The sequence below is a fragment of the Procambarus clarkii genome, chromosome 54, assembly GCF_040958095.1.
Source record: "Procambarus clarkii isolate CNS0578487 chromosome 54, FALCON_Pclarkii_2.0, whole genome shotgun sequence".
NCBI classification, from domain to species: domain Eukaryota; kingdom Metazoa; phylum Arthropoda; class Malacostraca; order Decapoda; family Cambaridae; genus Procambarus; species Procambarus clarkii.
Window position 1 is genome coordinate 31,975,893 of NC_091203.1, and position 61,261 is coordinate 32,037,153.

A 61,261-nucleotide genomic window follows, 5' to 3' on the forward strand; every position below is an offset into this window, starting at 1 on the left:
ATATTGCACTAGTGATCACAGTATAATATTTACTAATTGCCAACCCACAACAGGGTAGGATATTAACCATTGACTAGTTGAACTATTATCGTTCATCCTAGTCCCATTATTACTATAGTCAGTTGTACTATATTGAACAACCTAACACCATTAATGAATGGTGCTGACTCTATTTTGGGTGTAATTTTTATCAACTCGAATTGAGTTGTATATATAATAATTTACTTATGATCATTACACCTTTGAGTGATTAATTAGTGTCTCTACCATCCTAGGGTGATATAGAAGAGCTAACCTAAAGGTACTTCCAGTGACACTGGTTTATCACTCAAATCATTAGTGTGTATGATTGTATATATATAATGTGTATTAATTTTAAGTGCTAACCTCTAGTAGAGGTAGGATTATTGCCTAGTGAGTGCAGAATTTACCCTAGGCTACCATTAGTGTTTGTTCAGTATTATGAGCAGCCCAAGTACAAGTCCCACAAGGCTTCACCAACTAGCCAGTATGGATAATGCAGGGAGAATGAAAAGAACCCTTGCAGGTCTTAAAGGCCACTTAACAAGACAGATCAAGAAATGTGAAGATTTGTCACAACAATCTCAAGTTGATTATGCTGACCTGGAAAGCTATTATCAAGCAGCTGCAGGTAAATTTGAGCAAATCAAATGTCAAATAGCAACATATGTGGCTGAACTTGCCAACACCAATTTATCAGAAACAGAAATAGACGACATTATGGTTGATCTTGCGAATTATGAAGATCACACTCAGGCCACGTTACAGCCTTATGTCAAATTAATTGCCCAGAACAAGGCAACAGCAACAACAACAACAGTTGCATCTAATACGAGTCAAGCAGAAGCTCGACTCCCTCCAATTAATTTACCCACTTTCTCAGGAAAAGATGAGGAAGATTGGGACGAATTTTGGAACAAATTCGTTGACCTTGTAGACTCAAAACAATCTTTACCAAAGAGTAGTAAATTCTCTTATTTGCAAGGTCAATTATCAGGTGAGGCTAAAACAGTAGTATCCCATCTGAGATTAACTAATGACGGCTATGATCTGGCAGTAAAACTCCTCAAGGATAATTATGCTGATCCAGAAGTAAGAACATCACGTTTAGTTCATGAGCTGTTGCATTTACCCCCACCGGAGGCTTCAGCTGATTCACTCCAAGTCTTCAAGCTGGAGGTAGAATCATTGATCAATGCCCTCAGCCTGACAGCAGATACAAACGGGGCTGAGTGGGTCTTGAAAATAATTGTCCAGGAGAAAATACCTAGGGACATATTGAGACAAATGAGTGCTCATTACAATAAAAGCATCTTATCCATGAATGAAATATCTGAAGGTTTAAAGTCAGTAGTTCATCAATTACGAACACATGACAAATTAAAACCACCAAGTAAACCCTCAGAAACCAATAATAGTAAACCACAGAGTACCAAAGGTACTCCAAATCAATCTAGACAATATAATTCAACACCAAAGTGGAACAGTGGCAGTGTGGGCGTATATGCAGTGGGACCCTCCAAGCCTATAGTTACTGTGTCACCCAAGAACGTGACACCAAAGGGTACTGGAAGCTATGGAACATGTTTGTTCTGCAATGAGAAACATTCAATGTACCACTGCTCTAATTATCCTGATAGTGACGCCCGTGTTGAGCGACTCAAAGATTTGCAACATTGCACGAGGTGCCTCAGGAAACATAACATCATCGACTGTGATACCCAATTACACACCTGTAATAGGTGTAACAAAGGTCAACACCATGCAGCATTGTGCAGAGACACCAAAACAACGTCTCCAAACCCCAAGGTGGAAGATAGCATTCCCACCACAGTACAGTACTGCAAGGTGCAACCAACAAAGAGTGTCCAATCGGCAAAGTCTAAAGGTAATACGACTTTGCCTACTGCCCAAATTACCATCCTGAATAAGAGGGCCAAGGTCCATACCCGTGGGTTGTTTGACCAAGGGTCCCAGAGAACATATATCACTAAAAAGTTGGCAGAAGAACTACAATTAAGGCCTGTAGCCCAGATGTCATTCAATATCTCAGGGTTTATAACAGATGCAGGACCTCAAGTCTACCAGGTGGTACAACCATCAGTACGTTTAGGCAGGTACGTCTGTCGAGTACAAGCCATTGTGGTGGACAAAATACCAGTAGACCTACAAGTTCAAGGTCTGAGAGCAACAGCCAAATTCCTGAGAAATAGAGGAATAAAATTGGCAGATAATATTAAGTCTGATCACCTCACTGACTTCGGTCTCCTTGTTGGGACAGACTATTGTCATCGATTCATCGGTAGCCCTACTAAATATCAGGGTATAACCATGTTAAACTCTGCAGGAGATAAATTACTCTCAGGCCCAGTATCAAGCCTGAGGAGACCTATGCCTGCAGATAAACAATACCAATAGAATCTGAATTTGTCAGCTGATTATATTTCTCCAGTAGCATTATACTAAGGAGATTACAGCTGACTATACCAACAGAGGTTGATGTTAGTATCATCATTTAAAGCTGGAGATGATTTCATGAGGCCTCAGTGGCAAATCAGTGAACAGTAGCCTAAAACAGCTACAAGTCACTGCGACCAATGTCACTGAACCCACTGCAGTCTCAGAACCATACTTTACTTTAATGATGAGCTATTCAATCCTCTGAATCAATTAATTAAATTAAACCCCAATAAATTTGATGACTGATTTGATACATTTATTATTTAATCAAGATGTATTCCATGGGCCTCAGTGTTTATATATCAGTGACCAGTTACCTGAACAAACTTCAAGTTATATCTAATGTCACTGATCTCACTGCAGTCCCTGAATCATACTTGACTGTAGTACTTGATCACATCCAGTCTTCTGGGTTAAATAATATGTAATAAGGCTTGAATATTAGCCTTTCAAGAGTTGACAGGGAAATGAAATTGCATTAGACTTCTAACCCCTGCAACTCTAGTACGGGACATCCGTCCTGTACGAACAGACACACAAATGTGTGATTACTAACAACTAACATCAAATTAATCTAATAATTCGAAGGAGGAGTATCGGTGTTCGTCTGTTCTAATTAGGACTTCGACCCGTGAGCAGCCCCTGGGGAATTATGTCGGAAAATCCGACACCATTTAATAATCATACAGATAATAGCTGTATTACCAACAAGTTACCCATAGAAAACGTAACTTGTAGTGGAATTACCATCTAAAGAAAACGGGATATCATCACCACATACTATTATAATTCACCAGCTATTTTGCTGGGAATTATTCTTAAATACATTAGTCTTTGGACTTTACCATCATAAAAACATCTTATATAAATTAACTTAATTATCAATATTAAAGTAGAGTAAATGTGACCCTTCTATCACTTTCTGAAATCTGGACAAAGTAGGCCAGGCGTCAGAGGGAGGAAGGAGGGCAGGCATTGTTGTGTCACCTCCGAGACGTGTGGAGCAAATTCGGCTCCTATCATTCTGGACAATGTCGGCCAGTAACGTCAATAGTATGGAGTGTTAAACAGCCATTGTGTTTATATTGAGACCAGAGGCTCACACGGGAGCAAATTCGGCTCCTGTTAATTTTACTTGGACGTAGTGTTATGGAAACCAAAGGTACCATCTCCAACACGATGTCTACAATTCAAGTTAAGTCTATCCGAAACCCGTTTATCATTCATTTATGGCCATTAATGTCAGGATATAGGGTGACCCGGTTAGATTACGTGGAAGCCTCAAACTAAAGGTAATTAAGCCAGGTCTTCAATGTTCCATGTACTGTATAGTGTTTTCTCTGATATAGCTTGTCATATATAGGATTCTGGCTTCACAGCTAGCGCACTTTTGACAGGTCAAGACGAGGATGCAAGATTTTGTGCACCAGTTACTGGGTGATATGGAAGCTACCTCAAAGAGGATAATTTGGTGTCTACACCCTAGTTATACCTGGTGGACTAACCTGCTGTACTATAAGATAAGGAACCTCTTTAATGTATGTAGTTATTTCAGTAGTTTGATTGGCTGCATATATATATTAATTTAATAACCCCCCCCTAATGTGTAGAGGATCGATTTGTGAGATTATGAGATTATTGCAGAAATACAGTCCACTTATCATTATACAAATTGCTATCGAAGTATATAAATTAACGTAAATATAAATTCCTATAAATTAAATAAATATAAATCTCACAGGTCGGTTCCCACACATCAGTCAGTTGGCTCCAAGCGGTTGAAGGGAGAAGACACGCCGCTCGTCCCTCCAGCTGTCTCTCTCATCTCCGCCCTCTTATTTAGGCTTCCTGCCTTACCAAAACATTTCTAACTCATCAATAAACATTGCTACTGTCGCTGGGCACACGACCAACTACAAGCAATCACTATGAACTGGCTTAAATCGTGCTTAAGGGGGTCACTAGGGGTCCCTTTCTGACGGGAGCTCAACGGAGCGCGGCTTTCCCCCTGCGATGTCTGGCCTCAAGTGAGGTCAAAGCCCTCCAGAAGCGAGCCTCACGCCACCAGCATCTCCACATCTCCTAACCAGTCATTTATCTGTTTTCTTCTTCACTGCCCATAATCTCAAATTGTTATTTAAATCCAACCAACTATTTTATATATGTGTTATCACCTCCATATTTCCTAGACCTTCAGGTTAGGTCAGGCTTGCTGAATAACTCTCAAGGGGGAGACTCGTTTCTCCTGTAGGCTGAGATCATAACACAACACAGGATTAACGTGACTTCAACACAGGATCAATGTGACGTCAACACAGGATCAATGTGACGTCAACACATGATTAACGTGACGTCAATACAGGATCAACGTGACGTCAACACAGGATCAATGTGACATCAACACAGGATCAACGTGACATCAACACAGGATCAACGTGATATCAATACAAGATCAATGTGACATCAACACAGGATCAACGTGATATGAACACAGAATCAACCTGATGTCACATGATTAACGTGACATCAACACAGGATCAACGTGATATCAACCCAGAATCAACCTGATGTCACAGGATCAACGTGACATCAACACAGGATCAACGTGATATCAACACAGACTCAACCTGATGTCATAGGATTAACGTGACGTCAACATGCGATCAAGTTTGGGCCATGTTTATCACATTGACGTTTGTTCAACTCTAACTATCCCTGACCTGAACTTTATTTCCTGTTTCCAGTATTATAAGTTTTAAGTAAAGTATAACAGTTATAGAAACAAAAAAAAACATATAATTAATTAAAGAAAATTTTTTTTTGGCAAACTGTTATTGGCGAGAAATGCTTGTAGAAATAACTAAATAAAATGGAAATAGGTAAAATATAAATAAACTTCGTAATATTAAAAAAAAAAATGCGTAATGAGGCATTCAAAAAGACTGGGTACTCGTAATAAATGATGTACGAGTATGAAGTGTTTTCTCGACGCAAGGTTTTTAACGGATAAATAATTCAAATTTCGCGGTAAATCAATACATCTTAAATGGAAATATCTGACATGGCGCATTACTTTGTTGGGAAGGTCGGAGGGGCCATATTTTATGAAGAGGTGTAACACGGCCGATAAATTGGCGGGAAAATATACGAACCATCTGTAATTTTTGGTCCCCCAAGTTGCAAAACATTTAACAGAATGTCGGATTATGTGAATGGTCCGTCCTAGACCATTCACAATCGACTTGACAATGGTCCAGGATGGACCGAAACGTCGTCGTCCCTTCACCTTCTAGTGTGTGGTCTGGTCAATACTGGTGTTGAAACATTAAAAACATGCTGTTGAGCAGGAACTAATCAACATGATTAAAATTTTGACCAATTCACAAGACTGAAAAACACAATAATACTGCCCAATCACTTGGGCTTGGACGGTAGAGCGACGGTCTCGCTCCATGCAGGTCGGCGTTCAATCCCCGACCGTCCGAGTGGTTGGGCAATATTCCTCCCCCCCCCACCATCCCATTGCAAATCCTTATCCTGACCCGTTCCAAGTGCTATATAGTCGTAATGACTTGGCGCTTGCCCCCTGATAGTTCCCTTCCTTTCCGTTCAGTTAGCTATTGGCTGCCCTGGGTAGACTGACTGTCCTCGTACCGCAGCAGCCTACGTCGATTCTGTTTAGATGGCACAGTATGAAATTATTACGAACTTCGTATTATAACAAGCATTTGCGGTCTTTCTTATTAGAGATTTGCTTTATTATGGCTTGAAGTCCATAGTCTTCAGGATGCCATTTTCCATGCACACGAGTGAAAGTCAGTTCACACGATGCTGCCTCATTGTGCTACGAAGCAGATTTTTTACTAGTTTCAGTCTTGAAAAAGAATGTTCTCCTGTACAGTTAGTCACCATCATACACATGAACACTCTGTGTGCAATGTCAACATTCAGGAATACAGATTTTAATTGTCGGAAATTATTGTACTGTCCAGTGCAAAGAGAGTCATACAATGTTCATCAAGAGCCATGTAGTGTAGAGATGCTCACATTCATTTAATAGGTCATCATAATTCAGGACTTTGTGATACATATTAGCCAGATGTTCACACTTTTTTCCTTCAGTGCGTGAGAAGCAATGGTATTCAATTCACTGAAGAAAGAAAACAGATTTCAAGTCTGTGAATAGGCCTTTGCACGTTTTGTCGGTTCAAAGATTAGAGTGTCCAGAATAGGGAGGAAAGTTTCCACCTTGAATTTTTCGGTTTTAATGAAAATATCTCTTCTGCTGACCCATCATATCTACTGACACGCACACATCGTTTTCGTTCCCGTTTTTTCCCATCACTGTATCTGTACACACTCTTGGCTTTGAATTTATATTCACTAAATTTTCTCTAGTTTCCTGAAGATAGGTATTCATAGACTCTGGAAGATTCGTGGCAACAAGGATGTTCACAGCCTTTGATTGCAGGACCTTGTTTGTTTTGTTCATTCTTTCTAGTATGTCATTCCAAAGAATTGCGAGAAAGATTGTTTCTAGGTTTTCCATTGTTTTTTGCTCAATTCTTCTGCCTCTCGCCTTGTATTCACTTGCTGTTCATCGTCAGCTGATAAGAGAATCCAGTGCGTGTTTTATTTTTTCGAAACTCCCCCATACAGACCATGAACCGCATTAAAAAGTGCTGACCATACTGTGTCAAACAAACGCTTGACAACACAATATTTTCCTAAAGATGTCAATACATTCCAGCGATGAGTAGAGCCAACAAAAAAATTAATACAGATGCTGAACAAAGACAAAGAATTTGACAGTCTGTAGACAACACTGCTGCTTTTACTCCCACCAAGTTCAGGCTGTGTCCAGCACAGGGGACATAGATGGCAAGACTCATTAAGCTGATACCATACTACTTGTGTAAAGGAGGAAATGTATATGTTTATCTCTCGGAATGTTCGGTAATATGTTTATTGTTTGTCATGTGTGTCTATATATATGTATTAACATGTTGTACTGAACGGGGTGAGAATAGCTTGAGCTACCTCATCCCTTTGTGTAAATTTTACCTCAAATTTATTTCAATTTCAATTTCATTAAGTTGATAAATCCGTGCTTGCAATCCAGTATATCGTCCAGACATATTTGAGGCACAAACTGCCGTGGGACTGACCACGGCAGTTTGATACTGGAATTTTGTTCTCATTAAGAAAATCCACGACGATGTCTGTTACATCCATTGCTCCATGAGAAAAGATGGAGATGAACATCAAGAAACGTTCCACAGACTCACAGCCTTTAATGTGTCGGACAGTAAATGTCAGTTGGTCTGTGTGTGAAATGTCTGGAATGGAATCTACATTTACTGAATAATACTTTGACACTTTTACTTCTTCAAGAATAGTACAAAAAACCTGTTGTCCCATTAATTCAATAAATTCCACAGAAATATTTTCACATATATATAACGGATTCCCTTTTCCAGGATTTCCATACATTTTGAGATGTTATTCCAAGAATGGGTCAAATTCATTCAGCAGCTCTTGTATAATTAAATAGTTGCCAGTTTTTGCTGACCCAATAATCTGATTTTCTCCACAAAATGGCAAACCTATAGAGGCAAGAAAGCGAATTACAGAAGCCACATGTGTCGACACTTCATGCCAATATTCCTGCTCTGACCGATGGTGCTCAAGTAATAAAGAATGTACACCTCCAGTTTCTTTATGCCTTATCAAATATGCTGTAATGCACTTGCGGTGTTCTTCTCCATGTTCATGTTCTACAAAATCATTGCTGTGCTTCTAGTCATTGAACCCCAATGTAGCAAAGGGAGATTCTTTCTTGGACAATAGGCGACATACAACTCAGTACAAACAACCTTGGGATGGTGACTAGAGTAGCCATTCACGTTTTATACACTCGCCATTCCGCAGTTAACATTTGAATACATTGTTTGATAAATACCTTGCTTTCATATTCTCTACTCCAGCTGTTTTATAAACTCAGCGTGAGTTTGAAAGGTTCCTATCGTGATTCTGACATGATGAGGGGCCCACTACGACTTCAGTCATCTATTGTGTTAGTATCATTAATGCTTCATATCCCCGGATCTGTCTGTTGGATTGCAAGCTCCTTTACTGTTAAAGATTAGGGTATTTCCTCTTGTAAAATGTCACCAGCAGTAGCAGCAACAGGCAATGATGGTATGTCTGCTGAAACTGGATGATTGGTAGCAGGAGTGGATGCTGATGTGGATGTTATATCTGAAGGAACAGTACTAGTGGCTGACATTGCAGGAGTGGATGCTGATGTGGATGTTATATCTGAAGGAACAGTACTAGTGGCTGACATTGCAGGAGTGGATGCTGATGTGGATGTTATATCTGAAGGAACCGTACTAGTGACTGACATTGCAGGAGTGGATGCTATATCTGAAGGAATGGTCCTAAGGGAGCCGGTCGGCCGAGCGGACAGCACGCTGGACTTTTGATCCTGTGGTCCCGGGTTCGATCCCGGGCGCCGGCGAGAAACAATGGGCAGAGTTTCTTTCACCCTATGCCCCTATTACCTAGCAGTAAATAGGTATCTGGGTGTTAGTCAGCTGTCACGGGCTGCTTCCTGGGGGTGGAGGCCTAGTCGAAGACCGGGCCGCAGGGGGACAAAAAAAAAATGCCCCGAAATCATCTCAAGATAACCTCAGGAAGAAGATGGTATGTGTTGCTGTCGTTGTACCTGTGTTGAGCCACGATGTTAATTTTGGAAGTGTTCCTATTTTCTCCTCCTCTCCAGCTCTCTTCCCCTTTTCTGCTCCACTCAAAACATTACATGATATTTCTGCTGAAAGGGTTATTCACCTGGAAATATATATCTTAAATATGTAGTATTTAATCCCCCACCAGGATGTAGGTATTATATAAATGTGCTTGCAAGAAGACCTAAATATTTCAACATTCTGCTTCCACAATTAGCATGTTCTATGCCCGTGGGGGCCCCCAGGCAAGTGACCATCGGGACTTTGCGGCGCTGCATGGTGGCCGACGGCATTCACCGTGGACCTTGTTACAGCGGCCGACCAAACCCCCACACATTTCCTATAGCACCGGATACGTGCGGATGTAATCCCTCTTTAGGGGGGTAGATCGCGTCCTGTTACGGACCCGAGCCCAGCGTCCGAGCACGGAGCAGTGACGACCGCGCCATCTGTGGGTCAGCTCCCGAAACCCCCTCCAAATGGAAGACGCCATCTAGTGAGGACGAGATGTACTGGCCACAAAGGCTAGTTTCCCGTCCTGATCAGCTCATAACACAGCCGCTGCTGACCTCTGGTGAGGTGACGCTTGGACAGCAACGCCATCTATGGAGCGGATAGGTGGACGTTTCTGTCTAAGCCTGTGAGTGAGGTGCCCTAGAGTGTCATCAGTACTAATGACGTGTCTGATTACAGAGTCGACCTGGGACTGCTGTAATGTACGTTGGATCAGTCTACCCAAGGCAGCCGTAGAACCTCCACACATTTGCTGCTGAAGCTGTGAGTCACCCCCCTCGGATGAACACTGATGTGTTAGCCTGCCTGTGAGGTGGCAGAACCAGAGATTGTCGTACCCGGGGCTGACTGGAGGAGAAGACTAGCCACTGGGGTGTTGTGGTGAGGAGAGTGATCTGTAGAATCACACGAGGCTCCTGCCTAGGGCTCGCAACCCTAGTATCGGTCGTGGAGTGGCCTACGCAGCGTAGCTGATTGGAACCTGCCAGCTACAGGCTGGATTTGTGGTTGACGGCCTCCACGACGGTACACCCTGTGGGACTGTGATTTGGCTGGCCTGTGGCCGGGGTAGACTAGCTAGGAGAATCCAAGGATTCGTCGAGAGGCCATGAGAAGAGGATCAAGGGCTAAGCATCGTTGAGCACCGTGGAGCATCCCGTGTCTTCGAAGAAGAAGTTATTGTAAATAAGTGTAGTAATAGCAACCCCGATTGTGACTGTTTATATACTTATTTATTGGTGATGGAATAATTATATATTTAAGTTTAAATGCAGTTTTATCCCTTCCCCTTTAATTTACTTGTGTTGCGGAGCACACCCCTTGAAAGCCACTACTAACTTGGGGTCGGATACCCAAACTCTATTAACATCAGAGAAAGAACCCAGTTGCGACCCAAGAGGGCCGTAACACGTCCCTATATTTTCCTTCCCGTTTCCTTCAATTAGGACCGGGAAGAACCAGACTTTTGGGGGATGATAGGCTTTCTCATCAATGGCGCCGAAGGGTCCACGGTTGGTCGCGACCCCTTACTGGTGTGTTGACGAAGGCATTGTGCTTCAGCTCTCTCAACCTCATGGGGGGAAGGAGGAGGGGCTAGTAAGAACACCACAATACCTTACTGACCAACCAGCAAGTACTCCAGAATACATAGGACTAAACCCTTAATGTATATACACCGAAAACTGGGATACACCTCTCGATGATGTATTCACCTAGTTGTGCTTGCGGGGGTTGAGCTTTGCTCTTCCGGCCTGTCTCAACTGTTACTAACTACTAACTAATTTTTTATATATGTTTTTTTTTACATACAACCCCCCCCCCAAGGAAGCAGCTCCGTGACAGCTGTCTAATTCCCAGGTACCTGTTTACTGCTAGGTAACATGGGCATTCAGGGTTAAAGAAACTTTGCCCATTTGTTTCTGCCTTGTCCGGGAATCGAACCCGGGTCATAGAATTACGAGTCCTGCGTACTATCCACTCAGCTACCAGACCCCTCAGCTTAGACCTCAGCTACCAGATCACACTAACCTGATGCATCAAATGAACAAATCCACAAGGGCCGTGACGAGGATACGAACCTGCATCCGGGAGCATCCCAGACACTGCCTTAATCTTCGGTTTCAACCCTTTTACCCTGTCGTAGCTCAGTCGATTAAGGCAGTGTCTGGGATGCTCCCGGACGCAGGTTCGAATCCTCGTCACAGCCCTTGTGGATTTGCTCAGCTACCAGATGTGTGTGGGAGGGGTGGGGGGTAGAAATAGCCTAAGTTACTCTATCCCTTCGAGATGTATTTCTCTCTTGTCTCAATAAACATACTTGAACTTGAACCAAATGTGTATATCCCTGCATTCATGTATACATATGTATACATGAATGTATATCCATGAGTTGTATATGTATATGTTGATTGTATATCCTTTTTTGTCTTGGTCAGTTTGGTAGCTTTGGATATCTCATTGCTGACATTTTTTAGATTAATTTTGTCCAGAGTATAGATATGTCAGTTGAAATTTGATCTTAACCATCACCCGTATATAGAGTTAACCTTTCACATTAGTTAAAAAAAAATAAAAAGAAAAGTTAGGCCTCAATTCATCACCTATTTCCATGTCATTGACCAATTACTAATTAAATCAAATCTAAATCTTTCAAAAGCAAGTTGTAATTAGTTTCAGCGTTCATTTCTTAACCACGTGTTCTGGCGACCCAACATAGAAAACGGTTCCCGTGTACTAGGGGGCTGGAAGCGCACGCACTCACCAGGTGAAAGTGAAGCGGTCAGCTGACTGGCGAGTTTTAGCACTCCATTAGAATATAACATTTGATGCCGGACTAAAAAAAACAAACAATAATGACATCACTGTGACGTTACATAACTTGTGCCAACCATCAATAAAATACATGTTATCTCTTATTTTCATTAGGCTAGAATAGGACAGGTTAGGTTACATAAATTGTTTCGATGGCGTCAAGTTGTGAAAGTATTCTCAGGTCTTAGATCCTACACTCGTTGGCGGTGCAGAGGCTATGTGGATAAGTGAACCAGTTAGGTCTAGCCCAAGTGTGCCAAGGTGAATGGCAATGACATGATTTAGGAGGTCCCTACTTTGAGAAGAGAGGCTGGAGAAAGGGGGGAATTAGTAAGTCCTCTCTGGCGGATATCTTTGAATTCCTACCTGAGCGAGTTCTCTGAAAGATTTACTTCAGTTACCCCTCGGATATTCCGACCAGGAGCTAATTGAAGTCTTAAAACTCTTCACTAAAAGTAAGTATTCACACGTATATGGAGGAGAAAATAGACCATGGCGAAATTCTGGCCCTAACAGTCTTTGAAGGAAGGACTTTACACAAGCTTCCAATGTTTGGCTGGACGGTAGAGCGACGGTCTCGCTTCGTGCAGGTCGGCGTTCAATTCCCGACTGTCCAAGTGGTTAGGCGTATTTTATTTAGGAAAAGTACATACATAGATGCAGAGTTACAAATATTCTGATTGATTTATAGATAAGAGCTAGTACATACAGTACCTAAAGCCACTATTATGCATAGCGTTTCGGGCAATGGGACTGCAGCTTCACCTGGGAAACTGACCAGTCATGTACGGCGTGTCATGTCAGCTGGTGTGGACATACACATGTACGTGGTGTGGACATACACATGTACATGGTGTGGACATAAACATGTACGTGGTGTGGACATACACATGTACGTGGTGTGGACATACACATGTACATGGTGTGGACATACACATGTACGTGGTGTGGACATACACATGTACGTGGTGTGGACATACACATGTACGTGGTGTGGACATACACATGTACATGGTGTGGACATACACAAGTACGTGGTGTGGACATACTGTGACGGTGTCCACCCCTATGTTTCTTCCTTCTCAGCTTAGAAGAGTCATATCTCCGTAGCCTAAGTATTCTCTGATGTTCAGGGAACATTTTCATGTGTGGGAAAGCGTGGAGCGTGATTAATTATGCTGGCTGTAAAATGGTCAGCTAAGTTTGATATTACAAGGGGCTTACGCCTTTTGAGGCACAGGACGGTGTCCAGCCATCCTGTTTCCCGCCAAGACGTCCTGACGCTTCCCGGCACCTGATTGGCCAGGTGAGGTCACGTGCCGGAAGTGACCAATGACGAGGGCCCTCGGGCGGTGTGATGTCACGAGGCGGAGGGCTCGGGGGGGGGGGGGGGCGGCTGGCGCCTGGGCAGGAAGAGTACGTCACGAGCCGTCATAGAGGGAAGACGCGCTTGAGCGAGCTCCGGATCTAGAGAGCTCTTACCAGTAGATTCAAGCTCCGCTTCGATTCTGCAGACAGTCTAAAGACGCCATCCAACTTTCGTGGAGTGCCCAGAGGCAAGGACGGACCGGATCAGAGAGCTAAGAGCTCTATCAAGAGTCTGCAGCAGAGGGAACGTTGGGCTGGTGACGTCTGGGATGCCCAGAGGACCACGTATTCTACATCAAGCGAGTAGCTATGGCCGGGCCAAATCTACTGACAGTGAGGCGAGGGGAAGCTGTGAAGGACTGCGAGGTGGCGGCAGTGCCAGTGAGAGTGGAGGACGATGACGGAGGTACCTGTCTCCAGTACCCCAGAGAAGAGGAGGAGGAAGGCAGTACCTGTTGGGAATTAGCACGGTGAGGACGCGTTACCACGAAGGCGACGGAGGAACCTGTGTGTGTGGTGGGAACTAGTCAACGGCAGAGCAGACGCCAGGACCAGGAACCTCAACATCCCTCAACTGAGGACGAGTCAGCTTCATGGTTGGAGTGAAATAAGGTAGATAATTGTCCTTCCCTTTACCCCTTTGATCTAAGCGAGCTAGAGTATTTTATATGTTGTGAATATTTCTACTCATCATTTTATTATATAAGTGACAGGATATTAGGCTAGGAGCCAAAAACTCATTTAAGCATTAGTTGATGTGTGTGTGAGCATTAAGGCGGGGATGTTAATGATCCTGGAGGTGGTAGCTGGTGTGCAAAGAGCCAGCAACGAACTTTGAAGCGCCCAGCCGATTGCATCGCTAGAGGCATTGGAAAATCACGACGTCTGACAGTTAGAGGTATCAGCTGATCATGTTGCTAGAGGCGTGAGGTTTGTGCCCACCGTCTGACGGGAGGACCCAGTCAGCTGACCATGTTGCCAGAAGGCGTGCCGCGAGGGGTGTTGCCGCCAGCGGATGATATCCCCCTTTTGACATTTCTTTATACAATTATATGTGTATATATTCTTTTGCTTCAGTAAACTTTTAAACTAACTGATGAGTTTAAGTGAGCCTCCATTCTCTAGGGCTATATATATATATATTATTAAATATGACCGAAAAAGTAAGATTAATAATTCTAACACGATATTTCTTAATATTTCTTATGTTTCTTTTCACTGTCGATGGTAATTGAAAAATCAATTCTCCAAAATTCATTTTTATTTCTAGTCTCACGTGACACTTGAATGCGTTTCGTGATAACTTATTACATTTTCAAAGACTTTAGTTTACACACACACAACTACAACCTGCAAACACTAAACAGAGTTTAAACAGCTTTCATTTTATACCTGCATTTGGGTGAGGTGATATGTTATAACAGTTGTGGATGAGGTGAACAAACTTTCAACACAAGACAGAACACGAAACAATGGGTATAATATTGGGTAAGTTAAAAGGGAAGAATGGAAGAAACTGCAAAGGGCCTATTGGCCCATGTTTCTTGATGCTTCTATATTGGTGCGGAGTCTTGAAGTGGGTAGAATATAGTTGTGCATTAATTGGCTGTTGATTGCTGGTGTTGACTTCTTAATGTGTAGTGCCTTGCAGATATCAAGCCGCCTGCTATCGCTGTATCTATCGATGATTTCCGTGGTTTTGTTAAGACTTCTCTGGTGATGGTCTAGTTATGGGAAGAGATATGTTCCTTAATAGAGCTTTGTTGCTTATGCATCGTTAATCGCCTGGAAAGAGATGTTGTTGTCTTGCCTATATACTGAGTTCTTTGAGGCTTACAGTCCCCAAGTGGGCATTTGAAGGTATAGACGACATTGGTCTCTTTTAAAGTGTTCTGCTTTGTGTCTGGAGAGTTTCTCATGAGTAGGTTGGCCGTTTTTTTGGTTTTATAGTAAATCGGTTTTTTGGTTTTATAGTCAACACCAGCAATCAACAGCCAATTAATGCACAACTATATTCTACCCACCTCAAAACTCCGCTCCAATATAGAAGCAACAAGAAATATGGAATAATAGGCTTTCTACAATCACTTCCATTCAATACCCATTGTTTCATGTTCTGGCTTGTGTTTAGGAATTTAATACCCTATTAATACCACCTCACCCCATCCACCTCACTCAAATGTAGATATTAACAAATCGAAGATGTGTAAGTTCTATTCAGTTGTGTATGTGTAAACTAAAGTCTTTGAAAATGTAATAAGTTTTACGAAACGCGCTCAAGTGTCGCGTCAGATTAGAAATAAAAATGAATTTTGGAGAAATGATTTTTGAATTACCACCAGCAGTGAAGAGAAACGTACGAAAGATCGAGAAAATTCGTGTTAAAATTATTAATCTTACTTTTTCGGTCATATTTAATAATATGACCGAAATATTATTTAATAATTCTACAGGAAAGACTGCTACCAAAATATACTAATATTAAAACGCACGACCCAGCAGCAAGGAATCAAGCCTTCACGATAAAATATCGCCAGGATCTGATTCGTGAACAGATATACAAGGCAGCAAATGAAATCAAAGACAACAAAATGCAACTACTTCATGCTACAAACGAATGGAGAAATAGCAACATCGACGAAAGTCTCCGTACCCACATTGAAACAACACCTCGACATCCTCACAGACCGACATCACCTCAGCACTGAAACAAGGATTATCAAGAAACTAACAACGTTATATGGAGGACCTATGGCAATTCCACGACCAAGAGATGGTTTCCTGAACCTTGCAGGAATTAACCTCACTGAGGACCAAGTCACTCTCCTAAATCTGGGTATAAACTCTCATATTATGTCCAGACCGAGTGAGATGGGCCGGAAAGTGGAGTTGGAAATTCTGTTGGACGACATATTCGACCTCGAGACACAAAAGAAGGTCACTACCAAAGATACCTTACAAGCAGAACTTATTGCGGAAGGAGGAAAGAATCGAGGCAACTACAGAAGCACCATACTGTCCCCCGAGCTCAAAGCGGCAACTTAAAGCCTTCGTGAGAACAAGGAGATAGTTGTCAGGAGAGGTGACAAGTCGCCAATATACGTCATTCTAAAAAAAGACGAATATCTGGCGAAAATGAACCTCATACTCTCTGACCAAACTAAATTCCAAAGGGTAACGAAGGACACTACAGCCGAATTGAAAGCAAAGGTCAACAAACTGATCGAAACTGTGAACGCCAAGAAATCCGGACTCCACCTGCCAAAGATTATTGGGGAATATAAACCTGGATATGCGTATGGAAATGTCAAGACACACAAGCCTGGAAACCCACTTCGGTCAATCATCAGCCAGATACCCACACCCACGTACAGACTGGCGAAGCGACTCAACGGCCTGCTGACTCCTTATGTCCCTTGCGCCTTCAGCCTGAAGTCTCCAAAGGAATTTGTTGACTTACTGCGGGGCACACGGGCCACAGGGATAAGAGCCTCGTTGGACGTAGAATCACTGTGTACCAACGTACCTGTGGACGAGACAATCGGGATGATAGCCGACAGAGTGTATCGTGATCCGGCCTGTACTCCTCTTGACATACCAGAAAATATTCTAAGGAAACTACTCCAAGCTTGTACTAAAGAGGCACCCTTCTTGAGCCCGGATGGGCACATGTATAAGCAAGTAGATGGGGTCGCCATGGGTTCTCCCCTAGGTGTCCTGTTTGCAAACTTCTACATGGGTACCATCGAGCAAAAAGTCTTAGTCGACATGAACTTCAAACCGGCCATATACTGCAGGTATGTTGACGACATTTTTACACAGGTACCTGATGTCAGACATCTGCAGGAGCTGAAGGAGGCATTTGAGCAGAGTTCCGTGCTGCGTTTCACTTACGAGATGGAAAATGATGGGAAGCTGCCCTTTCTAGATGTAACAGTCATGGAAAAGAGCGGAGGTTTCCACACTGCAGTCTACACTAAGGAAACGAACATAGGAATGTGCCTAAATGCCAACAGCGACTGCCCAGACAGGTACAAGAGGAGTGTTGTTAATGCTTATGTCGACCGTGCTCTCAGCCACAGCTCAGAATGGAAGCAAGTCGACGAAGAACTCTGTAGGGTAAGGCAGGTCCTAGTCAACAACGGCTTCTCCAATGGTTTCGTCGAAGACATCATAAGAAGGAAAGTGAAACGCCATGCAACCTCTGAAGAGACAACTAACACAACACCTATACCCCCTATTAGACTATTTTACAGGAACTTCTTTTCCACAGCTCATAAAACGGAGGAAAGGGTCCTGAGAGATATTGTTAATAGAAACGTTATCCCTACAGACAAAAATCAGAGGATACAACTGACGATTTACTATAAAACCAGAAAAACGGCCAGCCTACTCATGAGAAACTCTCCAGACACAAAGCTGAACGCTTTAAAAGAGACCAACGTCGTCTATGCCTTCAAATGCCCTCTTGGGGACTGTAAGCTCCAAAAAAAACAGTATATAGGCACGACAAGAACATCTCTTTCTAGGCGTTTAACGATGCATAAGCAACAGGGCTCCATTAAGGAACATATAATCTCTTCCCACAACCAAACCATCGCCAGAGAAAACCTAGTAAACAACACAGAAATCATCGATAGATACAGCGATAGCAGGCGGCTTGACGTCTGCGAGGCACTACACATCAAGAAGTCAACACCAGCAATCAACAGCCAATTAATGCACAACAATATTCTACCCACCTCAAGACTCCGCTCCAATATAGAAGCATAAAAAAATATGGACTAATTGGTTTACTACAATCACTTCCATTCAATACCCATTGTTTCATGTCCTGCCTTGTGTTTAGGAATTTAATACCCTATTAATACCACCTCACCCCATCCACCTCACTCAAATGTAGATATAAAAAAATTGAAGATGTGTAAGTTCTATTCAGTTGTGTATGTGTAAACTAAAGTCTTTGAAAATGTAATAAGTTTTACGAAACGCACTCAAGTGTCGCGTCAGACTAGAAATAAAAATGAATTTTGGAGAATTGATTTTTGAAATACCACCAGCAGTGAAAAGAAACGTACGAAAGATCGAGAAAATTCGTGTTAAAATCATATCTACTTTTCCTGAGTTTTCTCTACGTTACGGGCAACAGTTTGATATATGTGGGAGCGCGTAGTGTTCTCGCGGTGGCGAGAAATTCGTAAAACACAAGTATTTTGGCCTGTGGTATAGGCCCTTTAGGACGCCACTATGGCGCCGGCCCCTCCGTTTTGCTGCCAAATCTGTGTGATGTCAGTGGCACCAGATTGGTCACTGACAGTGAAGTGGCACAGGGAGCCAATGAAAACCGCCCCTGGCAAGTATTACGTCACGAAGGCAGGGGGGTCCGGAGATCGCGCCTCTTTGGCGCCACCAGTCTGATACAGTATGTCAAGGTGGTCAGACGTGCGACAGGGGATCCTGTCAGTTTGACAGGATCCCCCATCTCCGTAGGATTTACGCATCACCAGCGGTCTGCCAGCACCTGGGGAGGTCTTCCTATATTCCATGTGTTGGACCGACGTAGGAATTGACGAGAAATGAGCAGCAAGTGCTCCAGGGACAGGTGCTGTGCAAGAGTGAAGTCTAGACAGTGACGACTGGGACGTCTGATAGCTTCACATGTGATGACCTAGCGGCTGGGCTAAGTCTCCGTGAGGGATCAGTCTGACACGACACGTCAAGGTAGTAGGACATGCGAAGATTGGTCCTTTCAGTTTTACAGTTGTACCCTGCTCCCGGTAATTTTACGCTTCACCCGTAGTCTGCAAGTACGTTGTGAGGTCTTCCTACAATCCATGTGTTGTACCAAAGAGGGAATCGACGAAATATTGAACAACAAGTGCTCCAGGGACAGGTGCTTTGCAAGAAGAAGAAGTGAAGTCTTTGCAGTGACGTATGTGACGTCTGAGGCAGTTCACCCATCTAGTGACGACGTAGGTGTGTGGGGGCGTTCCCTACAACGAGGCAAGAGCCGGGGACCAGGAGCTGCAATTCAACTCTCACCGGAGGGCGAGTCCACATCAGTGAGGTGGAAGTAGGTGATTCAAGTTTCCCTCCCAATTCCCCTTTAGTCAGCTATATATTTAGCCTGAGTATCTTTCATGTTGTGAGCAAGGCTCACCAATGTCTGTCACGGTAGGACACAGTTGTGAGAAGTGAGGCTGTACAGAGCTCTAACGATATTTATATATGTGGTGTGTGTGTAGGCACCTGGGATTATTGAGGAGTTTACTGTGTTGTTGATGATTTCTTTCATGTGGCATTAATATGATAACTTATGTCAGAGAACATATATATATATATAAGTGTACAAGTTATTGGTGTTAGGCTGTGTGCCCAGTATTTATCTTATTATTATCGATATTGATGAATTGATCTATATATATGTATATGTTGGTGTGTTCAATAACATTTCCATGTGTGCAGTGATTAATTGTGTTATCGCCTTCGAAAGGAATTACTGAATCTAAGGACAGTACCGTGGTTAATTGCATTCATTATTATTATCATGAAGTACAGTGCATTACGCCATTATAGTGAAATATTATGTTAATTGCTGTAGAAATGAGTTATTGAACTTGAGATCAGTGTGGTGATTCATTGCGTTCTATTGCCATTATAGAAATATTGTGTTGATGACAAACATAGTGATCCCTGCGAATTTGAAGAAAAGGCGTTTAACGCCAAAGAAACAAGTACATAAGCATTCACACGGTGACGGGGCCGCTCAGCTGACATTGACAGGAGGGGGAGTGTTGCCCTCTAGACGAGCCCCAGTTTTTATGAAGAGAGAGTGACTTTCTGTATGTACTTGATGTTTTGTTGTTGATATGGATATAATACCTTGAAGTTTTTAAGTAAAATACAAAATACCTTCGCGTTTGTATTATCCTTCCATATTCTTGTTGCTATAGAACAGTTCCAAAGAGTGAGAGAATTAGAGACAAATACCTGCCTGTGACCATTTTTAACGAGTCAGCTCTCTGCTACTAGTACCACAATTCCACAAAACCACTGATGTGTTACTGGACACGGGAAACACCAATTGGCGACCATGCAGTTAGTAGTAGAGCCCTTGTCGGGGCGGGCACATAGTTGGGAGAGAGCAAACTGTATTCTCACTCATCATTTGCTATAAAGCCTGCTGGAGATCGACTGGGATACTCTCCTGGGGAAGAGTGGCGCCGCAAGCATTGAGTGAAGACTCGTAGGGGTACGGTGAGTAACAGTTATCGCCAATACTACTGGGTGGTGTCTGTAGAGAGAGTGAGACACCCCGATGTTGGCGACCGTTGACAGGATATTAAGTACGGTCATTTATACTTACATTTACAACTAAGGTAAACCCCAACATTGGCGATTTTGACAAGTGTCCGGGATAAAGATCCTTGCCTTGCCTTGCATAGTAGGCTGAGAAGTGCGTTCTGGCTATTAGGTGCGACATATATGTATATATATATATATATATATATATATATATATATATATATATATATATATATATATATATATATATATTTATATGTATATATATATATATATATATATATATATATATATATATATATATATATATATATATATATATATATATATATATATCACTCCCCGACAATATATATATATATATATATATATATATATATATATATATATATATATATATATATATATATATATATATATATATATGTCGTACCTAGTAGCCAGAACGCACTTCTCTGCCTACTATGCAAGGCCCAATTTGCCTAATAAGCCAAGTTTTCATGAATTAATTGTTTTTCGACTACCTAACCAACCTAACCTAACCTAACCTAACTTTTTTGGCTACCAAACCTAACCTAACCTATAAAGATAGATTAGGTTAGGTTAGGTAGGGTTGGTTAGGTTCGGTCATATGTCTACATTAATTTTAACTCCAATAAAAAACAATTGACCTCATACATAATGAAATGGGTAGCTTTATCATTTCATAAGAAAAAAATTAGAGAAAATATATTATTTCATGAAAACTTGGCTTATTAGGCAAATCGGGCCCTGCATAGTAGGCCGAGAAGTGCGTTCTGGCTACTAGGTACGACATATATATATATATATATATATATATATATATATATATATATATATATATATATATATGTCGTACCTAATAGCCAGAACGCACTTCACAGCCTACTATTCAAGGCCCGATTTGCCTAATAAGCCAAGTTTTCATGAATTAATGTTTTTTCGTCTACCTAACCTACCTAACCTAACCTAACCTAGCTTTTTTTGGCTACCTAACCTAACCTTACCTATAAATATAGGTTAGGTTAGGTTAGGTAGGGTTGGTTAGGTTCGGTCATATATCTACGTTAATTTTAACTCCAATAATAAAAAATTGACCTCATACATAGAGAAAAGGGTTGCTTTATCATTTCATAAGAAAAAAATTATAGTAAATATATTAATTTAGGAAAACTTGGCTTATTAGGCAAATCGGGCCTTGAATAGTAGGCTGAGAAGTGAGTTCTGGCTACTAGGTACGACATATATATATATATATATATATATATATATATATATATAATATATATATAATAATTATATATATTATATATATAGAATTAATAGAATTATATTAATATTAATAGAATTAATATATTTTCTCTAATTTTTTTCTTATGAAATGATAAAGCTACCCATTTCATTATGTATGAGGTCAATTTTTTTTAATTGGAGTTAAAATTAACGTAGATATATGACCGAACCTAACCAACCCTACCTAACCTAACCTAACCAATCTTAATAGGTTAGGTTAGGTTAAGTAGCAGAAAAAGTTAGGTTAGGTTAGGTAGTCGAAAAAACATTAATTCAGTAAAACTTGGCTTATTAGGCAAATTGGGCCTTGCATAGTAGGCTGAGAAGTGCGTTCTGGCTACTAGGTACGACATATATATATATATATATATATATATATATATATATATATATATATATATATATATATATATATATATATATATATATATATATATATATAATGAAGGTGAAAAACATGGGGGGATACATAAGGGATAAACATAGGGGCTGCAGAAGGCTTATTGGCCCATACGAGGCATCTCCTATCTAAACACAAAGATTAATCCAGTGTAATTGGATTATTCACATAAGAATAGAGCGACCTACCATGAACACCCAAATCACGGAACTATTTACTCTACCCACCATGAGAGTAAGGACAAGACAAGAACATATCGATGCCAACACAGAAGACAATGTCCAACATAACAGGCCAATTACACTGGATCAATCTTTGTGTTTAGATAGGAGATGCCTCGTATGGGCCAATAAGCCTTCTGCAGCCCCTATGTTTATCCCTTATGTATCCCCCCATATATATATATATATATATATGTCGTACCTAGTAGCCAGAATGCACTTTTCAGCCTACTATGCAAGGCCTGATTTGCCTAATAAGCCAAGTTTTCTTGAATTAATATATTTTCTCTAATTTTTTTCTTATGAAATGAAAAAGCTACCCATTTCATTATGTATGAGGTCAATTTTTTTTTATTGGAGTTAAAATTACCGTAGATATATGACCAAACCTAACCAACCCTATCTAACCTAACCTAACCTATCTTTATAGGTTAGGTTTGGTTAGGTAGCAGAAAAAGTTAGGTTAGGTTAGGTAGTCGAAAAAACATTAATTCATGAAAACTTGGCTTATTAGGCAAATCAGGCCTTGCATAGTAGGCTGAGAAGTGCGTTCTGGCTACTAGGTACGACATATATATATATATATATATATATATATATATATATATATATATATATATATATATATATATATATATATATATATATATATATATATATATATATATATATATATGCGAACAAGCCTGAATGGTCCCCAGGACAATATGCAACTGAAAACTCACACCCCAGAAGTGACTCGAACCCATACTCCTAGAAGCAACGCAACTGGTATGTACAAGACGCCTTAATCCACTTGACCATCACGACCGGACAAAATGAGGTGATAGCCGAGGCTATTTGAACCACCCCACCGCCGGCACTCGGATAGTAATCTTGGGCATAGCATTTTACCAAATCACCTCATTCTTTGGGGCACACGTGAGGAACACAAATGCGAACAAGCCTGAATGGTCCCCAGGACAATATGCAACTGAAAACTCACACCCCAGAAGTGACTCAAACCCATACTCCCAGAAGCAACGCAACTGGTATGTACAAGACGCCTTAATCCACTTGACCATCACGACCGGACAAAATGAGGTGATAGCCGAGGCTATTTGAACCACCCCACCGCCGGCACTCGGATAGTAATCTTGGGCATAGCATTTTACCAAATCACCTCATTCTTTGGGGCACACGTGAGGACCACAAATGCGAACAAGCCTGAATGGTCCCCAGGACAATATGCAACTGAAAACTCACACCCCAGAAGTGACTCGAACCCATACTCCCAGAAGCAACGCAACTGGTATGTACAAGACGCCTTAATCCACTTGACCATCACGACCGGACAAAATGAGGATTTGTTAGTCTGACACTGGGATTTGTTAGTCGAGGCGTTGGTAGCGGGGCACCTGGTGTGGTTCTTCAGCTGTATCTTGCTCTGGTTGGGCCCCATTGAGATTGTGTAGTTCAGTTTGGGTCGCCGTACTATGGAATGGATATGGGTTCACTTGAACGTTTCCAGCATAGGATGGCCGGGTTGGTTCCTAGAATTGGAGGTCTTTCATATGAAGATAGATTAACAGAGCTTGGATGCATTCACTGGAGGGGCGAAGAGTTGGGGGTGACATGGTGGAGGTTTGCGGGTGGATGAATGGACATAACAAGGGGGATGTTAATAGGATATTAAATAGGAGCTGCCTCGTATGGGCCAATAGGCCTTCTGCAGTTACCTTTGTTCTTATGTTCATATATATATATATATATATATATATATATATATATATATATATATATATATATATATATGTCGTACCTAGTAGCCAGAACGCACTTCTCAGCCTACTATGCAAGGCCTGATTTGCCTAATAAGCCAAGTTTTCATGAATTAATGTTTTTTCGACTACCTAACCTACCTAACCTAACCTAACCTAACTTTTTCTGCTACCTAACCAAACCTAACCTATAAAGATAGGTTAGGTTAGGTTAGATAGGGTTGGTTAGGTTTGGTCATATATCTACGTTAATTTTAACTCCAATAAAAAAAAATTGACCTCATACATAATGAAATGGGTAGCTTTTTCATTTCATAGGAAAAAAATTAGAGAAAATATATTAATTCAAGAAAACTTGGCTTATTAGGCAAATCAGGCCTTGCATAGTAGGCTGAAAAGTGCATTCTGGCTACTAGGTACGACATATATATATATATATATATATATATATATATATATATATATATATATATATATATATATATATATATATATATATGTCGTACCTAGTAGCCAGAACGCACTTCTCAGCCTACTATGCAAGGCCCGATTTGCCTAATAAGCCAAGTTTTACTGAATTAATGTTTTTTCGACTACCTAACCTAACCTAACTTTTTCTGCTACTTAACCTAACCTAACCTATTAAGATTGGTTAGGTTAGGTTAGGTAGGGTTGGTTAGGTTCGGTCATATATCTACGTTAATTTTAACTCCAATTAAAAAAAATTGACCTCATACATAATGAAATGGGTAGCTTTATCATTTCATAAGAAAAAAATTAGAGAAAATATATTAATTCAGTAAAACTTGGCTTATTAGGCAAATCGGGCCTTGAATAGTAGGCTGAGAAGTGCGTTCTGGCTACTAGGTAAGACATATATATATATATATATATATATATATATATATATATATATATATATATATATATATATATATATATATATATGTATATATATATATATATATATATATATATATATATATATATATATGTATATATATATATATATATATATATATATATATATATATATATATATATATATATTGTCGGGGAGTGATATATATATATATATATATATATATATATATATATATATATATATATATATATATATATATATATATATATATATATATATACATATATATATATATATATATATATATATATATATATATATATATATATATTGTGACGGAGTTCCCCCCCTTATAATTCTCCCACGCCTGCAGTAAGAGTCATGTCTACTTTTCCCAAGCGTTCTCTACGTTGCAGGCTACAATTTGATATATGGGAGAGAGTGAAGTGTTCTCGGAGAGCCGAGAAATTTGTGAAATAGTAATATTTTGGCCTGTGGTTTAGGCCCTTTAGGGAGCCAAGATGGCGCTTACTTCTCTGATCTCCCGCCAAAACCGTGTGACGTCAGTGGCACCGGATTGGTCACCGACAGCAGTGTGGCACCGGGAGCCAATGAAAACCTCCCGTAGCAAAGGTGACGTCACGAAGGAAGGGGGTCCGGCCAGCGCGCCGGGCTGGCGCCAGCAGTCAGACACGACACGTCATAGAGGTTGGGCGTGCGACGAGTGGTCCTGTCAGTCGGACAGTTATTCCAGCTCCCGTGGATTTATGCGTCACCGGAATTCCGCCAGTACTCTGAGAAGTCTTCCCTAGTTCATGTGTTGAACCAGAAGAGGGAATTGACGGTTATTTGAGCAACAAGTGCTCCAGTCAGGTACTGTGCCAGTAGCAGTGAAGCCGTGCAGTGACGTATGTTGACGTCTGTGGCAATTCACCAGTTCGTGACAGCGTAGTGGCTGACAGAGCCACTGGGTAGCTGAGGAAGAGAGGACTATTTGGGGAAACCGAACGACTGTAGCTGAGACGTAGGCGACAGCCGTTGCTGGGAGAAGACGACGGCCAGGAGACCGACTCCAACCTTCAAGAAGTCAAGGAGGAGGACGGACCTGCAGTGAGGAGGCACGGAGACGACGCGCTAAACGGTGGGACGACGAGAGGCTCTGGTAGGACACGACGACGTGTAGTGTGGGGGCGTTCCCGACACGAGGACCAGGAGCTACATCTCGACTCTCATCGGAGGATAGGGTGAAGTAGGTGTTTCTAGTTCCCTCCCCATTCCCCTTTAGTTAGCTATGTTATTTGGCTATATTTTCTAGCCTGAGGATTTTATATGTCGTGAGCAAGTCTCACCCATGTCATGGTAAAGCACCAGTGTGCTAGACAGTACTATCAAGAGTACTTGTATTATTCATGTTGATTATTGGTGTGTACAGGCACCAGGAACCAGTGATAAATTTACTGTGTTGTGTATATCTTTCTATAGATTTTGATATGAACATATAGTGGTAAATTATATATAAGATTATGCCAGTATTTGGAGGTTAGGCTATGTGCCCAGAAACTATTTATTTTCCATGTATTGATGATTGATTTATATACCATATATATGTCTATGTCCATTCAGTGAATAATCATTTGTGAGTACAGTGAATTATTGCGTTATCGTCACGAGAGAAAGTATTGAAAACTCCAGTGTTAATATTTCATAATATATTGCTGAGTGAAGAACAATGTAAAGCCATTACAGTGAATCATTGTAGAATTGATTGTAGAAAAGACTGTTTGAGCCTGAGTACAGTGTAACTAAGTAATTCGGTTTATTTGTGCCAATATCGAGTGTGCGAGTTTCTAGTAATATTGGAGAATTTAAAGAAACCGCGCGCGTGAATCTAGAAAACAAGCAAATTTCGCGCGGAGAGACCATTGCGATCAGCTGTTCTTGACACTTGATGAGGAGGGGAGAGTGTTGCCCTCTTGCGGTCGCATAATATCCGTGGGAATTACCGGCCGAGTCAGGATCAGTTGATTTATCGGTTATTGTGTGGCCTTGTGACATCTTTCATACATTTTAAGTAAAATACAAAACTCTCTTTGTGTTTTTATCATCCCCTCCATTGATCTTGTGGCTATAATATACTGGTAAATATAGAGTGATAACAATAAGTACCTGCCTGATTCCTGATCTTTTGAGTGTGTCCTTGCCGAGGCTACCGCTGAATACACCAGTCCACTGATGGTGTTATTGGCCACCTTAAACACCAATTGGCGACCTTGTGATTAACCGTAGAGCCCTATTGTTGGGGAGGGCACACGACAGTCGATGTGATTGAGTCGTGTTCTCACTCTTTCTTAATAAGAGGCCGTTAAGATTGACTGGGAGACTCTCCTGGCGTGCAGTGGCGCCGTGAGGATCGAGGGAAGACCCGCAGGGCTACGGTGAGTTACCTTGAGCGTAACTATTGCTCACCCCAGAGTAAGGGTAGAGAATAATAGAGAGGTGAATCCCCCCCAACATTGGCGACCTTGCCAGGATCCCGATCGAAGTAAAGGTTGCAGTGGTGGTACTTGGTAGTGGTGTTAGAGATCAGGCGCAGGTTACCACTCATAGCACAAGATGGAGGATGATAAAGTAACCAGGTTTATTGACTCTAGAGACGAACAGGTGCTGGAAGAGTGCACCAAGGCACAGTTACAGGCTATAGCGGATCATTTTGGAATAAAACTGAAATCTGCCCGAGTTGGTGAAAGAAGACTAGAGATAATGGCTCAGCTCAAGGCTCGAGACGAAGCTTTGGGGGAGGAACGGCCCCAAACACCTGCCAGTGAGGGTGAACACTTGAGTATTGGCGGAAGCAGCAGGGGATCCGGCGGCAGCAGGCACAGCATTAAGCTGGAAATAATGAAGCTGCAGCTAGAAGCACAGACGAAGCGTGAGGAGCGAGAAGCGCAGCTGCGCCGGGAAGAACAGGAGCGAGAAGCACAGACGAAGCGTGAGGAGCGAGAAGCACAGACGAAGCGTGAGGAGCGAGAAGCGCAGCTGCGCCGGGAAGAACAGGAGCGAGAAGCACAGACGAAGCGTGAGGAGCGAGAAGCACAGCTGCGCCGGGAGGAACAGGAGCGAGAAGCACAGACGAAGCGTGAGGAACGAGAAGCACAGCTGCGCCGGGAAGAGCAAGAGCGAGAAGCACAGCTGCGCCGGGAAGAGCAAGAACGAGAAGCACAGCTACGCAGGGAAGAACGAGAGCAAGAAGTTAGGCTGAGACAAATGGAAATAGAAGCCAACCAGGAGGTGGAGCTGAAGCGAGCTGAACTGGGACTAGGTGCCCCTGCCCCGCCACAGGAAGACCGACGAGTGAGGGAACGAGACCTGCCGGTCTTTGTGCCTAGTGAAGCCGAAAGTTTCTTCGATCACTTTGAGAGAGTTGCTGCTATGAAGAGGTGGCCGAGGGCGGAGTGGGCGGAGTTGGTCCAAGGGAGGCTCACAGGTGAAGCTCGTGAAGCCTTCACTATGCTCGACTTCCAAGAATGCACTAACTACGATGCGGTAAAACGAGCTGTGCTCCGTTCCTTTAAACTCACGCCAGAGTGTTACCGGAAGAGGTTTAGAGAATGTACCCGGTCACCAGGAAAGTCGTATGCGGAGACGGCGAGGGATATGGAAAGAAAGTTCCTTAAGTGGTTGGACTCTGAAGAAGCGGGGTCGGCCAAAGAGGTCAAGGAACTAATGGTCATGGAAAAGTTTATGTCCGTGCTCCCTCCTGAGATCAGGATGAGGATAAAGGAGGCGGACATAAAGAACCTGAGGGCCGCAGCCGACCGGGCCGACATGTTAGAAGAAGCCCTACGCCCACGCCGAGAGGGACAGAACCGACCACCCGCATACATCGGAAACGATAGGAGTTATAGAAGGACGGATGGATGGAGGACAGGAACGAGTTCTCCCAAGTCCCATTTCTCAAGTTGGAACACCCGAGGATCAAAAGGTGCTATAGAGCCGATAGGGGAGAACCAAGCTGAGAGCTCGGGAACTGTTACTGCAGGGAAAGAAACGACAAGTGAGGCGGGAAAGACACAGGGTGTGACGGTCTCTGGAGGCAGTGCTAAGGCGAGCGGTGGCGGATGGTCTCCGCCGAGGGGCCGCTGCTACAGCTGCGGAATACCCGGACACGTCGCGCGGGAGTGCAGACGCCCGAAGCAGCGGGGACACGTTGCTTTAGTGATGTTCGAGGACCAGAGGGCCGAGGGAGTGCGGGATGAACCCGTGCTGAGTGGGGAGAAGAAAGTTCACCCATTCGTGTGTCAAGGAACCGTAAGGATGGGGGACGCAGACCCCATCCCCGTGAAGATCTTAAGAGACACCGGGGCTGACTTTACCCTGGTAAGTGAAACCCTGTTCCCCGAAGGTTACGAAAGTACCAGTGTGGGGGTGGCAAGTGTGACCACTGTGGGAGGCCCAGTGAGGATGCCCCTACACCAGGTGACTTTAAATTCCGACTATGGCTGCCAGACCCTAGAGGTGGGAATCTGTACATCAATGCCCGAGATGGAGGCGCAGGTCATCTTGGGGAATGACGCATGTGGAGGATACGTCCTCCCGCATCTCGTGAAGGGCGAAGAGTGCATAGAACAGTACAAGGAGACAGGCGGGGAGTTGAACGCCTGTGGGGACGAGAAGGGAATCGCACCGGTGGCGATCCCAGTTTGTACTGTGACACCGAGGCAACGCGAAGAACCAGGAGGTTGTGGATCTGATGGGGCTGAGGAGTCGACTGACAGCCTGGGAACAGATCACCTCTACGTAGGACCCAGAGAACGAGTGGAGGGCGAAAGTAGCCCGAATGGTGAGTTGCAGGTGACACTCACCGGTTCTCCAGGGGTAAACCGCACTCGTCTCGGAGAGTTACAGCAGGGGGAGGTCCCCGAATTGGTTAGTAAGGCCGAAGGAGGACGTGTGGGTCCTGAGAAGGCTTACTTTCCATTTATCTATATTATATATGCCATGCTATTCATGATGAAGGAACGATGGACTCCAGGAGCGACCGTGAGGACGGTGAATAAATATGTCCAGAAGTTCAAAGAACGTCTCACTCGAGCGAAGGAATTGGCTAGGAAACTCCTGAAGAAGGCGCAACGTAAGATGTCGGAGTGGTGCGACAGGAGAGCTGCGCAGAAGGATTTTCAGGCCGGATCACAAGTAATGATTGTGCTGCCAGGTAAAGGTAGAGTGACCAAGACGCGGTTCAAGAGACCGTACCGAGTGCTGCGACGGTTGGGTCCAGTGTCGTACGAGATTGGGAAGCCGGATGGACCCCGAAAGAAACAGGTGTGTCACGCAGGCCGCCTGAGACCTTTCTTCACTGTGGAAGGAAGAGCCGCCAAGCAGGACGGAACGGATACCCGAGAAACCCAGCAGAAGACGGGACTGAGTGTACCGAGGGACAGAGAACTCCCGGAGGAGGAAAGTAAGTGGTCCAGGGCGGACGGCACCAGTCTCACCCGCACTGAGAGTCTGACAAGGATCAAGGTCAAGCACCTCAAGGGGAAGGACGACGTAGTAGCGGATGCCCTATCCCATATGCACTAACCAGACATGACTCTTATTTTAAGGGGAGGGGTATGTGACGGAGTTCCCCCCCTTATAATTCTCCCACGCCTGCAGTAAGAGTCATGTCTACTTTTCCCAAGCGTTCTCTACGTTGCAGGCTACAATTTGATATATGGGAGAGAGTGAAGTGTTCTCGGAGAGCCGAGAAATTTGTGAAATAGTAATATTTTGGCCTGTGGTTTAGGCCCTTTAGGGAGCCAAGATGGCGCTTACTTCTCTGATCTCCCGCCAAAACCGTGTGACGTCAGTGGCACCGGATTGGTCACCGACAGCAGTGTGGCACCGGGAGCCAATGAAAACCTCCCGTAGCAAAGGTGACGTCACGAAGGAAGGGGGTCCGGCCAGCGCGCCGGGCTGGCGCCAGCAGTCAGACACGACACGTCATAGAGGTTGGGCGTGCGACGAGTGGTCCTGTCAGTCGGACAGTTATTCCAGCTCCCGTGGATTTATGCGTCACCGGAATTCCGCCAGTACTCTGAGAAGTCTTCTCTAGTTCATGTGTTGAACCAGAAGAGGGAATTGACGGTTATTTGAGCAACAAGTGCTCCAGTCAGGTACTGTGCCAGTAGCAGTGAAGCCGTGCAGTGACGTATGTTGACGTCTGTGGCAATTCACCAGTTCGTGACAGCGTAGTGGCTGACAGAGCCACTGGGTAGCTGAGGAAGAGAGGACTATTTGGGGAAACCGAACGACTGTAGCTGAGACGTAGGCGACAGCCGTTGCTGGGAGAAGACGACGGCCAGGAGACCGACTCCAACCTTCAAGAAGTCAAGGAGGAGGACGGACCTGCAGTGAGGAGGCACGGAGACGACGCGCTAAACGGTGGGACGACGAGAGGCTCTGGTAGGACACGACGACGTGTAGTGTGGGGGCGTTCCCGACACGAGGACCAGGAGCTACATCTCGACTCTCATCGGAGGATAGGGTGAAGTAGGTGTTTCTAGTTCCCTCCCCATTCCCCTTTAGTTAGCTATGTTATTTGGCTATATTTTCTAGCCTGAGGATTTTATATGTCGTGAGCAAGTCTCACCCATGTCATGGTAAAGCACCAGTGTGCTAGACAGTACTATCAAGAGTACTTGTATTATTCATGTTGATTATTGGTGTGTACAGGCACCAGGAACCAGTGATAAATTTACTGTGTTGTGTATATCTTTCTATAGATTTTGATATGAACATATAGTGGTAAATTATATATAAGATTATGCCAGTATTTGGAGGTTAGGCTATGTGCCCAGAAACTATTTATTTTCCATGTATTGATGATTGATTTATATACCATATATATGTCTATGTCCATTCAGTGAATAATCATTTGTGAGTACAGTGAATTATTGCGTTATCGCCACGAGAGAAAGTATTGAAAACTCCAGTGTTAATATTTCATAATATATTGCTGAGTGAAGAACAATGTAAAGCCATTACAGTGAATCATTGTAGAATTGATTGTAGAAAAGACTGTTTGAGCCTGAGTACAGTGTAACTAAGTAATTCGGTTTATTTGTGCCAATATCGAGTGTGCGAGTTTCTAGTAATATTGGAGAATTTAAAGAAACCGCGCGCGTGAATCTAGAAAACAAGCAAATTTCGCGCGGAGAGACCATTGCGATCAGCTGTTCTTGACACTTGATGAGGAGGGGAGAGTGTTGCCCTCTTGCGGTCGCATAATATCCGTGGGAATTACCGGCCGAGTCAGGATCAGTTGATTTATCGGTTATTGTGTGGCCTTGTGACATCTTTCATACATTTTAAGTAAAATACAAAACTCTCTTTGTGTTTTTATCATCCCCTCCATTGATCTTGTGGCTATATTATACTGGTAAATATAGAGTGATAACAATAAGTACCTGCCTGATTCCTGATCTTTTGAGTGTGTCCTTGCCGAGGCTACCGCTGAATACACCAGTCCACTGATGGTGTTATTGGCCACCTTAAACACCAATTGGCGACCTTGTGATTAACCGTAGAGCCCTATTGTTGGGGAGGGCACACGACAGTCGATGTGATCGAGTCGTGTTCTCACTCTTTCTTAATAAGAGGCCGTTAAGATTGACTGGGAGACTCTCCTGGCGTGCAGTGGCGCCGTGAGGATCGAGGGAAGACCCGCAGGGCTACGGTGAGTTACCTTGAGCGTAACTATTGCTCACCCCAGAGTAAGGGTAGAGAATAATAGAGAGGTGAATCCCCCCCAACAATATATATATATATATATATACATATATGTCGCACCTAATAGCCAGAACGCACTTCTCAGCCTACTATGCAAGGCAAGGCAAGGATCTTTATCCCGGACACTTGTCAAAATCGCCAATGTTGGGGTTTACCTTAGTTGTAAATGTAAGTATAAATGACCGTACTTAATATCCTGTCAACGGTCGCCAACATCGGGGTGTCTCACTCTCTCTACAGACACCACCCAGTAGTATTGGCGATAACTGTTACTCACCGTAGCCCTACGAGTCTTCACTCAATGCTTGCGGCGCCACTCTTCCCCAGGAGAGTATCCCAGTCGATCTCCAGCAGGCTTTATAGCAAATGATGAGTGAGAATACGGTTTGCTCTCTCCCAACTATGTGCCCGCCCCGACAAGGGCTCTACTACTAACTGCATGGTCGCCAATTGGTGTTTCCCGTGTCCAGTAACACATCAGTGGTTTTGTGGAATTGTGGTACTAGTAGCAGAGAGCTGACTCGTTAAAAATGGTCACAGGCAGGTATTTGTCTCTAATTCTCTCACTCTTTGGAACTGTTCTATAGCAACAAGAATATGGAAGGATAATACAAACGCGAAGGTATTTTGTATTTTACTTAAAAACTTCAAGGTATTATATCCATATCAACAACAAAACATCAAGTACATACAGAAAGTCACTCTCTCTTCATAAAAACTGGGGCTCGTCTAGAGGGCAACACTCCCCCTCCTGTCAATGTCAGCTGAGCGGCCCCGTCACCGTGTGAATGCTTATGTACTTGTTTCTTTGGCGTTAAACGCCTTTTCTTCAAATTCGCAGGGATCACTATGTTTGTCATCAACACAATATTTCTATAATGGCAATAGAACGCAATGAATCACCACACTGATCTCAAGTTCAATAACTCATTTCTACAGCAATTAACATAATATTTCACTATAATGGCGTAATGCACTGTACTTCATGATAATAATAATGAATGCAATTAACCACGGTACTGTCCTTAGATTCAGTAATTCCTTTCGAAGGCGATAACACAATTAATCACTGCACACATGGAAATGTTATTGAACACACCAACATATACATATATATAGATCAATTCATCAATATCGATAATAATAAGATAAATACTGGGCACACAGCCTAACACCAATAACTTGTACACTTATATATATATATATGTTCTCTGACATAAGTTATCATATTAATGCCACATGAAAGAAATCATCAACAACACAGTAAACTCCTCAATAATCCCAGGTGCCTACACACACCACATATATAAATATCGTTAGAGCTCTGTACAGCCTCACTTCTCACAACTGTGTCCTACCGTGACAGACATTGGTGAGCCTTGCTCACAACATGAAAGATACTCAGGCTAAATATATAGCTGACTAAAGGGGAATTGGGAGGGAAACTTGAATCACCTACTTCCACCTCACTGATGTGGACTCGCCCTCCGGTGAGAGTTGAATTGCAGCTCCTGGTCCCCGGCTCTTGCCTCGTTGTAGGGAACACCCCCACACACCTACGTCGTCACTAGATGGGTGAACTGCCTCAGACGTCACATACGTCACTGCAAAGACTTCACTTCTTCTTCTTGCAAAGCACCTGTCCCTGGAGCACTTGTTGTTCAATATTTCGTCGATTCCCTCTTTGGTACAACACATGGATTGTAGGAAGACCTCACAACGTACTTGCAGACTACGGGTGAAGCGTAAAATTACCGGGAGCAGGGTACAACTGTAAAACTGAAAGGACCAATCTTCGCATGTCCTACTACCTTGACGTGTCGTGTCAGACTGATCCCTCACGGAGACTTAGCCCAGCCGCTAGGTCATCACATGTGAAGCTATCAGACGTCCCAGTCGTCACTGTCTAGACTTCACTCTTGCACAGCACCTGTCCCTGGAGCACTTGCTGCTCATTTCTCGTCAATTCCTACGTCGGTCCAACACATGGAATATAGGAAGACCTCCCCAGGTGCTGGCAGACCGCTGGTGATGCGTAAATCCTACGGAGATGGGGGATCCTGTCAAACTGACAGGATCCCCTGTCGCACGTCTGACCACCTTGACATACTGTATCAGACTGGTGGCGCCAAAGAGGCGCGATCTCCGGACCCCCCTGCCTTCGTGACGTAATACTTGCCAGGGGCGGTTTTCATTGGCTCCCTGTGCCACTTCACTGTCAGTGACCAATCTGGTGCCACTGACATCACACAGATTTGGCAGCAAAACGGAGGGGCCGGCGCCATAGTGGCGTCCTAAAGGGCCTATACCACAGGCCAAAATACTTGTGTTTTACGAATTTCTCGCCACCGCGAGAACACTACGCGCTCCCACATATATCAAACTGTTGCCCGTAACGTAGAGAAAATTCAGGAAAAGTAGATATGATTTTAACACGAATTTTCTCGATCTTTCGTACGTTTCTTTTCACTGCTGGTGGTATTTCAAAAATCAATTCTCCAAAATTCATTTTTATTTCTAGTCTGACGCGACACTTGAGCGCGTTTCATAAAACTTATTACATTTTCAAAGACTTTAGTTTACACATACACAACTGAATAGAACTTACACATCTTCAATTTTTTTATATCTACATTTGAGTGAGGTGGATGGGGTGAGGTGGTATTAATAGGGTATTAAATTCCTAAACACAAGGCAGGACATGAAACAATGGGTATTGAATGGAAGTGATTGTAGTAAACCAATTAGTCCATATTTTTTTATGCTTCTATATTGGAGCGGAGTCTTGAGGTGGGTAGAATATTGTTGTGCATTAATTGGCTGTTGATTGCTGGTGTTGACTTCTTGATGTGTAGTGCCTCGCAGACGTCAAGCCGCCTGCTATCGCTGTATCTATCGATGATTTCTGTGTTGTTTACTAGGTTTTCTCTGGCGATGGTTTGGTTGTGGGAAGAGATTATATGTTCCTTAATGGAGCCCTGTTGCTTATGCATCGTTAAACGCCTAGAAAGAGATGTTCTTGTCGTGCCTATATACTGTTTTTTTTGGAGCTTACAGTCCCCAAGAGGGCATTTGAAGGCATAGACGACGTTGGTCTCTTTTAAAGCGTTCAGCTTTGTGTCTGGAGAGTTTCTCATGAGTAGGCTGGCCGTTTTTCTGGTTTTATAGTAAATCGTCAGTTGTATCCTCTGATTTTTGTCTGTAGGGATAACGTTTCTATTAACAATATCTCTCAGGACCCTTTCCTCCGTTTTATGAGCTGTGGAAAAGAAGTTCCTGTAAAATAGTCTAATAGGGGGTATAGGTGTTGTGTTAGTTGTCTCTTCAGAGGTTGCATGGCGTTTCACTTTCCTTCTTATGATGTCTTCGACGAAACCATTGGAGAAGCCGTTGTTGACTAGGACCTGCCTTACCCTACAGAGTTCTTCGTCGACTTGCTTCCATTCTGAGCTGTGGCTGAGAGCACGGTCGACATAAGCATTAACAACACTCCTCTTGTACCTGTCTGGGCAGTCGCTGTTGGCATTTAGGCACATTCCTATGTTCGTTTCCTTAGTGTAGACTGCAGTGTGGAAACCTCCGCTCTTTTCCATGACTGTTACATCTAGAAAGGGCAGCTTCCCATCATTTTCCATCTCGTAAGTGAAACGCAGCACGGAACTCTGCTCAAATGCCTCCTTCAGCTCCTGCAGATGTCTGACATCAGGTACCTGTGTAAAAATGTCGTCAACATACCTGCAGTATATGGCCGGTTTGAAGTTCATGTCGACTAAGACTTTTTGCTCGATGGTACCCATGTAGAAGTTTGCAAACAGGACACCTAGGGGAGAACCCATGGCGACCCCATCTACTTGCTTATACATGTGCCCATCCGGGCTCAAGAAGGGTGCCTCTTTAGTACAAGCTTGGAGTAGTTTCCTTAGAATATTTTCTGGTATGTCAAGAGGAGTACAGGCCGGATCACGATACACTCTGTCGGCTATCATCCCGATTGTCTCGTCCACAGGTACGTTGGTACACAGTGATTCTACGTCCAACGAGGCTCTTATCCCTGTGGCCCGTGTGCCCCGCAGTAAGTCAACAAATTCCTTTGGAGACTTCAGGCTGAAGGCGCAAGGGACATAAGGAGTCAGCAGGCCGTTGAGTCGCTTCGCCAGTCTGTACGTGGGTGTGGGTATCTGGCTGATGATTGACCGAAGTGGGTTTCCAGGCTTGTGTGTCTTGACATTTCCATACGCATATCCAGGTTTATATTCCCCAATAATCTTTGGCAGGTGGAGTCCGGATTTCTTGGCGTTCACAGTTTCGATCAGTTTGTTGACCTTTGCTTTCAATTCGGCTGTAGTGTCCTTCGTTACCCTTTGGAATTTAGTTTGGTCAGAGAGTATGAGGTTCATTTTCGCCAGATATTCGTCTTTTTTTAGAATGACGTATATTGGCGACTTGTCACCTCTCCTGACAACTATCTCCTTGTTCTCACGAAGGCTTTAAGTTGCCGCTTTGAGCTCGGGGGACAGTATGGTGCTTCTGTAGTTGCCTCGATTCTTTCCTCCTTCCGCAATAAGTTCTGCTTGTAAGGTATCTTTGGTAGTGACCTTCTTTTGTGTCTCGAGGTCGAATATGTCGTCCAACAGAATTTCCAACTCCACTTTCCGGCCCATCTCACTCGGTCTGGACATAATATGAGAGTTTATACCCAGATTTAGGAGAGTGACTTGGTCCTCAGTGAGGTTAATTCCTGCAAGGTTCAGGAAACCATCTCTTGGTCGTGGAATTGCCATAGGTCCTCCATATAACGTTGTTAGTTTCTTGATAATCCTTGTTTCAGTGCTGAGGTGATGTCGGTCTGTGAGGATGTCGAGGTGTTGTTTCAATGTGGGTACGGAGACTTTCGTCGATGTTGCTATTTCTCCATTCGTTTGTAGCATGAAGTAGTTGCATTTTGTTGTCTGGGAGACTCTCCTGGCGTGCAGTGGCGCCGTGAGGATCGAGGGAAGACCCGCAGGGCTACGGTGAGTTACCTTGAGCGTAACTATTGCTCACCCCAGAGTAAGGGTAGAGAATAATAGAGAGGTGAATCCCCCCCAACAATATATATATATATATATATACATATATGTCGCACCTAATAGCCAGAACGCACTTCTCAGCCTACTATGCAAGGCAAGGCAAGGATCTTTATCCCGGACACTTGTCAAAATCGCCAATGTTGGGGTTTTACCTTAGTTGTAAATGTAAGTATAAATGACCGTACTTAATATCCTGTCAACGGTCGCCAACATCGGGGTGTCTCACTCTCTCTACAGACACCACCCAGTAGTATTGGCGATAACTGTTACTCACCGTAGCCCTACGAGTCTTCACTCAATGCTTGCGGCGCCACTCTTCCCCAGGAGAGTATCCCAGTCGATCTCCAGCAGGCTTTATAGCAAATGATGAGTGAGAATACAGTTTGCTCTCTCCCAACTATGTGCCCGCCCCGACAAGGGCTCTACTACTAACTGCATGGTCGCCAATTGGTGTTTCCCGTGTCCAGTAACACATCAGTGGTTTTGTGGAATTGTGGTACTAGTAGCAGAGAGCTGACTCGATAAAAATGGTCACAGGCAGGTATTTGTCTCTAATTCTCTCACTCTTTGGAACTGTTCTATAGCAACAAGAATATGGAAGGATAATACAAACGCGAAAGGTATTTTGTATTTTACTTAAAAACTTCAAGGTATTATATCCATATCAACAACAAAACATCAAGTACATACAGAAAGTCACTCTCTCTTCATTAAAACTGGGGCTCGTCTAGAGGGCAACACTCCCCCTCCTGTCAATGTCAGCTGAGCGGCCCCGTCACCGTGTGAATGCTTATGTACTTGTTTCTTTGGCGTTAAACGCCTTTTCTTCAAATTCGCAGGGATCACTATGTTTGTCATCAACACAATATTTCTATAATGGCAATAGAACGCAATGAATCACCACACTGATCTCAAGTTCAATAACTCATTTCTACAGCAATTAACATAATATTTCACTATAATGGCGTAATGCACTGTACTTCATGATAATAATAATGAATGCAATTAACCACGGTACTGTCCTTAGATTCAGTAATTCCTTTCGAAGGCGATAACACAATTAATCACTGCACACATGGAAATGTTATTGAACACACCAACATATACATATATATAGATCAATTCATCAATATCGATAATAATAAGATAAATACTGGGCACACAGCCTAACACCAATAACTTGTACACTTATATATATATATATGTTCTCTGACATAAGTTATCATATTAATGCCACATGAAAGAAATTATCAACAACACAGTAAACTCCTCAATAATCCCAGGTGCCTACACACACCACATATATAAATATCGTTAGAGCTCTGTACAGCCTCACTTCTCACAACTGTGTCCTACCGTGACAGACATTGGTGAGCCTTGCTCACAACATGAAAGATACTCAGGCTAAATATATAGCTGACTAAAGGGGAATTGGGAGGGAAACTTGAATCACCTACTTCCACCTCACTGATGTGGACTCGCCCTCCGGTGAGAGTTGAATTGCAGCTCCTGGTCCCCGGCTCTTGCCTCGTTGTAGGGAACGCCCCCACACACCTACGTCGTCACTAGATGGGTGAACTGCCTCAGACGTCACATACGTCACTGCAAAGACTTCACTTCTTCTTCTTGCAAAGCACCTGTCCCTGGAGCACTTGTTGTTCAATATTTCGTCGATTCCCTCTTTGGTACAACACATGGATTGTAGGAAGACCTCACAACGTACTTGCAGACTACGGGTGAAGCGTAAAATTACCGGGAGCAGGGTACAACTGTAAAACTGAAAGGACCAATCTTCGCATGTCCTACTACCTTGACGTGTCGTGTCAGACTGATCCCTCACGGAGACTTAGCCCAGCCGCTAGGTCATCACATGTGAAGCTATCAGACGTCCCAGTCGTCACTGTCTAGACTTCACTCTTGCACAGCACCTGTCCCTGGAGCACTTGCTGCTCATTTCTCGTCAATTCCTACGTCGGTCCAACACATGGAATATAGGAAGACCTCCCCAGGTGCTGGCAGACCGCTGGTGATGCGTAAATCCTACGGAGATGGGGGATCCTGTCAAACTGACAGGATCCCCTGTCGCACGTCTGACCACCTTGACATACTGTATCAGACTGGTGGCGCCAAAGAGGCGCGATCTCCGGACCCCCCTGCCTTCGTGACGTAATACTTGCCAGGGGCGGTTTTCATTGGCTCCCTGTGCCACTTCACTGTCAGTGACCAATCTGGTGCCACTGACATCACACAGATTTGGCAGCAAAACGGAGGGGCCGGCGCCATAGTGGCGTCCTAAAGGGCCTATACCACAGGCCAAAATACTTGTGTTTTACGAATTTCTCGCCACCGCGAGAACACTACGCGCTCCCACATATATCAAACTGTTGCCCGTAACGTAGAGAAAACTCAGGAAAAGTAGATATGATTTTAACACGAATTTTCTCGATCTTTCGTACGTTTCTTTTCACTGCTGGTGGTATTTCAAAAATCAATTCTCCAAAATTCATTTTTATTTCTAGTCTGACGCGACACTTGAGCGCGTTTCGTAAAACTTATTACATTTTCAAAGACTTTAGTTTACACATACACAACTGAATAGAACTTACACATCTTAAATTTTTTTATATCTACATTTGAGTGAGGTGGATGGGGTGAGGTGGTATTAATAGGGTATTAAATTCCTAAACACAAGGCAGGACATGAAACAATGGGTATTGAATGGAAGTGATTGTAGTAAACCAATTAGTCCATATTTTTTATGCTTCTATATTGGAGCGGAGTCTTGAGGTGGGTAGAATATTGTTGTGCATTAATTGGCTGTTGATTGCTGGTGTTGACTTCTTGATGTGAAGTGCCTCGCAGACGTCAAGCCGCCTGCTATCGCTGTATCTATCGATGATTTCTGTGTTGTTTACTAGGTTTTCTCTGGCGATGGTTTGGTTGTGGGAAGAGATTATATGTTCCTTAATGGAGCCCTGTTGCTTATGCATCGTTAAACGCCTAGAAAGAGATGTTGTTGTCGTGCCTAAAGTCTCATCAATTGAAGTCTCATCAATTACCTCATCTAGGCTGGCCTCGAAGTTCTCAGCAACTTCTTCCCCAAAGACAAACCTGCAACCCATCAACACTCCAATAAAATTGTTTCCCCTTTAACACATAAACAAAAATAACCACACAATATGCTTGCCTCAAACCTCTATCTGTCCTCTACATACAGTGAGAGTGGACTCCCCCGTTTTGGGCGGGTCCATACTCCACCTCGCCCGGCGGCGGTCCTCACTCACTCCGCCTCACTCACTCAGGGAGGGGCCTTCGCCGTCGGGAGCTCTCAGTCACCTGCCAGCGCTCAGTTGGGACGGACGTCGCTCTGTGTTCCTCCCTCTTCGCTCTCTTATTTTAGGCTTTCTGCCTTATTAAAACATGTCTAACTTATAAATTAACATTGCTACTGTCGCTGGGCACACGACCAACTACAAGCAATCACTATGAACACGCGTATTCCGTGCTTACCACAGATCGTCTGGTCGAGGGCGCTATCCCTTTGACAGAGCTTGGTCAAGGCGCTTCCATGGCCCACAATAATGCCTCTGGGCAGTTTAAAACTCTCCCCTTCGACCAGGACTTGAGACCACAACGTTCCCAGCTCAGTTCCACAGCTGGCACGTCTGCACACTTATCTTCTCTTCGAGATATATCACTAGGGGTTCCCTTCTGACGGGAGCTCAACGGAGCGCGGCTTTCCCCTGCGATGTCTGGCACTCAAGTGAGGTCAAAGCCCCTCCGGAAGCGAGCCTCACGCCTCCAGCAAAATGTCCACATCTAGCCAGTCATTTATCTGTTTTCTTCTTCATTGCCCATAATCTCAAATTGTTATACATATCCAAGCAACTATTTTACATATGGGTTATCATCTCTATATTCCTTATACCTTCTGGTTAGGTCAGGCTTGATAGAATAATTCTCAAAGGGGAGACTCGTTTTTCGGCTACCTGGGATCATAACAGTAGTCACTGAAACCTTCACAGCCCTGAATATCCATCTCCTCAAAATCCCAGCCTTTTCTTACCAGCAGAGCTACACCACCCCCACCTCTTCCTTCCCTCTCTTTCCTCATAACATAATAGTCCTGTGGGAACACTGCGTTTGTTATCGTTTTCGTGATCTTTGTTTCTGTGAGGGCTATTATGTCTGGGTTTTCCTCTAGTACCCGTTCTCCCAGCTCATTTGCTTTATTTGTAATTCCATCTATGTTAGTGTACATCGCTTTGAGGCTCACTTTCATCTGTCCCTTCTCAAATCGCCTCCTTGGTATGTGTTCTGCTGGTGGGGGAGGCTGTTCCATGGGTGTGAGGACCTGTGAGGTGGATAACAGGGTCTCAGAGAATACTGGGATGAGGGGCGGGGGATCCACTGAAGGGGGAGGGACAGGGAGGGTATGGGGTGAAAGGGGAGGGAGGACGGGAAGGAAAGGGGGGGGGGAGGACTCGGGAGGAGGGGAGGGGTAGATGGGTGGGGATTGGGTGTAGGGGGAGGGAGATTTGGCTGAACATTTGAGTGGGGGCAGGGAGGGTTTGGGGTAGGGGGGTTTTCTATGCAGAGGAGGGAGGCGGGGTTGTCCTCCCTTCTGGTGTTACTGGGTAGCTGGTTGTGGGTTCCCCCCCTCGCGCGTGTGTGTGTGTGTGTTTTCGAGTTCGTCCCCTGTTACCTGTATTTACCCAGGTCTTTTCCTAAATCTAAAACCTATCCAATTTATTCATGTTAATACGTTTAATAGGTTATTAATACCCATTTACTATGACCATTCAGTCACAACTCTATCATGTCACCCCTATTTCTTGTTCTTCGTCTTTCTAGAAAATGTAATTTGAGCTTTGACAATCTTTCTTGAAGGAACGTTTATTATGCATAGGGCAAAAATAAAATGAAAAACATCTATCAGTCATTTATATGAAAAAACAGAGCCCTGGGCATTGGTGATTTCAATGCCAGTTCAGTAGTAATCCAATATTGCTGCTACCGTATACACATCTCACATTCGCTCAAAACACACCTCGCACACCTTACTGTAGCATATAGCAAATCAAAAAAATGCTAATTAAGTAAAAGCAAGCCTCTCATGTTTTTGAAATAAGGCCTTCTGCAGTTGCCTTCTTTTCTGATGTCATCATCCCTAATGCGCTGTAAGCCCCCTAATGAGCTTCCAGCCAACGTGCTAAATGTGGATCCTAGGAGGTTTACGCATAAGTGTGAACTCTTAATCAGGCTTAATACCTCAACAATAATCTGTGCTTCACCAGAGTCGATATTCAGCTACATTGGCTCGTATTTTCGCTCATTGCTCCTATTTTCTGGTATTCATAAACCCGATCAAACCATCCTAACCTAACTTATTATATATAACAAACAAATATATTCTACAGACCAGTTGTTGTTTAGTGACATCACGAAAAGCGACCTTAGGTATAGGGATAAGGTATTGATGACCATTAGTATATAGGTGTCAAGGTATTACAGCACCTGACTGGTCAACTATGTGTGACGTCACCAGATAACCAATGCGACCTTTGGCGTCCTACCTGTATATGTACTGTATTTTATGTTATTATTCAAAATGGCTAGACTAGCCATCCCCACCTAACCTAATCAGAGGTTTAAGAATATACATTTTAGTCATCCACAACTGCAATCATTATGCAATGATGGGTTCAAAAACTAAAACAGCAACCCAAATGTCGTAGCACAATTTAAGCAGAATCGTACATCTGGCAGCATTGTAGGTGAGCTGAACATAAGAATAAAGATAACTGCAGAAGTCCTATTGGCCCATACGAGGCTCGTATATATCTCCACCCAATCTCATTCATATTCATATCCACCCTATGTTTAAAACAACCAAGGGTTCCCACTTAAAGTAATAGTTTACAATAATAGTTTTAATAAATAGCTGTCATTCTAGTTTTATACACAACAGCAATTATGAAACCCTATAACTAGATATCGTACTATAATCCACAAGTAGCTATAACACATCTTGCAGCACAGCGGATTAGTAGCTGTGTTGATAGGCTAGTCAACTGTCCTCACATCCATCAAATAGCTATCCAAATGTCGCATCTCAATTCATCCATCTAGGAACTTAGCTGGATGCTAGTCACTATATTCATAGGCTAATCATTTCTACACCTCAAAAATAAAAAATCCTAGTTTATAAATCAACACTCGCAAATACATGCATACATACCTACACATACTCCACAACCCATACATTCATAGAGAATAGCCTAGTTTTTGCCACCATTTCCCCTATTAATCAGATGTGATTTATGCCATACACAGAAAATACAGCAGTTACACACCAAATATGCCATTTATGCACAAAGTATATTATTTACACTCAAAATATACCATCACACGAAAATATGACATTTACATACGAAATATGTCAGTTGCACACAAAAATATACCATTTACACAATATTGCATGTACACTCAGAGTATGACATTTACACAAAGTATGGTATTTGCACAAATATATCAAAATGCTTATGCATTTAGACAATCAAAAATGCGCTTTCACTAAAATTACACAATTCCACATACATAATTTTCACAAAATACTCATACATTGTCTCATAAACCAAAATACACTTACACCATTAAGGTGTATTTTTTCAGATTACAGAGCTTACACAAAATACACAATTTGCACACAAAAATACAGTTGCACCAGTTCCACTTCAAAAAAATTAAAACACAGCTTGCATAAATGCACTATTAGCACAAAAATTATTATAAAACATGGACAATTATTACACAATTTGTGTAATTATTATACATCTTTGCACAAATAATTCAAGAAAACTTGTTATATAATTACTCAACTTGCACAATGACAATCAATATACAAAGGTATAAATAAACAATTCGTCCATATGCAGTTACACAACATGCACAATTAATACACAACTTTCACAAATATTACACATCTTTCATAATTATTACACAACTTGCACAAATGCATATCTAGCACAAATACGTACAATACATAACTACCCCAAACATAAAAATACACAACGAGCATAAATACACGATTTACACAAATATAATTGCGACATTTATACAACTTGCTCAAAAATATAATCAATACACAACTTACCAAAATATGAACAAGACATAACTAGCACATATTCATTAAATACACAACTACGCAATTTCCACAAATACACATACAAAACATATACATACAAATTGCACAAAACAATAAACAATTTATGGAAATATAATCAATACATAATTGCAATAATCATACAACTTATGCAAAATACATAATCTGCACAATTAATACACAAGTATATTAATTGTGCTATATATGTACAAATACAAACACAACCAACTAGGTCAAACAATACACAATTTGCATGATATTTTTCTGGGTATATTTAGGACATTAATAATAATATGCTGAGTTTAACCAACTCCCCAAAAGTCAGAATTTCACATATATAAATGGTATATATGACTTCCAATGAGCTCAATATAAAATACATTAATTTTCCATCAAAATTTCAACATTATTAGTGCTAAACTATTCATCTAACATATGTCCACTGTTTTTAATGTCTTATTAATACCTTCCTTGTTACACCCTCTCCAATCAGACCACGCATATTTATTTATGCAAACCATCTGACAGACATTTATTCTAGCCTTAGTTATGTTAGGTTTGGTGAAGTCAGTATTTTCTATGATAATTTTACGCAAATTTGCTATATCTTATTAAAATGCACCCTATTAAAACCTAAACTCATCTAAATCTATCAAAAAATATACTTATACTACACAAATTTACCTAAATTCAACCTAGTAAAAGCTAACTAAATATGAGCATCCTATATCCTCACATACAAGCCTCTGTCACCTCTGTCCAAACATTACATGAGTTGGTCATATAGCTCGAACCCCAAATAGAAAAATTTACACTATTTCATAAACATGCTAGTTCATTACCCCTAAGATATTATATATGTCCTTCCCTACACGACCTCACCTAACCTGACCTACCATATCCAAGCCTATATTTAGTTCAAGTTGGTGAAATTTAAGCTATGCCACTTAAATTCGACATAATTTATGGCAATTTCCACCAAATATACCCAAATGTTGTGTATCATAGGACTGTCAAAGCCCATTTTTACCAACATTTTCTCCTATTCCATACTACCCTACACAACCTCATCTAACCTGACCTAGCATATCCAAACCTGGATTTGGTTAAAGTTTGCGAAATTTAAGCTATGCCACCTAAATTTGACCTAATTTAAGACAATTTCTTCCAAATATACCCAAATGTTGTGTATCATAGCACTGTCAAAGCCCATTTTTTTTTTACCATAATTTTCTCCTATTTCCATCCTACCCTACACAACCTCACCTGCCCTAGCATATCCAAACCTGGTTAAAGTTGGCGAAATTTAAGCTATGCCGCCTAAATTCGACCTAATTTAGGACAATTCCCAACAAATATATCCAAATGTTGTATACCATAGCATCACCAAAGCCCATTTTTACCTACAATTTCTCCCATTTCATCCTACCCTACGCAACCTTACCTAACCTAACCTAGCATATCCAAACCTAGATTTGGTTAAAGTCAGCGAAATTTAAGCTATTCCCACATAAATTCAACCTAATTTAAGACAATTTCCACCAAATATACCCAAATGTTGTGTATCAGAGCATCGCCAAAGCCCATTTATTACCTACATTTTCTCCTATTCCATCCTACCCTACGCCACCTTACCTAACCTATCCTACCATATCCAAACCTAGATTTGGTTAAAGTCGGCGAAATTTAAGCTATCCCACATAAATTCGACATAATTTAGGACAATTCCCTCCAAATATATCCAAATGTTGTGTACCATAGCATCACCAAAGCCCATTTTTACCTACATTTTCTCCCATTTCATCCTACATTACGCAACCTTACCTATCCTATCCTAGCATATCCAAACCTAGATTTGGTTAAAGTCGGGGAAATTTAAGTTATCCCACATAAATATGACCTAATTTAGGACAATTTTCACCAAATATACCCAAAAATGTTTTGTGACATAGCACGGCCAAAGCTCATTTTAGCTGAGTTTTCACCTATTCCAACCTGCCCTAGAGAACCCTACCCAGCCTCGCCTGTCATATCCAAAGTTAGATTGATTAAAGTTGGCAAAATTTATGCCTTTCCCACCTAAATTCAAGCCAATTTCCACCGAATATACCCAAATGTTCTGTATCTTAGCATAGCCAAAGTTCATTTCACCCATGTTTTCACCGATTCCATCTTATCTGACACAACCTTACCTAACCTGTCCTAGCATATCCCAAGCTAGATTTGATTAAAGTTCGTGAAATTTATGCTTACTCACCTAAATTCAACCTAATTTAAGACAATTTCTACCAAATATACCCAAAAATGTTGTTACATAGTACAGCCAAAGACCATTTTAGCCAAGTTTTCACATATTCCAACCTACCCTACATAGCCTTACCTAACCCAGACCTAGCAGATTTGATTAAAGTTGGGGAAATTTAAGCTATCGCCACCAAATTGGAGACAATTTCCACCAAATATGCCTAAATGATGTGTAACATAGCACAGCCAGAGCCCATTTTACCCACATTTTCACCCATTCCATCTTACCTGGACCTAACCTCTGATACGACATATACTCAGAGAAGTGATGTTTTTGGATATGGACCTAAATGCCCGTGCCTAACCTGCAAGAGTCTTGGAGCTTTGTTGAATATTTTTCCTATATTCTTCGAAAAGTGAAGTTTTGGATATGAACCTATCCGCACTGTGCCTAACCTACTAGGTTCTTTGTTGAACATTGTAATCATATTCATAGAAAAGTGTTCAAGATTCTGAAGGGGATTGATAGGGTAGATAAAGACAGTCTATTTAACACAAGGGGAACACGCACAAGGGGACACAGGTGGAAACTGAGTGCCCAAATGAGCCACAGAGATATTAGAAAGAACTTTTTTAGTGTCAGAGTGGTTGACAAATGGAATGCATTAGGGGGTGATGTGGTGGAGGCTCACTCCATACACAGTTTCAAGTGTAGATATGACAGAGCCCGATAGGCTCAGGAATCTGTACACCTGTTGATTGACGGTTGAGAGGCGGGACCAAAGAGCCAGAGCTCAACCCCCGCAAACACAACTAGGTGAGTACAACTAGGTGAGTACACACACACATCACATCCCTCGCAATCCTGGGACGACTCTCCCTGCAAACGTATGAACCAATTCTAGTTTCCTTCTGTGTTTGTTTAGGTGGGGGTTCCACGGTGGGACGGCATACTCTAAGACTGATCTCACGTATGCAGTGAAGTAATCTAAATGCCTCCTCATTTTGGTTCCTGATTGATGCTCTAATTTTTACTAGTGTAGCGTTGTACTCACCTAGATGTATTCACGTAGTTTTGCTTGCGGGGGTTGGGCTCTGGCTCTTTGGTCCCGCCTCTCAACCGTCAATCAACAGGTGTACAGATTCCTGAGCCTATCAGGCTCTATCATATCTACACTTGAAACTGTGTATGGAGTCAGCCTCCACCACATCTCTTCCTTATGCATTCCATTTGTCCACCACTCTGACACTAAAAAAGTTCTTTCTAATATCTCTGTGGCTCATTTGGGCACTCAGTTTCCACCTGTGTCCCCTTGTACGTGATCCCCTTGTGTTAAATAGACTGTCTTTATCTACCCTATCAATTCCCTTCAGAATCTTGAATGTGGTGATCATGTCCCCCCGAACTCTTCTGTCTTCCAACGAAGTGAGGTTTAATTCCCGTAGTCTCTCCTCGTAGCTCATACCTCTCAGCTCAGGTACTAGTCTGGTGGCAAACCTCTGAACCTTTGCTACACCGTGTTGTGTAACACTTCTGACGTTACCCTGTTTATATGTGCCTCCAGAGTTAGGTTTGGTGTCATGTGCAGCCTCAGGTATTGGTCTCTAGTCAATACAGGGAAATTTCCTTTCATTGTATGCTCTCTTTCTGGCTTCCCGTCACCAGTTATCAAATACATCACTTTACACTTCCTCGTATTGAACTCCAGTAGCCATTTCCCGGATCATGTATGATCCACACATGTCAAACATGCGGCCCTTTGCAAGCACACCTGCGGCCCCCACAAAGGATATTGTAAGTTGGTCATTTAACGGCCAAAATTCCAGTTTTTATCATTAAAAATATCATCTTCAAATAGATTTAAAAAACACAAACAACACAAATGTCGCTGTGCGGTCTTCATCAGGGCCTGTGACAGTGAGTTTAATATTAATGAAGAACTGCTTGGTCTGATCTTAATGCATGACACTAACTACAATAAGTCAGGACATCTTTGAGAAAATCGAGCAGGTTTTGCATGACTATGGTGTGGTTTTGAGTAAATTATATACGTATCTACCGACGGTGCTGCGAATTTGGTTGGCAGACATAATGGTGTTGCTGCCAAGTTACGAACAAAAATAGAAAACGGACATCCAGATACACCATTTGCACATTTTCACTGCATTATTCATCAAAATTGTTATTTGAAGATTTTAAAATTGGATCATGTGTTTAGTTTGGTCACAAAGACAGTGAACTCTATAAGAGACCGTGCTCTCAACCACCGCCAAATCAGTCAGTTGTTGGAAGATATAGATAATAAGTTTACTGATGTATCTTAATTAAGATGCCTTAATTAATTAAGATATCTTAATTAAGTATTAATTAAGTTAATTAATTAAGAACAAAGTATCTTAATTCTACACAGAAGTCCGCTGGTTGTCATGTCACAAAGTGCTGAAGTGATTGTATTTGTTGAGACAAGAATTAATTATGTTTTTTGAGATGAAAGGTCAAAACACAGAGGAAATAACAGACGAAAGTTGGCTCCAGGATCTGGCTTTGCTGTGGACATTACTGCACAATTAACTGATCTTAATTTGAAATTACAAGGTAAAAACCAAACTCATCACTCAGTTTTATGATGCCATCAAGTGCTTCATTAAAAAACTAATTTTATGGAAGTTACAGTTGTCAAATTAAAATTTTGTTTATTTTCCTAAGTGCAAAAAGCTGAAAAAGACTGCTAATACTGAGTCTGTATTTAGCTTTGATAAGAATGACAGTCACCTGGAACTGTTGACAAAGGAATTTGAGGAAAGATTTCGTGATTTGTCATCTTTTGAACACCACTTTGCATTATTTTCAGCACCTTCATCTCTGATGTTGTCAAGGCAGAAGAAAGCCTGCAGATAAAACTATTAGAAATGCAGCCGGATTCTACATTCAGAGCAAAGTATCTTGAAGTGGGGATACCTGGTTTCTTTTCATACCTTCCTGAAAAGTTCATAAACTTCAGAAAGTGTCTTCCAATGTCATGAGGTTAATTTCACGAAGCCTTTCCTCGTAACTCATGCCTCTTAGTTCTGGGACTAGCCTAGTGGCATGAACCTCTGAACTTTTTCCAGCTTCGTCTTGTGCTTGACAAGGTACGGGCTCCATGCTGGGGCCGCATACTCCAGGATTGGTCTTACATATGTGATATACAAGGTTCTGAATGATTCCTTACACAGGTTCCTGAAGGCAGTTCTGATGTTAACCAGCCTCACTATGCCGCAGACGAAATTCATTTTATGTGGACTTCAGGAGACAGGTTTGGTGTAATGTCAACTCCTAGATGTTTCTCTCTGTCCGTTTCATGAAGTACTTCATGAAACGGACAGAGAGATTTTCCTTCTTCTTTTTTTTTTATTCTTCTCCTAGTCTGTATCCTGTGTCTGGCTCCCTGTTTCCATCGCCTAGTTTCATTTTCTTGCATTTACTCGGGTTGAACTTTAGTAGCCATTTGTTGGACCATTCATTCAGTCTGTCTAGGTCATCTTGTAGCCTCCTACTATCTTCCTCTGTTTTAATCCTCCTCATAATGTTTGTATCGTCAGCAAACAATGAGAGGAACGATTCTATACCCTCCGGAAGATCATTTACATATTAGAAACAGTATAGGTCCAAGGACTGACACCTGCGGGACTCCACTGGTGACGTCTCGCCAATCTGAGACCTCCCCCTCACAGTGACGTGCTGTCTTCTGTTGCTTAGGTACTCCCTTTTCCAACGGAGTACCTTCCCTTTCACTCCTGTCTGCATCTCCAGCTTTTTCACTAGCCTCTTGTGTGGTACGGAATCAAAGGCTTTCTGGCAATCCAAGTCCCACAGAGCCCTGTGGGACTCCACTGATGACTTCACGCCAATCCGAGGTCTCACCCCTCACCGTAACTCTCTGCTTCCTATTGCTTAGGTGCTCCAGTGGATAAGGGAGTACCTAAGCAATAGGAAGCAGAGAGTTACGGTGAGGGGTGAGACCGCGGATTGGCGTGAAGTCACCAGTGGAGTCCCACAGGGCTCTGTACTTGGTCCTATCTTGTTTCTGATATATGTAAATGATCTCCCAGAGGGTATAGATTCATTTCTCTCGATGTTTGCTGACGAAGCCAAAATTATGAGAAGAATTAAGACAGAGGAGGACTGCTTGAGGCTTCAAGAAGACCTAGCTAGACAAGCTGAAGGAATGGTCGAACAAATGGTTCACACACACACACACAATGTGTGTGTGTGTGTGTGTGTGTGTGTGTGTGTGTGTGTGTGTACTCACCTAGTTGTGTTTGCGGGGGTTGAGCTCTGGCTCTTTGGTCCCGCCTCTCAACCGTCAATCAACAGGTGTACAGATTCCTGAGCCTATTGGGCTCTATCATATCTACATTTGAAACTGTGTATGGAGCCAGCCTCCACCACATCACTTCCTAATGCATTCCATTTGTCAACCACTCTGACACTAAAAAAGTTCTTTCTAATATCTCTGTGGCTCATTTGGGCACTCAGTTTTCAACTGTGACCCCTTGTGCATGTTCCCCTTGTGTTAAATAGACTGTCTTTATCTACCCTATCAATTCCCTTCAGAATCTTGAATGTAGTGATCATGTTCCCCCCTAACTCTTCTGTCTTCCAGCGAAGTGAGGTTTAATTCCCGTAGTCTCTCTTCGTAGCTCATACCTCTCAGCTCGGGTACTAGTCTGGTGGCAAACCTTGAACCTTTTCCAGTTAGTCTTATCCTTGACTAGATATGGACTCCATGCTGGGGCTGCATACTCCAGGATTGGCCTGACATATCTGGTATACAAAGTTCTGAATGATTCTTTACACAAGTTTCTGAATGCCGTTCGTATGTTGGCCAGCCTGGCATATGCCGCTGATGTTATCCGCTTGATATGTGCTGCAGGAGATAGGTCTGGCGTGATATCAACCCCCAAGTCTTTTTCCTTCTCTGACTCCTGAAGAATTTCCTCTCCCAGATGATACCTTGTATCTGGCCTCCTGCTCCCTACACCTATCTTCATTACATTACATTTGGTTGGGTTAAACTCTAACAACCATTTGTTCGACCATTCCTTCAGCTTGTCTAGGTCTTCTTGAATCCTCAAACAGTCCTCTCTGTTTTAATCCTTCTCATAATTTTTAGCATCGTCCGTAAACATTGAGAGAAATGAATCGATACCCTCCGGCAGATCATTTACATATATCAGAAACAAGATAGGACCGAGTACAGAGCCCTGTGGAACTCCACTGGTGACTTCACGCCAATCGGAAGTCTCACCCCTCACCGTAACTCTCTGCTTCCTATTGCTTAGGTACTCCCTTATCCACTGGAGCACATTACGAGCTACAGCTGCCTGTCTCTCCAGCTAATGTACCAGCCTCTTATGCGGTACTGTGTCAAAGGCTTTCCGACAATCCAAGAAAATGCAGTCCGCCCAGCCCTCTCTTTCTTGCTTAATCTTTGTCACCTGATCGTAGAATTCTATCAAGCCTGTAAGGCAAGATTTACCCTCCCTGAACCCATGTTGGCGATTTGTCACGAAGTCCCTTCTCTCCAGATGTGTTACCAGGTTTTTTCTCACGATCTTCTCCATCACCTTGCATGGTATACAGGTCAAGGACACTGGCCTGTAGTTCAGTGCCTCTTGCCTGTCACCCTTTTTGTATATTGGGACCACATTCACCGTCTTCCATATTTCTGGTAGGTCTCTCGTCTCCAGTGACTTACTATACACTATGGAGAGTGGCAAGGAAAGTGCCTCTGCACACTCTTTCAGTATCCATGGTGAGATCCCATCTGGACCAACAGCCTTTCTAACATCCAGATCCAGCAGGTGTCTCTTGACCTTCACTCTCGTAATTTCGAACTCTTCCAATGCCGCCTCGCTTACCTCCCTTTCTCCTAGCACAGTGACCTCCCTTGTTCTATTGTGAAGACCTCCTGGAACCTCTTGTTGAGTTCTTCACACACCTCTCTGTCATTCTCTGTATACCTGTCCTTGCCTGTTCGAAGTTTCAATACCTGTTCTTTCACTGCTGTTTTCCTTCTGATTGACTGTGGAGTAGCTTTGGTTCGGTCTTAACTTTGTGTGCTATATCATTTTCAAAACTTATTTCTGCTTCTCTTCTCACCCTGACGTACTCATTCCTGGTTCTCTGGTATCTCTCTCTGCTTTCTGGTGTTCTGTTATTCCGGAAGTTTCCTCACGCACTTTTTGTTCAGTTTCTTCGCTTCCATACATGCCCTATTATACCATGGATTCTTCTGTTGCTTCTCGGATTTTTCCCTTGGGCCGGGATGAAACTGTTTACTGCCTCCTGACACTTTTGGGTAACATAGTCCATCATACCCTGTACAGACTTATCTCTGAGGTCTGTGTCCCAAGGTATTTCACTTAGGAAACTTCTCATCTGTTCATAATTCCCCTTTCGGTATGCCAGCCATTTGATTCCTAGCTCTTTTTTGGGGGAGATAAGTCCTAGCTCTACCAGGTACTCAAAGTTCAATACACTGTGGTCACTCATTCCCAAGGGCGCTTCCATTTTAACTTCCCTTATATCCCACTCATTTAGGGTAAATATCAAATCAGACATTGCTGGTTCATCTTCTCCTCTCATTCTTGTTGGTTCTTTGATGTGCTGGCTTAGAAAGTTTCTTGTTGCCACGTCCAGCAGCTTAGCTCTCCATGTTTATGGTCCTCCATGCGGGGTCTCTGTTCTTCCAATCTATCTTCCCATGGTTGAAGTCTCCCATAATTAGTAGTCCAGATCCATTCCTGCTAGCAACAAAAGCTGCTCTTTCTATTATGTTAATGGTGGCCATGTTGTTTCTATCATATTCTTGTCTAGGTCTTCTGTCATTTGATGGTTGATTATATATGACTACGACTATAATTTTTCCCTCCATTGTTACGGTACCTGCTATGTAGTCACTGAAACCTTCACAGCCCTGAATATCCATCTCCTCCAAATCCCAGCCTTTTCTTACCAGCAGAGCTACACCACTCCCACCTCTTCCTTCCCTCTCTTTCCTCATAACATAATAGTCCTGTGGGAACACTGCGTTTGTTATCGTTTTCGTGAGCTTTGTTTCTGTGAGGGCTATTATGTCTGGGTTTTCCTCTAGTACCCGTTCTCCAAGCTCATTTGCTTTATTTGTAATTCCATCTATGTTAGTGTACATCGCTTTGAGGCTCACTTTCTTCTGTCCCTTCTCAAATCGCCTCCTTGGTGAGTGTTCTGCTGGTGGGGGAGGCTGTTCCATGGGTGTGAGGACCTGTGAGGTGGATAACAAGGTCTCAGAGAATACTGGGATGAGGGGCGGGGGATCAGTGAAGGGGGAGGGACAGGGAGGGTATGGGGTGAAAGGGGAGGGAGGACAGGAAGGAAAAGGGGGGAGGGAGGACTCGGGGGAGGGGAGGGGTAGAAGGGTGGGGATTGGGTGCGGGGGGAGGGAGATTTGGCTGAACATTTGAGTGGGGGCAGGAAGGGTTTGGGGTAGGGGGGTTTTCTATGCAGAGGAGGGTGGCGGGGTTGTCCTCCCTTCTGGTGTTACTGGGTAGCTGGTTGTGGGTTCCCCCCTCGCCTGTGGGGGTGTTGTGTTGGGAGCTGTGACTTCCTGGTTTCCCCTCTCACCCTGCGCCTCTTCCTTGCTTCTGCTGCCACGGCTCTCTCCTCCCTTGTCATGTCTCTCTGGAGGAATACATTTTGAATTTTCCTAAGTTTTTCAGGGAGCTCTTCCTTGATAGGATCTTCTCCTTTGTGCTCTCGTTTGCAAACACTATCTTTATCATTCGGTCTCGGTTTTTGTTGTACCAACCTAGCCTGAAAACCTTCTCAATGCTATGCTCAGCCCCTTCCATGTCTAGTGCCTTTAGTACTTCATTCACTGCTGCTTTGTCCTTTTCATTCCACTCTGTCCTATTAGAGCCTTCCTGCTCTTTAATACCCACAGCAACCACTGATCTGTTTCTTTCCAGCAGTTGGCTAGTGGAGCATGCCGCCATCCTGTGAGGTGGCTGCTTTCATGGCCACCTCCATCACTGCAGTCATTACTTCAGAGTTTTTTTTTTTAGTATTTCCGCAATATTGCTTTTATTGTGGCATTCTCCTCCAAAAAACTATTACCACCTTCTCCCTGGATGGTTTTCTGATTCTCAGCCTCGATACCATTCTCTTTGAATCTCCTCTAATCTCCTCCTTTGCTGCTGTCAGCTCTCTTTCAGGTTGCTTATTTCGTTCTTCATTTCCTGCATCATTTCTTGCATCTCACTCTTGATGTCCTCCAGAAACTGGGCGAACATTTCCTTCATTTCGTCACCTTGGCTCTTCCCTGTTCCCCTGGTACCTCTGGCTGCCATGCTTGCCCCTGTTCCTATAGTTGTGCCGCTATAGGATTTGTCAGGAGGGCAGAGCGGGATGGGGGAGGGAGAGAGAGAGAGAGAGGAAGAGAGAGAGGAAGAGAAAGAGAAAGAGAGAGAGGGAAAGGAAGTGATAAAGGGAGAGATAAATGGGTAGGTGGGGGCGATCCGACCCTTCCACTGAAGTGAAGAAGAAAGTAGCAGGGGAGGGGGGAGGAAAATGGAGAGAGAGGCGGGAGGGAAAGAGAGAGGGAGAGAGAGGAGAGCTGGAGAGAGATGGAGAGGGAGAGGGCGGGTGAGGGAGAGAGCGAGTGAGGGAGAGAGGGGGGAGGTGTGTGTGTGTGTGTATGTGTGTGTGTGTGTGTGTGTGTACTCACCTAATTGTGCTTGCGGGGGTTGAGCTTTGGCTCTTTGGTTCTTTGTGTGTGTGTGTGTGTGTGTGTGGGCAGAGAGGGAGAGGAAGGAAAGAGAGGGAGAGAGAGAGAGAGAGAGGAGAGAGAGAGAGAGAGAGAGAGAGAGAGAGAGAGAGAGAGAGAGAGAGAGAGAGAGAGAGAGAGAGCGGGAGCGGGAGAGAAGAGCGGGAGAGAAAGTGGGAGAAGAGATAGTGGGGAGAGAGATAGAGTGGGAGAGAGATAGAGAGTGGGAGAGAGAGAGAGAGTGGGAGAGAGGGAGTGGAGAGGGAGAGAGAGTGGGGAGGGGAAAAGTGTGTGTATGGGGGATGCGGGGGACTGGGGCTTGGGGGGGGGCGGAGATGGCGACCAGGTCAGGTCAGGTCAGATAGGGGGGGTTAAGAGGGGGGGGATAGTAAGGTCCTATCCCCTGATCCCAGGTGTTAATGCCTTTTCCCCTGACTGAACGTTTGTGTGTGTGTGTGCGTGTGTGTGTCTGTTTTAGTGTGTGCACGCTTGTGTGCGTGCATACGTACGTGGGCGGGCGTGCGTGTATGAGTCAAGAGATCCCTTAAGCGTTACCTCTACCTAAATGAGCCACGTTGAGATTTTAAATATATATGATTGTTACGGACCCGAGCCCGGCGTCCGAGCACTGAGCAGTGACGACCGCGCCATCTGTGGGTCATCTCCCGAAACCCCCTCCAAATGGACGGCGCCGGCGCCCCCCCCCCCGGATGAACACTGTTGTGTTAGCCTGCCTGTGACGTGGCAGGAGAGGAATTGTCGTACCCGGGGCTGACTGGTGGAGAAGACTAGCCACTGGGGTATTGTGCTGAGGAGAGTGATCTGTGAAATCACACGAGGCTCCTGCCTAGGGCTCGCAACCCTAGTATCGGTCATGGAGTGGCCTAACCAGCGGAACCGATTGGAACCTGCCAGCAACAGGCTGGATTTGTGGTTGAAGGCCTCCACGACGGTGCCCCCAGTGGAACTGTGATTTGGCTGGCCTGTGGCCAGGGTAGACTCGAGAGAATCGAAGGATTCAACGTGAGGCCACAAGAAGAGGACCAAGGGCTAAGCATCGTTGAGCACCGTGGAACACTCCGCGTCTTCAGAGGAAGACCATATTGTCTATTCTAGTGTTTATACCCCCCCGTGTGATAATTTATATATTTATTTATTGGTGATGGTAATTATATATTTAAGTTTAGTGCCTTTGTCTCCCTTCCCCTTTAATTTACTTGTGTTACGGAACACACCCCTTGAAAGCCACTACTAACTTGGGGCCGGATACCCAAACTCTATTAACATCAGAGAAAGAACCCAGTTGCGACCCAATAGGGCCATGACAATGATATCCTGAACAAGTCTGTACCTCAATCTGTACACCTGATTAATTGACCAGAGAGGGGGTACATACCAGTCTGCCTCTCGCTCACACAACCAGATGAATAAGGACGATGTATGATGACGATGGTTATCCGTCGTTGTCTCCCACTAGGTGATTCTCTCAGTGCTAGTAGATTGATGATGTCGGTTCTTTATCTACACAAAGCTCTGGAGTCAGTCACTGTATCGTTGTATGACAGTTCACTAATTTACTTTACCACTGATCACAGTCGCCACTCAACAAACACAATCAGGCAGTTCCAAGGCGCGTCACCCACCTGGTCTCAGGTCAGGTCGCTTCACGCAGTCCTCCACACTTATATGCTCCGGTGATGCCACTAGCTCCACTTTGTTTCTTCGCACTATCGCTAGCGATATGACTATGCTATGTAGCACCCTGCTAGCTACACACTGCGAGAGGCCAAATGTGTGTGTGTGTGTGTGCGCGCGAGCGTGTGCATGTGAGTGAAATGTCTGAAAATTAATTACTTTGTTATGCATAAAATTTACTGTAACATGTAATCGTTGCATTCAGAAGTTTATATAGCATATCTGTGCTTGCAGCGCCACCAAACTGGAACGAGGTAGAGGACGACGGGTTTGAGTACAAAACAACGGGCCTTACGTTTCCCTGGGGCCAAGGTCCCTCTTGGTGTACTGGTAACGTGAGACTTGTCAACATTATAACCTTGGACCAGATGAGGATCATCATGGGGAAAACTGCCAGTGAGTACATAATGATCGCTCAGATTGTGTGTGTTGAACGTCCCAGTGACGGAATCACATTACGAAATTATTACATAATCACTTGTTCTTGTATCTAGTATAGCTATATCTATGAATTAGAATAGCTATATCTATTCAGTCTATTCAGTTTTTTAGTTAGTGGTTCTGTTCGTTTCCCTGAGGTTGGAGCCCAGATGGATGGGTAAACATCACCTGGCTTTGCACCGTGATTCCTGTGGTGTACGTGGCCAGCATGGTTAGGTCAGGGTCACCAGAATTCAAATGGGAACAGATCGACGGAGTTACATACTGACCCCCACTACAGATTTTGGCACTGGCCGCCGGCTGCGCATGGTTAAATACTAAATTGTTTAGTAGCCAGGTGTCCTCAACGCCCCACACAACACAGCCAGGTGTCTTCAACGCCCCACACAACACAGCTCGGTGTCTTCAACGCCCCACACAACACAGCTCGGTGTCCTCAACGCCCCACACAACACAGCTCGGTGTCTTCAACGCCCCACACAACACAACTCGGTGTCCTCAACGCCCCACACAACACAGCCAGGTGTCCTCAACGCCCCACACAACACAGCTCGGTGTCCTCAACGCCCCACACAACACAGCCAGGTGTACTCAACGCCCCACACAACACAGCCAGGTGTACTCAACGCCCCACACAACACAGCTCGGTGTCTTCAACGCCCCACACAACACAGCTCGGTGTCCTCAACGCCCCACACAACACAGCTCGGTGTCTTCAACGCCCCACACAACACAGCTCGGTGTCTTCAACGCCCCACACAACACAGTCAGGTGTCCTCAACGCCCCACACAACACTGCTCGGTGTCCTTAACGCCCCACACAACACAGCCAGGTGTACTCAACGCCCCACACCACACAGCCTGGTGTCCTCAAAGCCCCACACAACACAGCCAGGTGTACTCAACGCCCCACACAACACAGCCAGGTGTCCTCAACGCCCCACACAACACAGCCAGGTGTCCTCAACGCCCCACACAACACAGCCAGGTGTCCTCAACGCCCCACACAACACAGCCAGGTGTACTCAACGCTCCACACAACACAGCCAAGTGTCCTCAACGCCCCACACAACATAGCCAGGTGTCCTCAACGCCCCACACAACCCAGCTCGGTGTCCTCAACGCCCCACACAACACAGCCAGGTGTACTCAACGCCCCACACAACACAGCCAGGTGTCCTCAACGCCCCACACAACAAAGCCAGGTGTACTCAACGCCCCACACAATACGGCCAGGTGTCCTCAACGCCCCACACAACACAGCCAGGTGTCCTCAACGCCCCACACAACACAGCTCGGTGTCCTCAACGCCCCACACAACACAGCCAGGTGTACTCAACGCCCCACACAACACAGCCAGGTGTCCTCAACGCCCCACACAACAAAGCCAGGTGTACTCAACGCCCCACACAATACAGCCAGGTGTCCTCAACACCCCACACAACACAGCTCGGTGTCCTCAACGCCCCACACAATACAGCCAGGTGTCCTCAACGCCCCACACAACACAGCCAGGTGTCCTCAACACCCCACACAACACAGCTCGGTGTCCTCAACGCCCCACACAATACAGCCAGGTGTCCTCAACGCCCCACACAACACAGCTCGGTGTCCTCAACGCCCCACACAACACAGCTCGGTGTCCTCAACGCCCCACACAATACAGCCAGGTGTACACAACGCCCCACACAACACAGCCAGGTGTCCTCAACGCCCCACACAACAAAGCCAGGTGTACTCAACGCCCCACACAACACAGCTAGGGGTCCTCAACGCCCCACACAACACAGCTCGATGTCCTCAACGCCCCACACAACACAGCCAGGTGTCCTCAACGCCCCACACAACACATCGAGGTGTCTTCAACGCCCCACACAACACAGCAATGTGTACTCAACGCCCCACACAACACAGCCAGGTGTCCTCAACGCCCCACACAACGCAGCTCGGTGTCCTCAAGGCCCCACACAACACAGCCAGGTGTCCTCAACGCCCCACACAACACAGCAATGTGTACTCAACGCCCCACACAACACAGCCAGGTGTCCTCAACGCCCCACACAACGCAGCTCGGTGTCCTCAACGCCCCACACAACACAGTTAGGTGTCCTCAACGCCCCACACAACACAGCTCGGTGTCCTCAACGCCCCACACAACACAGTCAGGTGTCCTCAACGCCCCACACAACACAGTCAGGTGTCCTCAACGCCCCACACAACACAGCGAGGTGTTCTCAACGCCCTACACAACACAGCCATGTGTACTCAACGCCCCACACAACACAGTCAGGTGTCCTCAACGCCCCACACAACACAGTCAGGTGTCCTCAACGCCCCACACAACACAGTCAGGTGTCCTCAACGCCCCACACAACACAGCGAGGTGTTCTCAACACCCCACACAACACAGCCATGTGTACTCAACGCCCCACACAACACAGTCAGGTGTCCTCAACGCCCTACACAACACAACCCGGTGTCCTCAAGGCCCTAACCATCACGAATATGTGCCCACCAGTAACACCTTCACAGCACCAATAGCTCCATTAAACAACACAATCATGTGCCAGAGGGCACCATCAGAACACCACCAATTTAGTAACCAAACGCCAACACACTTCTCCTTTATTCTAGTAATTCTTTATTTACCTGACCCACACTCGTCAGGTACAACCACTTACAGTGGTCACGCGGCGCTCCGAATTCACATATAGTACACAATCTACACCTACACATCACCTCCACGCGTTCATAGGTCTCCACTCATGTTCATTACACTGTTGTGAATTCTCTCTGGCG

The 61,261-nt window shown here is 43.8% G+C and overlaps 1 protein-coding gene across 1 annotated transcript; it reads left to right on the plus strand.

Annotated features, from left to right (window-relative positions):
- Nucleotides 1-7,722: 7,722 nt before the first annotated feature.
- LOC138352778 (mucin-6-like) lies at nt 7,723-60,566 on the plus strand. Its single transcript, XM_069305367.1, has 3 exons — nt 7,723-7,789; nt 8,713-8,936; nt 58,743-60,566. Exons 1-3 carry the CDS (start codon nt 7,723-7,725, stop codon nt 60,564-60,566), a joined length of 2,115 nt encoding a protein of 704 aa, XP_069161468.1.
- The last annotated feature ends 695 nt before the right edge of the window (nt 60,567-61,261 follow it).

Excerpts from the sequence above, each read along its gene's own strand:
- LOC138352778 (XM_069305367.1), top strand. The coding sequence starts at position 7,723 with ATGAGAAAAGATGGAGATGAACATCAAGAAACGTTCCACAGACTCACA. Across the intron at positions 7,790-8,712 it reads AGCCTTTAATGTGTCGGACA|CAGGAGTGGATGCTGATGTG; the intron begins GTAAATGTCAGT and ends GATGATTGGTAG. Across the intron at positions 8,937-58,742 it reads GAATGGTCCTAAGGGAGCCG|ATTTTGGCACTGGCCGCCGG; the intron begins GTCGGCCGAGCG and ends CCCCCACTACAG.